Source organism: Somniosus microcephalus, chromosome 18 (assembly GCF_052327205.1).
Source record: "Somniosus microcephalus isolate GS21.2 chromosome 18, FLI_Smic_1.0, whole genome shotgun sequence".
NCBI classification, from domain to species: Eukaryota; Metazoa; Chordata; class Chondrichthyes; order Squaliformes; family Somniosidae; genus Somniosus; species Somniosus microcephalus.
The window spans coordinates 2,343,254-2,415,342 of NC_141004.1; the positions used below are offsets into that span (position 1 = coordinate 2,343,254).

General features: G+C 47.0%; 1 protein-coding gene across 1 annotated transcript; it reads left to right on the forward strand.

Annotated features, from left to right (window-relative positions):
- Positions 1 to 40,838: 40,838 nt before the first annotated feature.
- Positions 40,839 to 49,289, forward strand: rbm15 (RNA binding motif protein 15). The gene has a single exon (XM_086010960.1). It carries the CDS (start codon positions 41,504 to 41,506, stop codon positions 43,976 to 43,978), a length of 2,475 nt encoding a protein of 824 aa, XP_085867086.1. The 5' UTR covers positions 40,839 to 41,503; the 3' UTR covers positions 43,979 to 49,289.
- Positions 49,290 to 72,089: the final 22,800 nt, after the last annotated feature.

Here is a 72,089-nt window from a genome sequence, read left to right on the forward strand (position 1 = left end):
CATCCAGGGAAGTGGAGAGTATTCCATCACACTCCTGACTTGTGCCTTGTAGATGGTGGAAAGGCTTTGGGGAGTCAGGAGGTGAGACACTTGCTGCAGAGTACCCAGCCTCTGACCTGCTCTTGTTGACACAGAATTTAGGTGGCTGGTCCAGTTAAGTTTCTGGTCAATGGTGACCCCCCAGGATGTTGATGGCGGGGGATTCGGCGATGGTAATGCCGTTGAATGTCAAGGGGCAGTGGTTAGACTCTCGCTTGTTGGAGACAGTCATTGCCTGGCACTTGTGCAGCAGGAATATTACCTGCCACTTATCAGCCCAAGCCTGAACGTCGTCCAGGTCTTGCTGCATGCAGGCATGGACTGCTTCATTGTCTGGGGAGTTGTGAATGGCGCTGAACACTGTGCAGTCATCAGTGAACATCCCCATTTCTGATCTTATGTTGGAGGGAAGGTCATTGATGGAGCAGCTGAAGATGGTTGGGCCTAGGACACTGCCCTGAGGAACTCCTGCAGTGATGCCCTGGGGCTGTGATGATTGACCTCCAACCAATACAACCATCTTCCTTTGTGCTAGTATGACTCCAGCCAGTGGAGAGTTTCCTCCCCCGATTCCCATTGACTTCAGTTTTACTAGGGCTCCTTCATGCCACACTTGGTCAAATGCTGCCTTGATGTCAAGGGTAGCCACTCTCACCTCACCTCGGGAATTCAGCTCCTTTGTCCATGTTTGGACCAAGGCTGTAATGAGGTCGGGAGCCGAGTGGTCTTGGCGGAACCCAAACTGGGCATCAGGGAGCAGGGTATTGGTAAGTGCCGCTTGACAGCACTGTTGATGACACCTTCCATCACTTTGCTGATGATTGAGAGTAGACTGATGAGGCGGTAATTGGCCGGATTGGATTTGTCCTGCTTTTTGTGGACAGGACACACCTGGGCAGCTTTCCACATTGTCGGATAGATGCCAGTGTTGTAGCTGTACTGGAACAGCTTGGCTAGAGGCGCGGCTAGTTCTGGAGCACAAGTCTTCAGCACGACAGCCAGGATGTTGTCGAGGCCCACAGCCTTTGCTGTATCCAGTGCGTTCAGCTGTTTCTTGATATCACGTGGAGTGAATTGAATTGGCTGAAGAGTGGCTTCTGTGATGGTGGGGACCTCAGGAGGCGGCCGATATGGATCATCCACTTGGCACTTCTGGCTGAAGATTGTTGCAAACGCTTCGGCCTTGTCTTTTGCACTCACATGCTGGGCTCCAACATCATTGAGGATGGGGATATTGATGGAGCCTCCTCCTCCCGTTTGTTATTTAATGGTCCACCACCATTTATGACTGGATGTGGCAGGACTGCAGAGCTTTGATCTGATCCGTTGATTGTGGGATCACTTAGCCCTGTCTATAGCATGCTGCTTCCACTTTTTAGCATGCATGTAGTCCTGTGTTGCATATTTAGGTATGCCTGGTGCTGCTCCTGGCATACTCTTCTACAATCCTTATTGAACCCCTGGCTTGATGGTAATGGTAGTGTGAGGGATATGCCGGGCTATGAGGTTACAGATTGTGGTGGAATACAATTCTGCTGCTGCTGATGGCCCACAGTGCCTCATACTCAGTTTTGAGCTGCTAGATCTGTTCTGAAACTGCCACACAACATGATGGAGGATGTCCTTATTGTGAAGACAGGACTTCGTCTCCACAATGATTGTGCCGTGGTCACTGCTACCAATACTGTCATGGACAGATGCATCTGAGATAGGTAGATTGGTGAGGACGAGTTCAAGTAGGTTTTTCCCTCATGTTGGTTCTCTCACCACCTGTCGCAGGCCCAGACTGGCAGCTATGTCCTTCAGGACTCAGCCAGCTCAGTCAGTAGTGGTGCTACTGAGCCACTCTTGGTGATGGACATTGAAATCCCCCACCCAGAGTACATTCTGTGCCCTTGCTACACTCAGTGCTTCTTCCAAGTGGTGTTCAACTTGGAGGAGTACTTACTGATCAGCTGAGGGAGGGTGGTAGGTTGTAATCAGCAGGAGTTTTCCTTGCCCAGGCTTGACCTGAAACCATGAAACATCATTGGGTCTGGAGTGAATGTTGAGGACTCCCACGGCCACTCCTTCTCGACTGTAAACCACTGTGCCACCACCCCTGGTGGACCTGTCCTTCCAGTGGGACAGGACATACCCAGGGATGGTGATGGAGGAGTTTGGGACATTGGCTAAAAGGTATAATTCTGTGAGTATGACTATGTTAGGCTGTTGCTTGAACCCTTACAGGTTAAATGGTCTTGTCAATATTCCATCGCAGGCCCACCCCTAAAAAAGGGTATAAGAGAAAAACCTAAAACGCCCTTAGCACAGACGGTGGAGGGGAGAGCTGTACAAAAGTGGGGCTGGTCTAACACTCTTCCGGGAGTGGACCCATTTTTGGAGGTTCAAGACGAAAGAAATACTCTATGAGAAGGATGAACCATCCGTGGCTAACTAAGGAAGTTAAGGATGGTATCAAATTGAAAGAAAAGGCATTCAATGTTGCAAAGATTACTGGTAGGCCAGAGGATTGGGACATTTTTAGAAACCAGTAAAGGACAACTAAAAAAATAATAAAGAGGGAGAAGATAGATTATGAGTGTAAACTAGCAAAAAATATAAAAACAGACAGTAAGAGCTTCTACAGGTATATAAAAAGGAAGAGAGTAGCTAAAGTAAATGTTGGTCTCTTGGAGGATGAGACTGGGAAATTAATAATGGGAAACAGGGAAATGGCAGAGACTTTGAACAAATATTTTGTATCGGCCTTCATGGGAGAAGACACTAAAAGCATCCCAATAATAATTGATAATCAAGGGGCTATAGGGAGGGAGGAACTTAAAACAATCACTATCACTAGAGAAAAAGTACTAGACAAACTAATGGGACTAAAGACTGACAAGTCCAATGGATCTGATGGTCTGCATCCTAGAGTCTTAAAAGAAGTGGCTGCAGAGATAGTGGATGCGTTGGTTGTAATCTACCAAAATTCCCTGGATTCTGGAGTGGTCCCAGCGGATTGGAAAACCGCAAATGTAACTCCACTATTCAAGAAAGGAGGGAGACAGAAAGCAGGAAACTACAGGCCAGTTAGCCTAACATCTGTCATTGGGAAAATGCTGGAATCCATTATTAAGGAAGTAATAGCAGGACGTTTAGAAAATCATAATACAATCAAGCAGCGTCAACATGGTTTTATGAAAGGGAAATCGAGTTTGACAAATTTACTATAGAGTTCTTTGAGGATGTAACGAGCAGGGTGGATAAAGGGGAACCAGTAGATGTAGTGTATTTGGATTTCCAGAAGGCATTCGATAAGGTGCCACATAAAAGGTTACTGCAGAAGATAAGAGCTCACGGGGTTGGGGGTAATATATTAGCATGCATAGAAGATTGGCTAACTAACAGAAAACAGAGAGTCGGGATAAATAGGTCATTTTCAGGTTGGCAAATTGTAACTAGTGGGGTGCCACAGGGCTCAGTGCTGGGGCATCAACTATTTACAATCTATATTAATGACTTGGATGAAGGGACCAAATGTACTGTAGCCAAATTTGTTGATGATACAAAGGTAGGTGGGAAAGTAAGTTGTGAGGAGGACACAGAGTCTGCAAAGGGATATAGATAGGTTAAGTGCTTAGGCAAAAATTTGGCAGATGGAGTATAATGTGGGAAAATGTGAGGTTTGGTAGGAAAAATAAAAAAGCAAATTATTATTTAAATGGAGAGGGACTACAAAATGCTGCAGTACAGAGGGATCTGGGGGTCCTCGTACATGAAACACAAAAAATTAGCATGCAGGTACAGCAAGTAATTAGGAAGACAACTGTACAGGGCATTGGCGAGACCACACCTGGACTACTGCGTACAGATTTGGTCTCCTTATTTAAGGAGGGATATACTTGCATTGGAGGCAGTTCAGAGAAGGTTCACTTGGTTGATTCCGGAAATGAAGGGTTGTCTTATGAAGAAAGGTTGAGCAGGTTGAGCCTATACTCATTGGAGTTTAGATGAATGAGAGGGGATCTTATTGTAACATATAAGGTTCTGACGGGGCTCGACAGGGTGGATGCTGAGAGGATGTTTCCTCTCATGGGGAATCTAGAATTAGGGGGCACAGTTTCAGAATAAGGGGTCGCCAATTTAAGCTGGAGACGAGGAGGAATTTCTTCTCTCAGAGGGTTGTGAATCTTTGGAATTCTCTACCCCAGAGAGCTGTGGAGGCGGAGTCACTGAATATATTCAAGGCGGAGATAGACAGATATTTGGCGTCAAGGGTTATGGGGAGCGGGCAGGAAAGTGGAGTTGAGGCCAAGATCAGATCAGCCATGATCTTATTGAATGGCGGAGCAGGCTCGAGAGACCAAATGGCCGACTCCTGCTCCTATTTCTTATGTTTTTATGTAAGAAAGGCTGTAAGCCGAAGAACTGTTCAGGCATGCCAGCCGCCTGTCCGATCGGGACCAGTACCAGCTGCTTGTCACGGTCGTATGTTTTTGCTGTATAACTAGTGTATTATATTCCGTCTTAAACTCTGATTAAACACAATATTCCCACCATATTGGTTTGCAGTCGATCCTGATTATCTGAAAGACCAAAGATAATCTAATCTCTACAAGTGTTGTGATTGGTCTGTACGGTGGATGGTCAGTGTTGTGGATAAGTCAATGCTTCTGTAACTGAACTGTGATGAATTCAAAACCTTTTATATTTACATATTGAAACACAGCTTTAAGAAGCTCTTAGCAATGCTAATATGATTCAATGAGGATTCCACTGAGAAGGGAGCTGGTCAATGTTTTATATCATCTTGCTGTTTTCCCTCAATCTTTCCGTCTTGCAGTTCCATTGTAGTTTATCTGTGCTTGGCCACTGGAACCAAATCAAACAGCTTCAAAGGACGGAGGATTCATAAACCTACTTTCACACATTTGTTGGTTGAATGCCATTGCTCCACACACTCCTGTACCAACCTAAACTGAGAACATACACTGCCCAAGAGACTACAAGGTACAGGACTATGGGGAGAGAGGGGCTGATTTTGGATTGTTCTAGCAAAGAGTTTACACAGGCATGATGGGCCGAATGGTTTTCTTGTGTACAAGAAACTTCTACGGTTACATAATGTTATTGCTGTGTGATACCATGGTACTATGATTAGATAATATTATGGTTCAATGGTTCTGTGATTCTATGGTACGATGATACTATTGTTATGGTATTATGGTCCAGTTGTTGAGTGGTTTTATGGTTCTATGGTGTTATAGTCTGTGGTCCAATGGTTCTGTGTTACTATAGTCTGATGGTTCTAAAGGACCATGGTTCTCTGCATGTATAATCCTATGGCTCCATGGATGACTAGTATTATAGTTCTATGTGACTATGGTCCAATTGTTCAGCATTTCTATGGTTCTATCACACCAGACCAACACCAATACAGCCGGGTAATTTTCTAATTAAATTTTAGTTCAAAAGAACTTCAAACAAGACTGGGCAGGTGCCATTATTTGGTTTTCTTTTTCAACTGTTGTACAGCATTTCCCATAAAGGGATTGTGTCGTTCAAAATAGAAAGTGTCGGGTACATTTGTGAGAAGTGCGGAAAGGAAAATCTGCCAGATTGTCCGCTCTGCGTTCCACCCAAGTATTGTTTAAGACCCAGGCAGTGAAGTTGAAAATCTATCCCTGGTTTCTTACAATCTCCATTCCTGCAGCGTCCTCAGACGCAAGTGTCCTCAACTCTATCCCGCAGTATGCTACCCGCCACCACCTCAGCACAACCCCAGCCCGGCATGAGGTTGAAAAGGCCATCCGACAACTGAAGAACAACAAGGCCTCAAATGCAGATGAAATCCCTGCCGAGGCACTAAAGTATGGCGGAGAAGCACTACTGGCGCGAATTCATGAACTCATCTCTCTTATCTGGAAGGAGGATCTCAGAGACGACGTAATTGTGACCATCTTCAAGAAAGGTGACAAGTCCGATTGCGGTAATTACAGAGGAGTTTCCCTGCTGTCTGCCACAGGGAAAGTCATCGCAAGAATCCTCCTCAATTGCCTTCTCCCAGTGGCTGAAGAGCTCCTCCTAGTCGCAATGCGGATTCCACCCACTAAGGGGCACAATGGATATGATCTTCACCATGCGTCAATTACAAGAGAAATGCAGGGAACAGCACCAACCGCTGTACATGGCCTTCTTTGACCTCACAAAGGCCTTCAACGCTGTCAACCGTGAGGGATTATGGAGTGTCCTCCTCAAATTCGGCTGCCCTCAAAAGTTTGTCACCATCCTCCGCCTGCTTCACGACAACATGCAAGCCATGATCCTTGTAATGTATGTACCTTTAAGGGGGAGAACTACTTTTTACAGCTCCTGTATCCTGTAGTACCGGCAGTGACCACACCTGCATATAAACCCTGAGTAGTGATCTGTACAGTCAGTTGCAGTTTGAACCCTCATTCAGTAAACACCTGTTGATCGTTCCCTGCAGTCTTTGTCTGATTATTGAAGGACACAACATTAAGATACACGGATAGAACAATCCTGACCAACGGTTCCACCACAGACGCAATTCATGTACGGACCGGGGTCAAGCAAGGCTGTGTCATCGCACCAATGCTCTTCTCGATCTTCCTTGCTGCAATGCTCCATCTCACCCTCAGTAAGCTCCCCACTGGAGTGGAGCTAATTTACACAACAAACGGGAAACTGTTCAACCTCTGTTGCCTCCAATCCAGATCCAAGGTTGTCACATCCTCTGTCATCAAATTACAGTATACAGCCGAAACTTGCGTCTGCGCACACTCGGAGGTCGAACTCCAAACCATCATCAACACCTTCACCAAAGCGTACGAGAGCACAGGCCTTACACTAAACATCCGTAAGACAAAGGTCCTCTACCAACCTGCCCCCGCCACACAGTACTGCCCCCCGATTATCAAAATCCACGACAAGGCCTTGGACAACGTGGACAACTTTCCATACCTCGGAAGCCTACTGTCAACAAGGGCAGACGTCGACGACGAAGTCCAACACCGCCTTCAGTGTGCCAGTGCAGCCTTCGGTCACCTGAGGAAGAGAGTGTTTGAAGACCAGGACCTCAAACCCGGCACCAAGCTCATGGTCTAGAGCAGTAGTGATACCCACACTCCTGTATGCCTCAGAGACATGGACCATGTACAGCAGGCACCTCAAAGCACTGGAGAGGTACCACCAAGATTCAAGATTCAAGATTCAAGATCATTTTATTGCCATATGTAACTAGTACAATGGAATGCTTACTCCCCACTCACTCCCACAATACAAGCATATAATATAAAAGCAAAAAAATAAAAACAAGTATAAATAAAAACAATAAGCAAATAAGCAAAAAGTATAGCAATAACAGTCCAAGTTGCAGGATATGATGAATAGTACAAAAAAGCCTCAATTACCACTGGAAATAATAGTAATGTAATATGATAAATATATGGTAATATGAATATAATATATATATTTACATAAACATATAACTATAATATATGGGGCAGTGCGGTTAGCAGTTCAGTAGGCGCACTGCCTGTGGGTAGAAACTGTTCTTAAACCTGCTGGTCCTGGTTCGGATGCTGCGGTACCGACATCCGGACCGCAGGAGGGAGAACAGTTTGTGCCCAGGGTGATTGGGGTCCTGGATGATGGAGCGGGCCCTGTTCCGGCACCTGGTCTGGAAGATCTCCTCGATGGACGGAAGTGCGCACCCTGTTGTGTATGTAACCTGTTCCACCTTAAGAGAGCTTAAGCCTGTTCCACCTTAAGAGATGTACTACTTTCTCAGGCTGCTGTAGACGTAATACCGGGGGTGAACACACCGGTATATAAGCACTGTGCAGTAATCTTGTATTCAGTGTAGTCCCTACCTCCAACCAGTAAAGACCTGTTTTATTGTTACTGATTAAGTCTGAGTATTAATTACTTGAACAACTCACAGACTTAACACTGGCGACGAGTCAGGTTCTTACCCTGCGGCAGTTGAAGAGAGGTTTCAAACATCACCACCCCACTAGAAGCGACAGGCTTTAGGACTCTGAAGCCTCCATCAGCGACTGAGCACTGGAGTGCAGCAGCCATCCTGACCGCTTCCAGCGACTGACAGAAGTCTTTCTGCAGTTTCCTTGTTCAACCTAGGTGGTGGGGTAAGCCGTGCAGCGTTGGCTGCAAAGGCAGGGCTGGGGAAGTTGGAGAAGATAAGGGCGATCGCAATCCCTGATAAGAGCCGCGGTGAAACGCGCGAGCGGGTAAGCCAGAGCCCGGGAGGGAGCGAGCAAGAGCCGCGCGAGCGGGTGAGCCAGAGGCCGGGAGCCGCTTCAAGTGCGAGGCGCAGCGCGGGCCAGCGATCGGGACCGAAGATAAGGGCCGCACTCGGGGGCTGAAGGGAGACGGCGTCGGGGGACGGGTGAAGACCGCCAAGCGCGGGAAAACCGCCATTTTGTGGGCGGAGGACGACGGCAAGAGCGGGAAGCCGCCATCTTTGATAACAAGTAAACAAAATAAAATCTGAGAAATTGCAAATCTACAATGCCTAAACACGGGAATATTAGCACCTTTGATAGTGACCTCGAAGATTGGGCCATATATGTTGAAAGAGTAAAAAATTATTGTAAGGCCAATAAAATTCGTGACCAAGATAAAGCTCTAACATTATTAAATTTAATGGGTGCGAAGACATACGGGCAATTGAAACACCTGTTATCACCAGATGAACCGGCGGATAAGACGTTCGATGAGATTGTTACTGTCCTGAAAGATCATCTAAACCCCACGCCGCTGATGCTAGCGGAACGATTTAAATTTTACGACAGAAGGCAGCTACAGCATGAAAGCAATGCTGAATATTTGCTGGAATTGCGTAAATTAGCGAAATATTGCCAGTTTGGAACGGGACTGACAGATGCACTTCGAGACAAATTTGTGTGTGGTTTATTTAAACAGGATACACAAAAGCGACTGCTCGAGGAGAATGAGCTGACGCTTGAGAAGGCGGTCACTATGGCAGCAGCACACGAAGCCGCAGCGAGAGGCACAGCAGTGATGCAGCTACGGTCACCGGAGCTCAGTGCACACAAATTGGGTGTGAGTTCTGGCAAATGTTATCGTTGTGGAAAGACAACGCATGATCAGAACCAGTGTTGGTTTAAAAACCAAGAATGTAGAACTTGTGGTAGGCTTGGACATATAGCTAGAGTATGCAGGTCAGGGAAGAAGACCAGCAACAAGAAGTCACCGCAAGGAAAATACGCAAAGGTACACAAGGTGACCGAACAGGAGTCCGATTCAGACGCTAGCAGTAATGAACTGGCTAGCTTAAGAGTACTCAACGCTGGTAAGGGTGCAGACCTCCAGACAATTTGGGTCACTCTTCAGATAGAAGGAGTCCAAGTAAAACTGGAATTGGACACTGGATCGGCATTGACGGTCATAAATAAGAAAGATTACGGAAAGTTATTCCAACATATTCCCCTACAGGATACGGGGATTATATTGAAAACATACACGGGGCAAAGAGTGTACCCCATCGGGAAAATAGAGGTTGCAGTGGTCCACAAGGGCGAAGACAGTCAAATAATGGACTTATATGTGATATCTGAAGGAGGTTCTCCACTACTAGGACGGGAGTGGATTAGGAAAATGAATATGGACTGGCATTTCCTACAAACAATAACGAGTGAGAACTCGGTGAAGATAGCCAGCCCAGACTCTAGAACTGATGATGGTAAGACCAACCCATGTGCAAAAGACAAAGTTTCAGCACAGAATTCCACTGAGCAACAACAACATAGTTTAACAGAGAATTCTGAGTCTGTCAAGTCTACTGATATGCACATTCTTGAGGGACACTGGGCTCGAACTCAACTCCATTTCAAACTACAACAGCAATTAGAACAAATGATTCGCCGTTTTGAGCAAGAGATGAATGAAATAAAAAAGTTCTTTGTTACAGAGTGGGAGAATCTGGAAAGGCAACAGAAGCAACTGATGGAGAAAATGGAGCAGGAGCACACCAACCATCTGCGCGAGGAGGCCGAACGAATCAAAGCTGATTCAGGTTCTGAAGGTGCGTGCCATAATCTGGTGTCAGAGGAGTTAACGGTCAGCCAACTCCTGCATATGCTGAAGGACAGGACTCTGAAATGGGAAAAACTTGAACACGAACTTCAATATTCAAACGAAAGGGGTTCGGAGCTCTCAAAGGTTATTGGAGGAGCTGAGGTGGCAACACAGACTGAGATGACTGCAACAGAGCAGCCCTTGGATGCCAAAAGTACGCTGACTCACGTCAATGTAGAACAACAGACCGCTGAAACAGCTGCTCCGGTAGAGGGATTGCATAGTCCGATCAATCAATCTCCAAAGGAAGTTGAAGTATTAAAATCACAAATGAGGTCACTAGTAAACGACTTGCTGAAAGCCCAGAAAAAGCTGGATGCAGAGGTACACATGAAGAAGTCTCTTCAGGAAAGATGTCTGGATTTGGAACAAGAGCTGGCTAACGTCCAGCTGGGTATGGAGGAAATAGAAGACCCTCTCGCTGGCCTAGATCAGGACGACACCGAATATTACTATGTCCTGTCCTGCCCAACTTGTAACTTCGACTCCCACCATACAGAAATCATGGAGGAGCACCGAAAGTCTACGGAACATCGGGAGAAGGTGGCTCTACTACGGAAAAAGGAGGAAGAGAAGGAGGAACTGCGCATGCAGCTGGCAGCTGACAGTGGAGCCCAGAGAGTCTCCAAGAAGCAGAAAAGGAAAAGTCGAAACAGAAGATGACCCATCTGAACCATTATTACCTCTACCAGATCACACACGTGGTCCCTCCGAACGGAGCCAATTCAGTTCGGAAGTTCAAACTGTTAAATCCATGGAAGGACTATTGAATGAGTCACTCCAGCAACGTGAACCGACTACACCACAGAGATTGAATCTGTGAACTGTTTTCCGCAGAGACTGAATCTGTGATATGTTACGTTAAACATGAAGTTATATATGTATATATGTTATTACGTTATGTTAAATGGGGGGATGACTATAAAGCTAAGAAGGGAGGAGTGTTGTGTATGTAACCTGTTCCACCTTGAGAGCTTAAGCCTGTTCCACCTTAAGAGATGTACTACTTTCTCAGGCTGCTGTAGACGTAATACCGGGGGTGAACACACCGGTATATAAGCACTGTGCAGTAATCTTGTATTCAGTGTAGTCCCTACCTCCAACCAGTAAAGACCTGTTTTATTGTTACTGATTAAGTCTGAGTATTAATTACTTGAACAACTCACAGACTTAACACACCCGATGATCTTTTCTGCCGTATTCACAACTCTCTGGATGGCTTTCTTGTTCTGTGCAGTGGTGTTACCATACCACACATTGATACCACTCGTCAGGACACTCTCTATGGTGTCGCGGTAAAAGTTCACAAGCCACTGTGTGCTTATGCCGCATTTCCTCAGGCACCGTAGAGGGTAAAGGCGCTGGTGAGCCTTCTTCAGCATAGCCTCAGTGTTGTGATTCCAGGCCAGGTCATCAGAGATCTGCAGTCCCAGGAATCGGAAGCAACTGACGACTTCCACTGGTGTCCCGTCTATGCTGATGGGGCGATGGTTCCCTCGGTGGCTTCTGAAGTCCACGATGAGCTCCTTAGTTTTGCCAACGTTCAGGGCAAGGTTGTTGTCATTGCACCATCTCATCAGCTGGACTATCTCATCTCTGTACTCCGTCTCGTCATCGTTGCTTATCAGGCCAATTACTGTGGTGTCATCGGCAAACTTGATAATCCGGTTATTGCTGTGTATGGCTGTACAGTCATGTGTAAACAGAGAGTACAGCCAAGGGCTGAGGCAGCAGCCTTGTGGCGCTCCGGTGTTGAGGACCAGAGTGGATGAGGTGTTGTTCCCTATTTTCACCACTTGAGGCCTACCAGTCAGGAAATCCAGAATCCAATTGCAGATGGGGGTGCCCAGGCCTAGGTCCCTCAGTTTCAGGACCAGCTTGGAGGGAATAATAGTATTAAATGCAGAACTGTAGTCAATGAACAACAGTCTGACGTAAGTGTCCCTCCTGTCTAGGTGTTCCAGGGCAGTGTGTAGTGTTAGGGAGATGGCATCGTCTACAGACCTGTTCGCCCTATATGCGAACTGGAACGGGTCCAGGGAATCGGATATGATGCTGCTTATGTGTGTCATGACCAGCTTTTCCAGGCACTTCATGGCTATAGATGTTAGAGCCACGGGACGATAGTCATTGAGGCCTGTTACCTTGGACTTCTTAGGTAACGGCACAATGGTTGTCTCCTTGAAGCACACTGGTACAACAGACTGCTGCAATGAGATGTTAAAAATGTCCGTAAACACAGGAGCCAGCTGGTCTGCACAGGTCTTGAAGACACGGGGTGAAACCCCGTCTGGGCCGGCTGCCTTCCGTGCTTTCACCCTCCTGAAGGTTCTCCAGACCTCGGATTCAGTCAGCTGTAATGTGTAATCCTCTGGGTGGCTGGGGGTTTTGATGGCCGGCTCAGTGTTCTCCCTCTCAAAGCGAGCATAAAAAGTATTCAGTTCGTCTGGTAGGGAGGGATCGGTGTTGGTGACTCCCGCTGAGCTCCCCTTGTAATTGGTGATGGCCCTTAGTCCCTGCCACATGCGTCTGGCGTCAGAGCCCCTGCCATACTGAGACTCTAGTTTGTTCTTATAGTCTCTTTTTGCTGCTTTGATAGCCTTTCTGAGGTCATACTTGGCCTTCTTGTAGAGTTCGGTGTCCCCTGATTTGAAAGCGGTACGCCGTTCTCTTAGTTTGTTGCAGATGTCTAAGTTCATCCATGGTTTGCAGTTAGGAAATAAACGGACAGTCTTGGCAGGAATGCATTCATCCACCAGTCTGTTAATGTATCCAGTAACGTGACCTGCGTACACATCCAGGTCTGGGTTCTTGAAAACACTCCAGTCCGTTATTTCCAACCCGCCCTGCAGTTGTAGTTCTGTGTCCGCTGTCCAGCTTCGCACCGTTTTTACTGTTGTGGGTGTGCTCTTTAACTTCTGTTTGTAAACAGGAAGTAGGAGTACGGAAACGTGGTCTGATTTGCCGAAGCCCGGCCGAGCAATGGCACGGTAGGCGTGCTTTATTGTTGTATAGCAGTGGTCTAGAGTTTTTCCATTTCTTGTCGGATAGGAGATGTGTTGAAAGTATTTCGGCAATACTTTCTTTAAACTACAATGGTTGAAGTCTCCCGCAATGATAGGAACTGCCTCGGGATACCGGTTCTGAAGTTTACTGACCTCACTGTAAAGTTCACTCAGTGCAGCGTTTGCATCAGCTTGTGGCTGAATGTAGACTGCTGCCATGAGAATAGCAGAGATTTCCCTCGGTAAATAAAAAGGGCGACACTTAATTGTTAGTAGTTCTAAATTAGGTGAACAGTGTTGTTAAAGTACCAACGCTGCCTCCGCAATATCCTGCAAATCCATTGGCAGGATAGGCACACCAACATCAGTGTTCTCGCTCAGGCCAACATCCCCAGCATTGAAGCTTTGATCACGCTCAAGCAGCTCCGATGGACGGGTCACATCGTCCACATGCCCGATACTAGACTCCCAAAAGAAACGCTCTACTCGGAGCTCCGACACGGCAAGAGAGCCCCAGGTGGGCAGAGGAAACACTTAAAGGACACCCTCAAAGCCTCCCTGAAAAAGTGTAACATCCCCACCGACACCTGGGAATCCCTGGCCCAAGACCGCACAAACTGGAGGAGAAGCATCTGGGAAGGCACCGAACACCTTGAGTCTCTTTGCCGAGAGCAAGTGGAAGCCAAGCGCAAGGAGCGCAAGTCAACCCAAGCACCCCACCCACCCGCTCCTTCAACCACCGTCTGCCCCACCTGTGACAGAGACTGCAGGTCCCACACTGGACTCATCAGTCACCTGAGAACACATTTTTAATGTGGAAGCAAGTCATCCTCGGTTCCGAGGGACTGCCTAAGAAGATTCCTGCAGTGGCTAACGTAGAACATCTCTAACAATAAACCCACCTGCAGTAAATTGCGTTCTGGAAATTTCATAGGATTCCCAGCACAACTTTAGCTTATTCAGAACTAGAGACATCACATGCAGAAGCAGACTTATATAGCCTAAAATGGCCATATTTATTTACAAATTACATAACATAAAGAAGCTCAACAAATAGGCAAAGTTGTGTCAGCTGTGGCTCAGTAGGTAGCACTCTCACCTCTGAGTCAGAAGATTGAGGGTTCAAGTCTCACTCCAGAGACTTGAGCACGAAAATCGAGTCTGACATTCCCAGTGCAGTACTGAGGGAGCACTGCACTGTCGGAGGTGCCGTCTTTTGGATGAGACGTTAAACCGAGGCCTCGTCTGCTCTTTCTCGTAAAAGATTCCATGGCACTATTTCAAGAAGAGCAGGTGAGTTATCCCTGGTGTTCTGGCCAATATTTATCCCTCAATCAACATCACTAAAACAGGTTATCTGATCAATATCACATTGCTGTTTGTGGGATCTTGCTGTGCGCAGACAGTGACTACACTTCAAAAGCACTTCATTTGCTGTAAAGTTCATTAGACTCCCAGAAGGATCCCGCCAGGAACCTTTGTCATTGCCGCAGCATTTGAAGATCCGACGATTGACTTAAAGAGGCAGGAACTCCCCGCAGAATCAGAATGAGGCCTCCCACTGAAGGCTTTGGTAAGATTGAGACCGTCAGTATGTAGGTGGAGAGGACTAGAGCAGTTCGCTGCGATCCTCTCTCCCTCCGTTGGGTATTGACCACCAATTCCCAGGGAGTTTGAGGGAGAGCAGGGACCCAAGCTCTGTCCCCCTGCTGCCAGTATTTGCATGTGGGGCGTCAGAAGAAGTGGGCAACAGTGATCCCGGCAGGGGCTGGGCTACTGGAGGAGAATTCCTCGAACAGTGTCAGTCCATTTTTAAAAAATTAATCAATAGAAGAAAGTGTAGTGTATGTACCTTAAGAGGAACTATGTTTTTGAAGCCCCTGTATACTGTAGTACCAGTAGTGACCACTCGGGTATATAAGCCTGTGTAGCGTCTTGTGTAGTTAGTTCACCTCCAGACTTTGTTCAGTAAACACTTGTTAAATCAACTCCTGCATTCCGTGTCTCCATTAACACACGGATCTAACAGTGGCGACGAGTTAGAAACAAATTTACCTGCAATTCGGCAGCACCTCAAGGGGATCGATTCCTCAGATGAAGGTCGAAGCCAGAAGCAAGAAGAAGAAGAAAAAGAAAAAAAAAAAACTGTGCTTTCACCAGCTAAACGGGCTGGTGGCAGGTAGTGCACTGATCCTTCCTGGGCTGCGGCGGGCTAGAGCTTGATCGGGTGGCTCTGCAACGTGGCCGGGCAGCGAGTCGGGAAGCAGAAGCAAAGAGAGAGAGAGGGTGGAGCACTCAGGGCGCGGCCGGTGCTGCAAAGCAGGTCGGCGTTCGGACCGAGCAGAGGGAGAGGAAAGTCCCAGAGGGTCCGCTCCACGACGGGAACGGTTCTCCAAGTAACGGAGAAACTATTGAAGCGATATATAAAAAAATAAAAATAAAATAATAGAAATACCGCGAAAAGCTGCAGGTCGAAACGGGAACCGCGGAGAACAACGTTGGCAGCGGCGGGAAAGCGCGGGAGGCGCCATCTTCACTCGGCGGGGAAGAAAGAAAAGCACGGGAGCTGCCATTTTGATCCATCGGGGGCGGAGGAAAAGCGCGGGAAGCGCCATTTTAGATTTTCAAGATGCCGAAGACTGGCAATATTACTGCTTTCGATAGTGATATAGAAGATTGGACCACATATGTGGAAAGAGTGGAGGTATATTGCAAGGTGAATGAAGTAGTGGATGATAAAAAGGCATCGGTACTTCTAAATCTGATGAGCGCAAGGACATACGGGCTGTTACGAAACTTGATCACTCCAGCCAAACCGATGGACAAGAATTTTAAGGAGATTGTTGATACCTTACAGGAGCACTTAAACCCAACACCGCTGCTGATAGCGGAACGATTCAAATTCTTCAGGAGGAATCAGCACAAGAATGAAAGTAACGCTGATTACCTCACCGAATTACGAAAGCTGTCAAAGCACTGCCAATTTGGGGCAGGACTGACAGATTCTCTACGAGACAAATTCGTCTGCGGTCTCCTAAGCAAAGGAACACAGAAAAGACTACTTTCTGAGAAAGATTTGACACTGGACAAGGCTTTCAGTGTGGCTGTATCATACGAAGCAGCAGCAAGAGGAGCTGCAGAGATACAGCAAAAGCCACAGGACTTCGGCACCCATGAAATGACACGGGGTTTCGAGAGATGTTATCGCTGCGGCAGATCCACCCATGACCAGAAGGACTGCTGGTTCAAGGACAAAGCATGCAGGCAATGCGGAAAGATGGGACACATTGCACGTGTATGCAGATCTGGAAAGAAATCCGCTGACAGTAAAAAGGTCAATAAGGAAAAGTACAGAAAGGTACAAATGATGACGGACAGTAGCTCCGAAGACCAAAAGAGCGATAGCGACTCCGGAAACAAGAGACTAAGCTGTCTCAAATTACATAATGTAATTGCCAAAGAAGATTACCAGACCATTTGGGTTACCCTCACGATAGCGGGGTCCCCAGTCAAAATGGAGCTAGATACAGGATCAGCTCTGACCGTCATGAGTCGACGGGATTACGAGCGGCTATTTCCACATATACCTTTGAAAGACACATCCATTGTCTTGAAGACATATACGGGGCAGAAAGTATACCCCAGAGGGAAAATAAGGGTGCCTGTTGTATACAACGGCAAGGAAATACAGAAGTTGTATTTATATGTTCTGCAAGATGGTGGTCCACCATTGTTGGGACGTGAATGGATCAGAAAGATACGTTTAGACTGGCACTCCATTCAGGCACTGACGGTGACCAGTAAGAAAAAAAACGATGATGACGTCATACCTGGACGATTAAAAGAGATCTTGGCTAACGCCAAAGAAGTGTTTCAACAGGAACTAGGAACCCTGAAAGGCACCACCGCCTCAATAAAAGTGGAAGATGCGGCAATTCCCAAGTTTTTTAAGGCAAGGCCGGTGCCATACGCAATTTGTCCAGCAGTCGAGGCAGAGCTGGAGAATTTGGAAAAAGCAGGCGTGTTATCCAAGGTAGATTGGAGCGAGTGGGCAACACCCATATGGGCAGCATGGTGGCACAGTGGTTAGCACTGTTGCCTCACAGCGCCAGGGACCCGGGTTCGAATCCGGCCTCGGGCGACTGTCTGTGTGGAGTTTGCACATTCTCCCCGTGTTTGCGTGGGTTTACTCCGGGTGCTCCGGTTTCCTCCCACAGTCCAAAGATGTGTGGGTTAGGTTGATTGGCTATGATAAATTGCCCCTTAGTGTTAGGGGGATTAAATACGTGGGGTTACGGGGATAGGGTGGGATATGTGTTGGTGTAGGCGTTACGGGGATCGGGTGGGATATGTGTCGGTGCAGGCTCGATGGGCCGAAATGGCCTCTATCTGCACTGTGTGGTTTCTGTGATTTCTGTCCCGGTCATGAAGAAAATGTTGAATAATGATAAATCTGAAGAACAGAGAAAAGTTCGCATCTGTGAGGACTTCAAGGTGACTGTAAACCCGGTTCTTCACATGGTACAGTATCCTCTTCCGAGGATAGAAGATATTTTCGCCTCACTATCCGGAGGGAAACGTTTCACCAAAATTGACTTAGCACAGGCATATCTACAGATGGAGGTTGAAGAGACCTCTAAAAAGTATCTCACGATAAACACACACAAAGGCCTGTACCAGTACAATCGACTGGTTTTCGGAGTGGCATCAGCTCCGGCTATCTGGCAAAGAGCTATGGAGCAAGTCCTGCAAGGGATTCCGGGGACTCAATGCTACCTAGACGACATCCTTGTAACAGGAGAAAACGACAACGAGCACCTTGCCAACTTGGAGCAGGTGCTCACGAAGCTGAGAGAACGGGGCCTACGAGCAAATCGCCCCAAGTGTGAATTTTTCCAGAAACAAATATCATATTGTGGCCATGTCATTAACGAAGAAGGGTTGCATAAGTCACCTGAAAAAATTGAAGCGGTCGTAAAGGCCCCAGCGCCTGAAAATGTCTCACAATTAAGGTCGTTCCTGGGATTAGTAAATTACTATCATAAATTTTTACCAAACTTGTCGACGGTTCTGCACCCTCTTAACGCACTACTACAAACGGGAGTAGTTTGGAAATGGAGCGAAGACTGTAAACGTGCCTTCCATAAATGCAAAGGCTTGATCACGTCCAGGGAAGTGTTGGCTCATTACAACCCATCACTGCCAATCAGACTGGCGTGCGATGCATCCCCTTATGGCGTGGGAGCGGTATTATCACATAGATTCCCTGATGGCTCAGAGCGGCCGATAGCTTTTGCGTCACGTTCATTGAACTCAGCTGAGTGTAACTATGCCCAGATCGACAGGGAGGCACTCAGCCTGGTGTGGGGGGTGAAGAAATTCAACCATTACCTACACGGACAAAAATTTACCTTGTTGACTGACCATCAACCCCTCGTCTCCATATTCAACCCTAAAAAGGGCGTTCCCATTATGACAGCGCAAAGGCTACAGAGGTGGTCCCTTTTCCTAGGGGCACACCAATATGACATAGAATACAAAGGAACAAAACAGCATGGGAATGCTGACGGGTTATCGCGCCTACCGTTGCCAACGGTGGAAGAGGCGCCTACAGTGGACCCAGTGGAGATGTTCCACTCGACCGTAGTGGAATGTCTACCGGTGACAGATTCTGCCATTGAAAAGGAAACGCGAAATGACCCGACTCTCTCACGAGTCTACGATTTAACGGTGAAGGGATGGCCAGCACATGGCGAACCACTGTTGCCAGCATTCTCGCAAAGAAGAGAACAGCTGTCAGTGTGCCGAGGAACCTTGATGTGTGGATCCAGAGTGGTGATTCCACCCAAACTCAAGGATAGAATGCTAAAGGAGCTTCACGAGGGGCATCTGGGTGGAGTTAAAATGAAGAACTTAGCCAGAGCGTTTGTGTGGTGGCCAGGTATCGATGGAGACATCGAAGAAATGACCAAGAGCTGTCTAGGATGCCAGAAGGTCCAAAACGCCCCACCACAAGTCCCTCTACATCAATGGGAGTGGCCCTCACCTCCATGGCAAAGGGTACATATCGACTTTGCTGGTCCATTTATGGACTCAATGTTCTTAATCGCGGTGGATGCACACTCCAAGTGGCCGGAGGTAATAAAGATGTCCTCCACCACCACGGAAAAAACCATCACAGTATTAAGGACCATATTCGCCAGGAATGGGCTGCCTGAACAGATCTGTTCTGATAATGGACCGCAATTTGTATCCGAAGAATTCAGTAAGTTCTTAAAAAACAATGGGGTTAAGCACTACACGTCCGCCCCATACCATCCCGCCACCAATAGATTGGCTGAAAGGTTTGTCCAGACCTTCAAGAAGGCCATAAAGGCCATGGGTAATGAAGACATAAATCTACAACATAAGGTAGATAACTTCTTGTTTGCGTACAGGAATGCAACACATGTGGTTACAAACCAAACCCCCGCCATGATGTTTTTCAATAGAAGCCTAAGATGCCGGCTGGATTTGGTCAAGCCAAACGTCAGAAGGGACGTAGAGAACCGGCAATTTCAAAGCATGAATGAAAGGCCAACTAGAACCTTCCAGATAGGTCAACCAGTTTTGGCCCGGGACTACCGTACCGAGAAATGGCAGCCTGGAACTATTTGCACATGACTAGGACCGCTGATATATACCGTGGACATTGGAGAAAGCATAATAAGGCGCCATGCTGACCAGATCATAGAGTCATCCGAAAAAGGACAACCTACACCACAACTCTATACGCCTAGTAATGAAGCAGAGATACCCATAGTATCTACCTCCGATCCGGTGATACTGGAACCAGATGAACCCGACACTGGCATTGAAGCCGAATCGACCTTGCCAAAAGAACCTACTACACCACCGAGGCGTTATCCGGACCGAGTCAGGAAGCCTCCAGAGAGACTGAATTTGTAATTAATTAACTTCAGCAAATGTGTATATTATTGTTCTTGTAAAAATGTTATTTAATGATTACTTAAAATGTTATGTACTATTTCTCTAAAAGGGGAGGAATTGTAGTGTATGTACCTTTAAGAGGAACTATGTTTTTGAAGCCCCTGTATACTGTAGCACCAGTAGTGACCACTCGGGTATATAAGCCTGTGTAGCGTCTTGTGTAGTTAGTTCACCTCCAGACTTTGTTCAGTAAACACTTGTTAAATCAACTCCTGCATTCCGTGCCTCCATTAACACACGGATCTAACAGAAAGAACTTGCATTTCTACAGTGCCTTTCATGAGATCATGACGTCCTAAAGCGCTTTACAGCCAATAAAGTACTTTTGAGGTCTAGTCACTGTTGTAATGCAGGAAACGTGGCAGCCAATTTTTGCACAGCAAGATCCCATAAACAGTAATGTGATAATGACCAGAAAATCTGTTTTAGTGATGTTGGTTGAGGGATAAACATTACCCAGGATACTGTGGAGAAATCCTCTGCTCTTTTTCGAAATAGTGCTGTGAGATCTTTAACATCCAACTGAGAGAGCAGACGGGGCCTCACTTACCATCTCATCCGAAACACGGCACCTCCGACAGTGCAGCATTCCCTCAGTACTGGCCTTCTAACAGTGCAGTGCTCCCTCAGTACTGCCCCTCCGACAGTGCAGTGTTCCCTCCGTCCTGCCCCTCCGACAGTGCAGCGCCCCCTCAGTACTGCCCCTCCGACGGTGCAGCGCTACCTCAGTACTGCCCCTCCGACAGTGCGGCACTCCCTCAGTACTGGCACTCCAACAGTGCAGCGCTCACTCAGTACTGCCCCTCCACAAGTGCAGTGTTCCCTCCGTCCTGCCCCTCCGACAGTGCAGCGCCCCCTCAGTACTGCCCCTCCAATGGTGCAGCGCTCCCTCAGTACTGCCCCTCCGACAGTGCAGCACTCACTCAGTACTGCCCCTCCAATGGTGCAGCGCTCCCTCAGTACTGCCCCTCCAAGAGTGCAGCGCTCACTCAGTACTGCCCCTCCAATAGTGCAGTGCTCCCTCAGTACTGCCCCTCCGACAGTGCAGCGCCCCCTCAGTACTGCCTCTCCGACAGTGCATTGCTCCCTCAGTACTGACCCTCCGACAGTGCAGTGCTCCCTCAGTACTGCCCCTCCGACAGTGCGGCACTCCCTCTGAACGGCTCATTAGTAGTACTCATTACAGAGACATGGCTACAAGTTGGATATGAATGGAAGCTTAATGTTCCAGGATATAAGGTCTTTAGTAAGGACAAGGAAATAGGGAAAGCAGGAAGGGGGTAGTAATATTGCTAAAGGACAATATTGAGCAGTTGAAAGAAAGGCTATGAGTGAGGGTGAGTGAGCAGTGGAAATTGGACACTGGCGAGATGCCCAATATTGGGTTCTATTGAAGTCAGCGGGACGGAGTATCGGGCGGGGCGGATAATGGGTGATCTATGTGATTCCGCCCATAACCAACTTCACCCCCTTTGGGTAGAATTAAGAAACAGCAAACTATGCAAGATTGTGGTGTCAGTATCACCTGTCGCTGTTCAGGCACACACCATAAACTCTCAGATCATTATTCCATAGCTAGAATATCGTCAGCAGAAAATCAGCTCAGGCGCAATGGGACAGAGCCTGTTGCACAGGAACAGGAGGAGGCCATTCAGCCCCTCGAGCCTGTTGCACAGGAACAGGAGGAGGCCAATCAGCCCCTTGAGCCTGTTGCACAGGAACAGGAGGAGGCCATTCATCCCCTCGAGCCTGTTACACAGGAACAGGAGGAGGCCTTTCAACCCCTCGAGCCTGTTCCATCATTCAATGAGATCATGACTGATCTGTATCTTAACTCCATCCACCCGTCCCAGACTATTGCCTTCATATCATAAGACATGGAATTAAAGGCAGTTGTAAATTGTGGGGGTAAAAAAGTGCAGTTTGAAAATACAGAGCAGCTTGTTACATCTGTGAAGAGAAAAGGCGGTTGAGAGATTTATCGGGGTCGTGCGGCAGAATTTCTGATCCAAAGGCCTCTGTATTAACTGGGAGACGGATCCTCACTGCCCGGGGGTTAATATCGCGGCCAGGCTGTTGGAGAACGGTCTCACTGGCAGCACAGATTGAAGATTGGTTGACCGACATAAAACAGAGAGTGGGAATAAACAGGTAATTTTCGGGTTGCCAGGCTGTAACTGGTGGGGTACCGCAAGGATCAGTGCTTGGGCCTCAGCTATTCACAATCTACATCAATGATTTGGACGAGGGGACCAAATGTAATATATCCAAGTTTGCTGATGATACAAAGCTGGGTGGAGGATGCAAGGAGGCTTCAAGGGGATATAGACAGGCTAAGTGAGTGGGCAAGAACATGGCAAATGGAATATAATGTGGAGAAATGTGAAGTTATCCACTTTGGTAGGGAAAATAGAAAAGCAGAGTATTTTTTAAATGGTGAGAGATTGGGAAATGTTGGTGCTCAGAGGGACCTGGGTGTCCTTGTACACGAATCACTGAAAGTTAACATGCAGGTGCAGCAAGCAATTAGGAAAGCAAATGGTATGTTGGCCTTTATTACAAGAGGATTGGTGTATAAGAGTAAAGACGTCTTACTGCAATTATATAGGGCCCTGGTGAGACCACACCTGGAGTATTGTGTACAGTTTTGGTCTCCTTACCTAAGGAAGGATATACTTGCCATAGAGGGAGTGCAATGAAGGTTCACCAGACTGGCTCCTGGGATGGGGGGATTGTCCTATGAGGAGAGATTGAGTAGACTAGGCCTATATTCTCTAGAATTTAGAAGAATGAGAGGTGATCTCATTGAAACATACAAAATTCTTACAGGGCTTGACAGGGTCGATGCAGGGAGGATGTTTCCCCTGGCTGGGGAGTCTAGAACCAGGGGTCACAGTCTCAGAATAAGGGGTCGGCCATTTTTCTATATTTCTTAAGGCTAAAGGGATCAAGGGATATGGGGAGAAGGCAGGGACAGGGTACTGAGTTTGGATGATCAGCCATGATCTCATTGAATGGTGGAGCAGGCTCGAGGGGCCGAATGGCCTACTCCTGCTCCTATCTTCTATGTTTCTACGTTTAGGACTGACATGAGGAGAAATGTCTTCACTCAGAGGGTGGTGAATCTTTGGAATTCTCTACCCCAGGGGGCTGTGGAGGCTCAGTCATTGAGTATAGTCAAGACAGAGAGCGATAGATTTTTGAATATTAAGGGAATGAAGGGATAAGGGGATCAGGCAGAAAGGTGGAGTTGAGGTAGAAGATCAGCCATGATCTCATTGAATGGGGGAGCAGGTTCGAGGGGCCGAATGGCCTACTCCCACTCCTATTTCTTATGTCCTGATGTAACATTACGCTTCGGACATAGACCTTTGCTAGAATATTTTTGTGTGACTCCCAAACAAGAACAGTTGGAACTGAGGCAAGCTGTCACTCAGACAGGGTGGTGTTGGAGGAGGAAGGCAGCGAAAGGGCGTTGAAATGTGACATGGTGTCGCCACCAAAAGGAAGCAAGGAATGATGCATCACAATGTCCGTCAATCCCAGGGTCGCTGCCACCCTCCGAGGCTGGTCCATGGACATTTACTGACATCTTGTGGAGAGATTGTGACTTTCCACATCACCAGCAGCTCCATGATTCCTATTAAATAAACAGATTGCTGGAAAGATAGTGACGTGCTACATTTTGGGAGGATGAATAATGAGAGGATCTCTACACTAAATGATAAAACTCTAAAAGGAGAAGCACAGAGAGACTTGAGGGTTCAGATACACAAACCTTGAAAAGTGAGAGGACAAGTTTATAAAGATGTAAAAAAAAGTATATGGGATCCTAAAAATAGGGGTATAGGGATACAGGGGGTTTGGAGTCTGAAAGAGGAGGCCAACACTCCAGACCCCACAGTGTGAACCTGGTGAGATTTTAATTCCTGGCCTCATTCACATTCCCCGGCTCTGTTTCCCGGTGGGAATGACTCCAGTGGGCGGGAGATAAAATTGGTGGGAGTCAAATCGCCACTGGTGACCCAGAGAAACGGTCCCCGCAGGGTAAGTCTGATTGTGGGGTGGGGGAGGCAGGTCTGCGAATGGGGGAGGGGAGCCTGGGGCAGGGTCCACGGCACTGCTGTCGAATGGGTGAGTCGGAGCCGGGAAATCGGCAGAAACCACATCTCCTTTCAGGCCGGTCTGAAACATTCCTCCACATTCTGGGTGAGAGCCTGCTGATACTGTGCAAACACTGGGCAGACTGAGGCTCAGTGCAACTCTCCAATGTTCTCGCAGGGATGTGCTGCCCATATAAAGCAGGCGATGAAGGTCAGGATGTCCTTGGGCTTTGAGGAAATTAACTGTTCGTGGTGGATCGCAGGATCCCTGATTTCTAGAGTCAAAAACTGGAATATAGACATTTCTCTCTCTCTGTTTTTCTTGCAGGTGAAAGAAAGGGATGAAAGGAGAGAGGTGAGGCAGCAGAGGCAGGCGGCCTTTTTGATACAGCTGTGTGGACAGATGCAGACACACCTACCTGGGGTGGTCTGGGCACCACTGCCTTCGTAAGTTCCACTTCACCAGGGAGTCGATGGTGGACCTGTACCATCAGATGCAATCTGATCGGCAAACCACCCCCACTGCAGGATTGGCACTGCCAGTCACTCTGGAGGTGACCACAGCCCTAAACCTTTGACTCATTCCAACATCAGCCAATCCGCAGTGGACAGACGTATGAAGCAGCTCACTGATGCATTGTTTGCAACACCTTCATTACTTTGCCTTTGGTAAACTGGCAGCAGAATAAAGTAAGCACAGAAAGTCTTCCACATCAAAGGATTGTCAGGAATCTATAGCATCCTGTTGGCATTAGGCTCCTTACACAATCCCATGAGGTTCATGAACCCCATTGGTGGCCGTGCCTTCAGCTGCCTCAGCCCTAAGCTCAGGAATTCCCTGCCTAAACCTCGCCACCTCTCTCTCCTCCTTTAAGATGCTCCTTAAAACTGCCCTCTTTGACTAAACTTTTGGTCACCTGTTCTAATATCTCATGTGGCTCGGTGTCAAACGTTGTTTGATAAACACTCCTGTGAAGCACCTTGAGATGTTTTACTACGTTAAACGCACTGGAAAAACTCAGCAGGCCAGGCAGCATCCGTGGAGAGAGAAACAGAGTTAACGAAGACCTTTCGACCTGAAACGTAGACTCTGTTTCTCTCTCCACGGATGTTGCCTGGCCTGCTGAGTTTTTCCAGCGTTTTCTGTTGTTATTTCAGATTTCCAGCATCCGCAGTATTTTGCTATTATACAAATGGAAGCGTTGTTCCACTCTGTCAGTGACTAGCAGGTCTGGAACATGGAGGTTAATGCTTCATTCACTATAAAACAATCCTCTGTCTGGGGCTATTTAAAGGATAAGGCAGACTGGATGGATGGCTCATACAGACCAGGGGACAGTATTCAGCCATGGTTAATTACGATTATGATAGTCACAACTACCAGCTGAGCAGTGATACAACAAGACGTGTGCCGCACCAGCACAATTACTGAGAATACTGTAGCCAACTTGAAGCAGTACTTCAGGGACCGGGATGGTCCTAAGTTTTGTAGTATGGTCCCAGCAAGATCTGCAAGATTATCACTGGCTGCTAGGAGTCAAGGAGTCTAACCATGGAGCAAGTGAATAGGAGGAGACTCACTCACAGCTGAGGGCAAGGCAGGACTCCCAAGAGTGACCCAGAACTTGGCTCTGCTGAAGTAACTTTGCAGCCATGAAAAGTCATGTGGCCTTGCTGTGTTCGAATTGGTTGCTGTGTTTCCTACATTGACTACACTTCAAGAGTACGCCGTTGGCTGTGAAGCACTTTGGGATGTCCTGAGGATGTGAAAGGTGCTGCATAAATACAAGTCCTTTCTTTCTCTCATAGGCGAGACTTTCACTTAATGTGCCTGAGCCGTAAAGTTGGCCGTTGGACCTATGCATTCTGCACCATCAGAAGAAAACTCTGGACAAAGTTAAAATAATGTGGCAACAGATTTTACAGCCCGTTCCCCTTGAGGAGGGTGTACGGTGAGAATCTTCCAGAGCCTATCTTATTGCTACAGAGCAGCAGTGATACCCGCCCTGCTGTATGGCTCAGAGACATGGACCATGTACAGCAGGCACCTCAAAGCACTGGAGAGGTACCACCAGCGCTGCCTCCGCAAGATCCTGCAAATCCATTGGCAGGATAGGCGCACCAACGTCAGTGTTCTCGCTCAGGCCAACATCCCCAGCATTGAAGCTTTGACCACGCTCAATCAGCTCTGATGGACGGGTCACATTGTCTACATGCCCGATACAAGACTCCCAAAACAAGCGCTCTACTCGGAACTCCGACACGGCAAGAGAGCCCCAGATGGGCAGAGGAAATGCTTCAAGGACACCCTCAAAGCCTCCTTGAAAAAGTGTAACATCCCTCCCGACACCTGGGAATCCCTGGCCCAAGACCGTACAAAGTGGTGGAGAAGCATCCGGGAAGGCGCCGAACACCTCGAGTCTCTTCGCCGGGAGCAAGCGGAAGCCAAGCGCAAGCAGCGCAAGGAGCGCACGTCAACCCAAGCACCCCACCCACTCGCCCCTTCAACCACCGTCTGCCCCACCTGTGACAGAGACTGTAGGTCCTGCATTGGACTCATCAGTCACCTGCGAACTCATTTTTAATGTGGAAGCAAGTCATCCTCGGTTCCGAGGGACTGCCTAAGAAGAAGATCTTATTGCTCACTCTAAGTATTGCCTCGGAGTGGGTGAGGAGGCTGTCTAGTGTTAGTGGGTGCCTCTTGGGATCCTACACACTTCATGCTGAAGCTAATACAGCGACCAGCCTCCCATCCAGCGTCAGTCACTGACCATGCACCATGCAGCTACATTGCGGTACAATGATCTGCTATGTGAAGCCCTTTGAACACCAGACATCCCGAGGAACAAAGAATTGCTGATAAAAAATGACCAGGTCCCTCTAGTTCACATTCTACCAGTCTGGTAGTTGCATGATACAACAATGGAGTTCTTGATTAATCATATGTCATGTCTCTAATTACTTTATACTGCATCCCAAAATAGTACTTTCTGAAAGAAATCTATCTGACACCTGGAAATGTAGTAAACAATGAAGAGGATAGTAAGTCTTCAGGAGGATATAGAGGGACTAGTGAAATGGGCAGACAGGTGGCAGATGAAATTTAATGCCGAGAAGTGTGAAGTGATGCATTTTGGAAGGAAGAATGAGGAGAGGCAATATAAACTAAATGGTACAATCCTAAAGTGGGTGCAGGAACGGAGAGGCCTGGGGGTATATGTACACAAATCTTTGAAGGTGGCAGGACAGGTTGAGAAAGCTGTTATAAAAGCTTTATAAATAGAGGCATAAAGTACAAAAGCAAGGAAGTTATTGTTAAACCTTTGTAAAACACTGGTTGGAGTACTGTGCTCAATTCTGGGCACCATAATTTAGGAAGGATATCAAGGCCTCGGAGAGGGTGCAGAGGAGATTTACTGGAATGGTGCCAGGGATGAGAGACATCAGTTATGTGGAGCAACTGGAGAAGCTGGGATTATTTATTTTTTTATTTGTTCCTCGGGTGTGGGAGTCGCTGGCATACCAGCATGGAATGAAATCTGTTTGTCTTGCCTGTATTCGTTCTTGCCTGTATTCGTTTTGCACTCATGTATATTACCCTCCCCCACACGGTGTATAGTTTCACTTCCTCTTTCCTGACTAACCTGGAAGGTTCCAGGTCTTGGCTCTTGGCTCCGCCCCTGACTTCTCTTACATAAAGATCCCAGGATCTGTATGACTCATTCCTGCGAGCCAGTCAGTGTGTTGAGATGTTAGCTCTGATCTTAGTGATTAAAAGTCAACTTGTTAAAGTCTATAACTTCTAGTTTTGTGGTTATTGAAGGCACATCAATTTTAATCACTAAAGAATACTAGGATGGATCGACTCCTAAAACCAGAGCATCTGGACTTGGATCCACATTCTGCTGAAGCATCAAATCAATTTGGACACTGGCTCAAATGCTTCGAACTCTTCGCGAGGGCCTCATCCGCTAGCGAGGTAGATAAACTGAGTCTACTGACTACTCGCGTTAATCATCGGATTTATTCGTTCATCCGGGACGCCACCTCTTACACGGAGGCCATCACTATCCTGAAGGCCCAATACCAGAGGCCAGTAAACGAAGTGTACGCCAGACATCTGCTGGCGTCACGCAGGCAGCGACCTGAGGAATCAATGGACGATTTCTTACAGGGCCTAAAGGACTTGGTCCGGGACTGTAACTGCAAGGCCGTGACGGCCAACGCGTACTCTGACGAATTGGTCCGCGATTCCTTCATCACGGGCCTCAAATCGAATTATATCCGGCAGAGACTGCTGGAGAAGGAGGTCCTGGACTTAAAAAAGGCAGTGGCCACTGCGCGATCGCTGGACGTGGCCCAGAAAAACTCTGACTCTTATTCTTCCGGCCATGCGGCCCTCACCGCCTCGTGCGCGCCGAGCGGGCCGCCATCTTGGAATCAGCCATCTTCCCCATCCAGGTCTCGGACCAGCTCTACACCGCCGGAGTCCCCACACAGAAGTTCACCCAGGAGTCCTACTACAGCGGCAATGTCTCGAGGCCCGAAATGCTACTTCTGCGGCCAGGCCAAGCACCCCAGACAACGATGCCCAGCGAAGGACGCTACATGCTTCAAATGTAAGAAAAAGGGGCATTTTAGCAAAGTCTGCAGGGGGAATCCGATTTCCAACTCCGTCACCGCCTCGTGCGTGCCGTGCGGGCTGCCATCTTGGGATCCGCCATCTTTTCCCGACTCAACGGCCGCCCAGGGCCCAACAGTGGCTTCGATCACGGTGGATCAATCCAGGCCACACCCGTTGACAAAATCCATGATGGACATACAGGTAAACGGGAATTTAACAAAATGTTTAATTGACTGTGGGAGTACCGAGAGTTTTATCCACCCTAGCCTGGTACGGTAGCACTCATTAACGGTAACCCCTACACGGAGCAGAATTGCTATGGCTGCTAAGCCCCACACTTCGGACATTTTGGGCTACTGTGTGGTAACACTGACTGTAAAAGGCACGGACTACAAGGATTTTAAACTCCTCGTGATGCCAGAACTCTGTGTTAATGTAATCTTGGGCCCGGACTTCCAGTGCCACCACGAAAGTGTCATGCTAGCATATGGCGGGTCGCAGCCGCCACTCACAGTCTGTGGCCTATCAACCTTAAAAATCAGCCCGCCCTCTTTATTCGCTAATCTCGCTCCGAACTGTAGGCCCATAGCGACCAAAAGTAGACGGTACAGTCTGGAAGACAGACACTTTATCAAGGTGGAAGTGGACAGACTCCTGCGGGAAGGCATTATTGAATGCTGTACCAGTCCGTGGCGTGCCCAAGTAGTCATAGTTAAAAATAGCGAAAAGAAACGGATGGTAATTGACTACAGCCAGACTGTTAATATTTATACCCAGCTGGACGCCTACCCTTTACCCCGCACATCAGAAATGGTCAACCAGATCGCGCAATACCGAGTCTTCTTGACTATCGACCTCAAATCCGCGTATCACCAGCTCCCCATTAGAACGGAGGACCGCCCATACACCGCCTTTGAGGCGAACGGATGCCTCTACCATTTTCTCAGAGTGCCCTTCGGGGTAACAAATGGGGTCTCGGTCTTCCAACGTGAGATGGACCGCATGGTTGACGAGAATAAACTACAAGCTACCTACCCCTATCTGGACAATGTCACTATCTGCGGGCACAACCAGCAAGACCACCATCTAAATCTTGCGAGATTTTTAAAAACTGCCCTAAAGCTGAATCTAACCTACAACGAAGACAAATGTGTCTTCAACACAACCCGTCTCTGTATCCTCGGCTGTGTGGTGGAAGATGGGGTAATTGGACCGGACCCTGACCGATTACACCCCCTATAGGAACTGCCCCTGCCACACAATCCCAAAGCTTTAAAAAGGTGCCTGGGATTTTTTTCGTATTATGCCCAATGGGTGCCCAATTACTCTGATAAGGCCCGACCCCTCATTAAATCGACGTCCTTCCCACTATCAGCTGAAGCTCGGGAGGCTTTCACCAGTATCAAACAGGACATTGAAAGGGCTGCACTGTGTGCAGTGGACGAAAGCATTCCCTTTCAAGTCGAAAGCGATGCGTCAGACTTTGCTTTAGCTGCGACCCTCAATCAGGCTGGGAGACCTGTGGCCTTCTTCTCCCGAACCCTTCAGGGACCTGAAATCAGGCACTCTTCTGTCGAGAAGGAGGCACAGGCTATAGTGGAGGCAGTGTGGCACTGGAGACACTACCTAGCTGGCAAACGTTTCACCCTGCTCACCGACCAGCGGTCGGTGGCTTTCATGTTTAATAACAAACAAAGGGGGAAAATCAAGAATGACAAAATACTCAAGTGGAGGATCGAACTATCCACGTTCGACTATGATATTATGTACAGGCCGGGAGCCCTTAATGAACCCCCAGACGCCCTATCGCGGGGAATGTGTGCCAGCATTCATACGGACAAACTACAGGGTCTCCACAACGACCTCTGTCACCCAGGGGTCACCCGACTATACCATTTTATAAAGTCCCGCAATCTGCCCCACTCCATCGAGGAGGTCAGGGCAATGACCAGAGCCTGCCGCATCTGTGCGGAATGCAAGCCTCATTTCTACAGGCCTGACCGTGCACACCTTATCAAAGCCACACGGCCATTCGAGCGCCTAAGTCTGGACTTCAAGGGACCCCTTCCCTCTGCCGACCGTAACGTATACTTCCTCAATATCATCGATGAATATTCCCGCTTCCCCTTCGCCATTCCCTGCCCAGACATGACCAGTGCCACGGTCATCAAGTGTCTCGGTAATCTATTCTGCATGTTTGGCATGCCGAACTACATACACAGCGATAGGGGGACGTCATTTATGAGTGACGAACTGCGCCAGTTCTTGCTCTCAAAGGGGATAGCCACTAGCAGAACCACTAGCTACAACCCCCGGGGTAATGGGCAAGTGGAAAGGGAGAATGCTACTGTTTGGAAGGCTGTCACGTTAGCCTTAAAGTCAAAAGGCCTTCCGACCTCCCGCTGGCAGGAAGTCCTCCCAGACGTGCTCCACTCCATAAGGTCTGTGTTATGTACAGCCACTAACGCTACCCCTCACGAAAAGATGTTCGTTTCCCCCCGGAAATCTACCTCGGGCATATCTCTACCCGCGTGGCTGACGTCTCCGGGGACAGTACTATTGCGGAAGCACGTGAGAGGCCATAAAACGGACCCCCTTGTGGAAAAGGTACAGCTCCTCCATGCAAACCCTCAGTACGCCTATATCGAATACTCTGACGGGCGAGAGAACACTGTTTCCATAAAAGACCTCGCTCCCTCGGGGAGCGGAGAGAACGATGAGAGACTACCCGAGGAATACCTACACCAAAAAGAGACAGGACGCCCAGAGGTATCAATACCCAACTTTAACCTGGAGGACACTGCAGATAACCTGGAAGACACTGCGGAGGCCCGGACAGCGGAGGAACCAGAATCCACTCCTCCAGAGGCACCCCAACCGGCTTTGCGCCGATCACTGAGAACCGCAAAACCTCCTGACAGACTCACTTATACCAACTTTTAAGAAACATCACCCCGATGGACTAAATCTAAAGAAGGGGCGAATGTAATGAAATGTGTTTGGCTTGCCTGTATTCGTTTTACACTCATGTATTGTGGTAAACCACTGTTTGTATTCCACTGTGTACATGCCTGGGCATGCCTCGGCTGACTCCTCCCACAAGTCCTAGTATAAAGGTGACTGCTCCCCAGCCCCTTTGTATTTCTGGACCGGTCGACCACTCGAGGCAGACCTTCATTCTTTTGTTAATAAAAGCCTTTAGTTACTCTCTTAACTCTCAGTCTTTTATGAGTAATTGATAGCGCATCAATTTTATTAACAAAATTTTTATAATGGAGAAGATCCTCACACCAGCATGCCTGGACTTAGATCATCGGGAGGCGGACTCAGCCACCAAGTTTACTCACTGGCTTAAGTGTTTCAAAAAATTCCTGACTGCCTCCGCAGCAATCAAATCGGACGAGGACAAACTGGATGTCCTGACCTCCAAAGTGAACCACAGAGTGTACTCGGTCATCCAAGACGCGACCTCGTACGCGGACGCTATCAAGCTCCTCAAGGACCAGTACACGCGCCCAGTGAACGAAGTGTACGCCAGGCACCTTCTGGGGAGTCGTAAACAACAACCTGGGGAATCGACCGTGGAATACCTTCAGGCACTGTCTGTGCTTGGCCGGGCCTGTGGTTGTAAGGATGTAAAGGCCGCCGTGTACACAGAGGAACTTATCCGGGACGCTTTTGTAGCGGGCCACAGATCCAATTACACCCGACAGCGACTGTTGGAGCAGAGTGACCTCGACCTCAACAAGGCCTCTGAACTCGCACTATCATTGGATGCAGCCTACCGGGGCATGGATGCCTACTCCTCTGCACTGTGGACGCCGCGGGGAACGACAGCCTGGGACACGGTAGGACCGCCTCATAGCGCCGTGCCACCCCAGCCACACCCCAGCAACGGCCCAACTACCGCAGCAGTGTCCCAAGGCCAGACAGCAGTGCCCCAAGGCCAGAAATGCTACTTCTGTGGCCAGGCAAAACACCCCAGAGCGCGCTGCCCGGCGAAAAACGCGACCTGCTCGGGCTGCGGGAAGAAGGGACACTACGATAACGTCTGCAGGGCCAAAGCCACCCCGAACCCCAGCAGCGCCGCGTGTGGGCCATGCGGGCCGCCATCTTGAGCCTCCCCGGCCATGTGCGAACCACCGGTACAGCAGCCATTTTGGACGCCTCCAGCCACATGGGGATCATGGACGCCGCCATCTTGGACGACAGCCGGAACGCAGCAGGCCCCCAACACCGCCTCATCTGATACCCGCAGCGACACACCGACCCCTACGCTGGCATCCGTTACACTGGACCAAGCGAGACCGCACCAGCTGGCCAGTTCCACAATGGACATTAAGGTAAATGGCCACGATACAATCTGCCTTTTTGACTCTGGGAGCACGGAGAGCTTCATCCACCCCGACACGGTGCGGCGTTGCTCTCTCCCAGTCCTGCCTGCGCACCAGCGGATTTCTATGGCCTCCGAGTCCCAGTCGGCGGACATCGGCTGCTACTGCGTAGTGACACTCGTAGTAGACGGGACCGTGTACGATCATTTTAAACTTCTGGTCCTGCCCGACCTCTGCGCTGCCGTCCTGCTGGGGTTAGATTTTCAGTGCCACCTTAAAAGTGTTACGATGGCGTACGGTGGACCCCTACCCCCACTCACAGTCCGCAGCCAGCAGCTCCCAAATTGCCCGCCGCGCACCAGGGGCAACCTCTCCACACTCAGAGTCACCCCCCCCCCACTGTTTGCTAACCTCACCCCCGACTGTAAGCCCATCGCCACAAAGAGCAGGCGATACAGTGCCGGGGACAGGGTTTTCATTAAAACCGAAGTGGAGCGGCTCCTGAAGGAAGGGATTATTGAGGGCAGCACCAGCCCCTGGCGAGCCCAGGTTGTGGTCGTTAAGACCGGCGAGAAGCAGCGCCTGGTCATCGACTACAGCCAGACAATAAATCGCTACACCCTGCTGGACGCCTACCCACTCCCCCGCATAGCTGATATGGTCAACCAGATCGCGCAGTACCGCGTCTTCTCGACCATTGACCTGAAATCAGCGTACCACCAGCCCCCTATCCGCCCTGAGGACCGCCAGTATACTGCCTTTGAGGCAAACGGCCGCCTCTACCACTTCCTTAGGGTTCCCTTTGGCGTCACCAACGGGGTCTCCGTCTTCCAAAGGGAGATGGACCGGATGGTAGATCAAAATGCGTTGCAGGCCACTTTCCCATATCTGGACAATGTGACCATCTGCGGCCGTGACTTGCAGGACCATGACGCAAACCTCGAAAAATTCCTCCGCACCGCCCAACTCCTGAACCTGACATATAACAAGGAGAAGTGCATATTCCGCACAAACCGCCTCGCCATCCTTGGCTGTGTTGTGGAACACGGGGTCATCGGCCCCGACCCCGACCGGATGCGTCCCCTTATGGAACTCCCACTGCCCCACTGCCTCAAGGCCCTGAAGAGGTGCCTAGGGTTTTTCTCCTATTATGCCCAGTGGGTCCCCTACTATGCGGACAAGGCCCGTCCACTGATCAAGTCCACCTCTTTTCCCTTGACGGCAGAGGCCCGCTTAGCCTTCCACCGTATCAAGGAAGACATTGCCAAAGCCACCATGCACGCAGTGGACGAATCCATCCCCTTCCAGGTGGAAAGCGACGCGTCCGACTTTGCCCTGGCCGCTACCCTCAATCAGGCGGGGAGACCCGTGGCCTTCTTTTCACGAACCCTCCAAGGCCCGGAGACCAGACACTCCGCTGTTGAGAAGGAGGCCCAGGCGATTGTGGAGGCTGTGCGTCATTGGAGGCACTACCTGGCCGGAAAACGATTTACCCTGCTCACTGACCAACGTTCAGTTGCTTTCATGTTTAACAACAAGCAGAGGGGCAAAATCAAAAATGACAAGATCTTGAGGTGGAGAATCGAACTTTCCACCTACAATTACGAGATCTTGTACCGGCCCGGGAAGCTTAATGAACCCCCGGATGCGCTGTCACGTGGCACCTGCGCCAGCGTGCAGATCGATAGACTGCGGGCCCTCCACAATGACCTCTGCCACCCGGGGGTCACCAGGTTCTTCCACTTCATCAAGGCCCGCAACCTGCCTTACTCTATTGAGGAGGTCAGGACCATGACCAGGAACTGCCAAGTCTGCGCTGAGTGCAAACCGCACTTTTATAGACCAGACAGGGCCCACCTGATAAAAGCCACTCGCCCCTTCGAGCGCCTGAGCATTGATTTTAAAGGGCCTCTACCCTCCTCTGACCGCAGTGTGTACTTCCTCAATATTATTGATGAGTACACCCGTTTCCCGTTCGCCATCCCCTGCCCGGACATGACCACTGCCACAGTCATTAAATGTCTGAGCGACCTCTTCACCCTGTTCGGTTTCCCCAGCTATATCCATAGCGACCGGGGCTCATCGTTTATGAGCGACGAACTCCGTCAGTACCTGCTAACTAGGGGTATTGCCACAAGCAGGACCACCAGTTACAACCCCCGGGGGAACGGACAGGTGGAAAGAGAAAATGCGACAGTTTGGAAGGCCGCCCTGCTAGCCTTAAAGTCTAGGGGCCTTCCAACCTCCCGCTGGCAGGATGTGCTCCCCGATGCGCTCCACTCTATTCGGTCACTGCTCTGCACTGCCACTAATGCCACCCCTCATGAGAAAATGTTTGTCTTCCCAAGGAAGTCCACATCGGGGACATCGCTACCGCCATGGCTGACGTCCCCAGGGCCGGTCCTACTGAGAAGGCACGTGAGGACCCATAAAACGGACCCCCAGGTCGAGAGGGTCGACCTCCTCCACACCAACCCCCAGTATGCTTACATTGCATACCCGGACGGGCGGGAGGACACAGTCTCCATAAGAGACCTTGCACCCTCGGGGGCCGCAGTAACCCACTACTCACTACCACCCCCCCCCCCCACGATCCGATATCCAGCCCCAGCAGACGGCAGGCCTGGGCCCAGCGACCCGCTCGACATCTACGAGGACGACACGCCTGTGCCACAGCCTACGCGGGACTCGACGCCGGAAGCTCCACTACCGATGCCACGCCGATCACAGCGGCAAACAAGACCTCCGGAGAGACTCCAATACACTAACTTTTAATACACTTCACCCCGCCGGACTCAATTTTAAACAAGGGGTGAATGTGGTAAACCACTGTTTGTATTCCACTGTGTACATGCCTGGACATGCCTCGGCTGACTCCTCCCACAAGTCCTAGTATAAAGGTGACTGCTCCCCAGCCCCTTTGTATTTCTGGACCAGTCGACCACTCGAGGCAGACCTTCATTCTTTTGTTAATAAAAGCCTTTAGTTACTCTCTTAACTCTCAGTCTTTTATGAGTAATTGATAGCGCATCATGTATATTACCCTCCCCCACACGGTGTATAGTTTCACTTCCTCTTTCCTGACTAACCTGGAAGGTTCCAGGTCTTGGCTCTTGGCTCCGCCCCTGACTTCTCTTACATAAAGATCCCAGGATCTGTGTGACTCATTCCTGCGAGCCAGTCAGTGTGTTGAGATGTTAGCTCTGATCTTAGTGATTAAAAACCAACTTGTTAAAATCGATAACTTCTAGTTTTGTGGTTATTGAAGGCACATCACAGCATTTATTGCCCATCCCTAATTGCCCTTGAGAAGGTGGTGGTGAGCCGACTTCTTGAACCGCTGCAGTCTGTGTGGTGAAGGTGCTCCCACAGTGCTGTTAGGGAGGGAGTTCCAGGATTTTGACCCAGCGACGATGAAGGATCGGCCGATATATTTCCAAGTCAGGATGGTGTGTGACTTGGAGGGGAACTTGGAGGTGGTGGTGTTCCCATGCGCTTGCTGCCCTTGCCCTTCTAGGTGGTAGAGGTCACGGGTTTGGTAGGTGCTGTCGAGGAAGCCTTGGTGAGTTGCTGCAGTGCATCTTGCAGATGGTACACACTGCAGCTAGTGTGCCAGTGGTGAAGGGAGTGAATGTTTAAGGTGGTGCATGAGGTGCCAATTAAGTGGGCTGCTTTGTGCTGGATGGTGTCAAGCTTCTTGAGTGTTGTTGGAGCTGCACTCATCCAGGTAAGTGGAGAGTATTCCATCACACTCCTGACTTGTGCCTTGTAGATGGTGGAAAGGCTTTGGGGAGTCAGGAGGTGAGACACTCACCGCAGAATACCTATCTCTGACTTGCTCTTGTTGCCACAGTATTTATGTGGCTGGTCCAGTTAAGTTTCTGTCAGTGGTGACCCCCCAGGATGTTGATGGTGGGGGATTCGGCGATGGTAATGCTGTTGAATGTCAAGGGGCAGTGGTTAGACTCTCACTTGTTGGAGATAGTCATTACCTGGCACTTGTGTGGTGCAAATGTTACCTGCCTCTTATCAGCACAAGCCTGAGTGTCGTCCAGGACTTGTTGCATGCGGGCATGGACTGCTTCATTATCTGAGGAGTTGTGAATGGAACTGAACACTGTGCAGTCATCTGCGAACATCCCCACTTCTGACCTTATGTTGGAGGGAAGGTCATTGATGAAGCAGCTGAAGATGGTTGGACCGAGGACACTGCCCTGAGGAACTCCTGCAGCAATGTCCTGGGGCTGTGATGATTGACTTCCAACCACCACAACCATCTTCCTTTGTGCTCGGTATGACTCCAGCCAGTGGAGAGCTTTCCTCTTATAAGAACATAAGAAATAGGAGCAGGAGTCGGCCATTCGGCCCTTCGAGCCTGTTCCGCCATTCAATGAGGTCATGGCTGATCTTCTGCCTCAACTCCATTCATCAAGGGATCAAGGGATATCGCCATATCCCTTGATGCCTTTACTAGTCAGAAATCTATCGACTTCTGTTTTGAATATACCCAATGACTGAGCCTCCACAGCCCTCTGGGGTAGAGAATTCCAAAGATTCACTACCCTTTGTGTGAAGAAATTTCTTCTCATCTCAGTCCTGAATGGTCTACCCTTTATCCTGAGGCTGTGGCCCCTGGTTCTAGACTCGCCAGCCAAGGGAAACATTCTCCCAGCATCCATCCTATCAAGCCCTGTAATAATTTTGTATGCTTCAATGAGATCCCCTCTCATTCTTCTGAATTCAAGAGAACACAGACTTAGTTTACTCAATCTCTTCTCATACGACAGTCCCGCCATCCCAGGAATCAATCTCGTGAACCTTCGTTATACTCCCTCTATGGTAAGTATATCCTCCCTTAGGTAAGGAGACCAAATTGTACACAGTACTCCAGGTGTGGTCTCACCAAGGCCTGATATAATTGGAGTAAGACTTCTTTACTCCTGTACTCAAATCTTCTTGTAATGAAGGCCAGCATACTATTTGCCTTCCTAATGACTTGCTGCACCTGCACATTCACTTTCAGTGACTCATGTACAGGGACACCCAGGTCCCTCTGAGCATCTGCATTCCCCAATCTTTCACCATTTAGGAAATACTCTGCCTTTCTGTTTTTTCTACCAAAGTGGATAACTTCACATTTATCCACATTATAATCCATCTGCAATGTTCTCGCCCACTCACTGAGCCTGTCGAGATCCCCTTGAAGCCTCTTCACATCCTCTTTGCAACTGACACTGCCACCTAGCTTTGTGTCATCAGCAAATTTGGAAATGTTACATTTAGTCCCCTCATCCAAATCATTGATATAGATTGTGAATAGCTCGGGCCCAAGCACCCATCCTTGTGGTACCCCACTAATCTCAGCCTGCTATCCTGAAAAAGACCCGTTTATCCTTACTCTTTATTTTCTGTCTGTTAACCAATTCGCAATCCATGCTAGTATATTACCCCCAATTCCATGTGCCCTAATTTTGTTCACCAACCTCTTGTGTGGAACCTTATCGAAGGCCTTCTGAAAATCCAGATACACATCTACCAGTTCCCTTTTGTCTACTCCACTAGTTACATAGAAACATAGAAGATAGGAGCAGGAGTAGGCCATTCGGCCCTTCGAGCCTGCTCTGCCATTCAATGTGATCATGGCTGATCATCCAAATTCAGTACCCTGTCCCTGCCTTTTCCCCATATCCCTTGATCCCTTTAGCCTCAAGAAATATATCCAACTCTTTCTTGAATATATTTAATAAACTAGCCTCCACCACCCTCTGTGGCAGAGAATTCCACAGGTTCACCACTCTCTGGGTGAAGAAATTCCTCCTCATTTCAGTCCTAAATGGCTTACCCCTTATCCTTAGACTATGACCCCTGCTTCTGGACTCCCCGGCCATCAGAAACATCCTTCCTGCATCTAGTCTGTCCAGACCTGACAGAATTTTATAGGTTTCGATGAGATCCCCTCTCAATCTTCTAAACTCCAGTGAGTATAAGCCCAATCGACACAATCTCTCCTCATACGTCATTCCTGCCATCCCAGGTATCAGCCTGGTGAATCTTCGCTGCACTCCCTCCATGGCAAGAACGTCCTTCCTCAGGTAAGGTGACCAAAACTGCACACAATACTCAAGGTGCGGTCTCACCAAGGCTCTGTACAACTGTAGCAAGACATCCTTGTTCCTGTACTCGAACCCTCTTGCTACAAAGGCCAACATACCATTTGCCTTCTTAACCGCCTGCTGCATCTGCATGCTTACCTTCAGTGACTGGTGCACAAGGACACCCAGGTCTCTTTGCACTTCCCCTTCTCCCAATCTATTGCCATTCAAATAATAATCTGAGTTACATAAGAACATAAGAAATAGGAGCAGGAGTAGGCCAATCGGCCCCTTGAGCCTGCTCAAAGAACTCCAATAGGTTTGTCAAACAGGACTTCCCTTTCATAAATCCATGTTGACTCTGCCCAATCTTACTATTAGTTTCTAAGTGCCCAGTTATTGCATTGTTTATAATAGATTCCAGCATTTTCCCAACTACTGATGTGAGGCTAACAGGTCTGTAGTTACCCGTTTTCTCCCTCCCTCCTTTCTTAAATAGCGGGGTTACATTTGCTATCCTCCAATCTGCAGGAACCGTTCCAGAATCTATAGAATTTTGGAAGATGACAACCAATGCGTCCACTATCCCAATGGCCACCTCTTTCAAAACCCTAGGATGTAGGTCATCTGGTCCTTGAGATTTATCGTCTTTTAGTCCCATTAATTTTGCTAGTACTGTTTTTTTACTAATAATAATTTGTTTAAGTTCCTCATTCTCACCACACCCATTGACTTCAATTTCACTTGGGCTCCTTGATGCCACACTCGGTCAAATGCTGCCTTGATGTCAAGGGCTGTCACTCTCACCTCACCATTGGAATTCAGCTCTTTTGTCCACGTTTGTATCAAGACTGTAATGAGATCTGGAGCCAAGCGGTCCTGGCGGAACCCAAACTGAGCATCAGTGAGCAGGTTAATGGTAAGTTCCGCTTGATAGCACTGTCGACGACACCTTCCTTCACTTTTCATCCTTAGAAGGTTAAGGAGAGATTGGATAGAGGTGTTCAAAATGTTGAAGGGTTTTGATAGAGTCACTAAGGAGAAACTGTTTCGTGGCCGAAGGGTCAGTAACCAGAGGACACAGATTTAAGATAAATGGTAAAAGAACCAGAGGGGAGGTGAGAAAAAGAGCATTTTCTTTATACAGCGAGTTGTTGTGATCTGGAATGCACTGCCTGAAAGGGCAGTGGAAGCAGGTTCAATAGTAACTTTCAAAAGGGAATTGGATAAATGCTGGAATGGAACAATTTACAGGGCTCTGGGGAACGAGAGTGGGACTAATTGGAGAGCTCTTTCAAAGATAAAGAGAGCCAGCACAGGCACCATGGGCCGAATGGCCGCCTCCTGAGCCGTGAGATTCGACACGCAATGAAGGGGCGGGGCTTCTGGTTTGTTTGACGTGTGAAGTAGCCAATGAGGCGACAGAGCGCTTGGGTGGAGCCAATGGGAGCGCAGCAAAGGGGCGGGGCGAGCTGTCCGCCCCTTTGAATTCCAACAGCGTTTTGCCCCTGAAATACGCCGCTTTTTTGAGGTAATTTTATTTAATTCTGATTTTTCGCGTCAAAATCAGTCAAATTTCCGACATTTTAATCAGAGAGAAACTCTGCAAAAACTCGGGCCAGGCGATTGGCCAGTGAGCAGGTCCAATCACAGCAAAGTTCAGCTGAAGAAACATCAACCAACCTCCGCCATTCCGGCCGCCAGCTCTCCGGCTCGGCTTCTCCTCCATAAATTCGGCCATTTCCAGCCGCTGATTGAAATTTGAAGCAGGATCTGCGAGCGATTGCGCCAGCGTCACCATGGTGTTGGCTGAGTGACGGCTCCGGCCGACCAATTGGAGAGCGGCGCCCGGAGATCCCGACCAATCAGCGCGTGGCCGTGGGGCGGGGCTTGGTACAAAATGGCGGCGGCGAGGCGGGAGGCTTTTCGGCGACGGTGAAAATCTCCGGGAAAAAAAAACCCATCATAAATCGCGAAAGAAGGAAACCAATCGGCACATCGGCCAATTCGGTGAGGTAACGTGTGTCGATTAAAGCGCGCCAATTGCTTCGATTCTCTCCGCAATCGATATGAAGTAGCGGCAGTGAGGGAGCCGCGCAACCCGCATTTTATATCAATAAATCGTTTCAAAAGCGGGTTTAATCCGATCTTTCGCTACAGCCTACATTGATCATTGTGAAACCAAAGGAATATGAAGGAGAAAGACGTGTCGCCCAAAGCTGGCGGTAAACGCGGGGAGGACAGGCGAGGAGGCCACCACCAGCAGCCCAGGAAAATGGGGAATAATCACAACAGCATCAACAGGAACAACAAGAACCATGGCAATGCCAAGAGGACTCGCAATATCAGTGGCAAAAGGACCAACAACAGAGACTATGATGTCTATCCTCCCAACCGGACTGCTAATAACTTGAGCATTTCCTCTGCTTCCTCAAGGACTAGTAGGAATGAGAGGCAACCCGGTGAATACAAAATTCTGAAGATCAGCAATTTGGGCTCCCAGTTGAGTGATGGTGCCATTGAGGATGGGCTGTTCCACGAGTTTAAGAAGTTTGGGGATGTTAGTGTGAAAATATCCAGGGATGGGGATGAAAGGGTGGCCCTGGTGAATTTTAGGCACTCTGAGGATGCCAAGGCTGCCAGGCATGCCAAGGGCAGGCTGGTGCTGCACGATCGCCCTCTGAAAATCGAAACGGTTTATCCTCCTCCAAAAGGAAGAAGTTACTCCCCTGAACTGGATGGGTATCCTGCACCAAGTGTCCAGGGTAACCGTCACAGGCAGAGATCTCTTTCCCCTGCAGGACTTGGTTACAGAGAACACCGAGCTCAGCAGCGCAGTTCTTTGGGGCGTCAAATACCACCGCCACCTCCTCCACCTCCGCCTCCCCAGAGAGATTTGGAAAGAGAGCGGGATTATGCCTTTTATGAAGGCCGGGGTCGAGCTGCATACACGCTTGACAGAACTACATTCAGGGAAGATGAAATCTTGCCAGAAGATGACAAGAGAGCTAATAGGACGTTGTTTATTGGCAACTTGGACCCTTCAGTTTCACAAAATGACCTTTTGCTTGCATTTGAACGGTTCGGAGTTATCTTGGAAGTGGATATCAAACGGCCACCTCGTGGGCAAGGAAATTCATATGGCTTCCTGAAATTTGAAAACTTGGACATGGCCCACAGAGCTAAGATTGCAATGTCTGGCAAAGTGATCGGGAGAAATCCTATCAAGATTGGTTATGGGAAAGCGACCCCCACCACTCGCTTGTGGGTTGGGGGATTGGGTGCCTGGGTTCCTGTAGCTGGTCTTGCAAGGGAATTTGACCGCTTTGGGACCATAAGGTCTATTGACTACCGAAAGGGCGATAGTTGGGCTTATATTCAGTATGAAAGCTTAGACGCAGCACAAGCTGCTTGTACTCAGATGCGTGGCTTTCCCTTGGGTGGACCAGATCGGCGGCTAAGAGTTGACTTTGCAGATACAGAGCATCGATATCCTCAACAATATCTGCAAGCCTTGCCTCTGCCTCATTTTGATTTGATTGGAGATGGCCTTCTTCCCCGTGGTGCGGAGTGCCTGAGGGGTAGGGAAAGGAATTCTCCACCAATGCATTACAGAGAAAGGGACCTCTTTCCAGGCAATGACTGGCATGTCCTTTCTGTCCGGGAAAGAAACCGGAATAGCCACGAACCATTTGAGCACCTCGATCGTGAAGTCCGGGATAGCTGGTCTCTTGAACGTGGGCGTGACCATATTTTACAAAATTGGGACCAAAGAAGAAAAAGGAGAGGCCCTCCGGATACACGCCCCACTGATTGTTCACCCAGCAACGACCGGTCCAGAAAGCGGCGTTGTATTTCGCCGGATCGCAGCCCGGGTAATAGCAGCCGTGATGGCGGACGTCACAGTGACTCCGACCGCGATGCCAAGAATGAGCGGTATTCACCCAGTAGGGATCGCCGTAACAGCACAGAAAAAGTTTCTTGTGGTAAACATGAAATCAAAACTATAAACTTAATCGAAAAGGATAAAGACCGCAAACATAGAACTACAGAATGTGCAAGTCCCATGAGGAGCAAATCTAAATCTGACTCCGCCAATGCCAAAGCATCTGACAGCTTCCAGGAATATGAGCGCAAGTTGAATGTAGCCTGGCACGGAATGCTGGTGCTAAAAAATAGTTCTTTCTCCACGAATATGCACTTCCTCGAGGGCGATCTGAGTGTTGCAACCAACTTATTAGTGGACGTCTCAACTGGTGGAAAAGTAGCACAGTTAAAAATCACTCAGCGCTTACGACTAGATCAGCCTAAATTGGATGAGGTAACAAGACGCATCAAGGCATCAGGCACTAATGGCTATTGTGTCCTGTTGGCCGTACCAGCATTGAACAGCATGGAAAATGTGGAAGGGATGTCCTCTGCTATAGAGCAAGCCACTTCACCACAGAGACCCCTGAGGAACTTGGTGTCCTATCTAAAACAAAAGCAGGCTGCTGGTGTCATCAGCCTGCCTGTTGGAGGAAGCAAAGAGAAGGACCACACTGGTGTGCTTCATGCTTTCCCTCCATGTGATTTTTCTCAACAGTATCTGCAAACCCCTGCTCGAGCCCTGGCCAAATCTGAAGAAGACTGTCTAGTTATAATAATTGTACGTGGTACAGCTTAGAATTGAGATTGTACTGTCTGCTGTGTATTGTGATGTGTACGGGATACAAAGAGGGCAAAGTTCACCAAATTGCTAAACATAGCTGTCAGACACTTTAACCGCATCGTGTTGGGAGCCCTACCTTTCTACTTGTGCAAGCGGCAATAAAAGTGAGCTGGCAAAAGTACATCTTCTGCCAACTGATAGTAAAGTAGTATTGGTAGCGGTGTGAGATCTCCTACCCTCCCAACTAGTGCCCTGCCTAACACCAAATTCAGTCACAGTAATACTAAACTGGTATGTGGCCACTAACACCTTTGGGCTAGGTGGCCCACATGTTTTATTTTTAAAGTTTTTATTTCCCTTCTTCTTTACCCTTGTCTCCCTGTCCCTAGTTAAAAGGATACTCACTCTCGTATCCGTTGTCTATGTGGTCATTTTTTTGGTCTTGCTTCCTTTTTCTTAACCCCTTCAAAAAGTATCCCGTACTACATTTAAATACACAAGCACTGTCACTATTGAGCAGAACCCATGAATTGTACAAAGCTTGAATGCTTCCTGCATTGTTTAAGGTAGTGCTTACATGTCGGTGCCAGAGGCCAGTAGTTGTTTTTTTCTTCAAGCAGATTTCATTATTGGAAACAGAGTCCTAAGGGTCATACTCCTTTAACGTTATTATTGAGATCTTTATTGACGGGCTAAACAATTGTTCAAAACCCAGTTGTTTGCTAGTTTTGTAAATAAGATAACTGATATTGGAGTACAGACACTTTGCAAACTGTTTTATGTAACGTGCTGTAAGAGTTGTAGGCAGTTATTTTGTTTTTTTGCACTTAATATCTTCTGGGCACCAGTAATCCTCAAACTAACTCTAAAGTTGAAACACAGTAAGGTAATACTTTGTCTTTCCTGCCTATTGGTTCAGAAAACCTTTTTAATCATTTGGATCTTAATCCAAAAGCTACAAAATTGATTAATTAATGTTTAACACACCCAAAGAGAACGGCGTAAGCTTTTAAAACCAGTGATCTGGGCAGTAAAGGCCATGCAAAAAAGCAACAATGGATTATGCGTGTCAAGAATCCTGGGTTGAAAAGGACTCGTGTGAATGTCTAGAAAGGTGCCTGTGTACTTGTTCTTTAGAGGGCTAGCTCGTCAGTTGTGGGAGAGGGAGAAGTGAGAAGAAACCAGAGGACAACGATGGTTTGGGAAAAATCCATGGTCATTATCCAGCCCCCCCCCACCCCACTTCTGGAAAGTGCAGAGACTGGCTCAAGTTTGGCTACGTTATCCTCTAGTCAAATAACCTGTTGAGACTCACATGAAACATGACCACAGGGCGAGGTGCAACAGGGTGACTGGCCCATTGAACCAGCCCAGCAAGCGTTGGCACCTTTAGGAAGCAAGGTGGACAGACCAGTTGTACTGTGTAATAGTGTAATGCCCTTTGCAGCGATAGTGGTTACAGGAGCTGGATAGCTATGTTCGGAAGCTTAATACAATTGTTTTCCAGTCGAGCAGGAACCACTATGAAATGATCTGGCCAGATTTAATTTGGCAATACCTTATTGAATAACGTCATTTGGAGAAGGAAGTGAAAAGCAAACTGGAGCTAGCCCTATGACACAAGTGTACACTGGAGTCTGTAAACAGGAATAAGTTTCAAGTCAAATTTGCAGAGAGTTCAGATTTGCTGTTTTTGATACTACACTGTCCAAATGTACAGTTTGACATTTGTAGTTTCTCCTTAATACAGCAAGAAACTCAACGTGTGATCCCATTCATCCAGCCAGTGGTAACCGCTGTTCAGTATATCAGTGCAAGGTGGGTAACTACTTGGTTTGCACTAATGGGAGACGCTGTTTGAACAAGTACACAGGCATGTTATATCTGGTAAAAGAAACATTCTTTCAACTGAAAAAATAATTAAATATGCAAGTGCACACTGACTGGTTATGTAATAAAATAAGCAAAATGCTGGAAATCTGAACAAAATCAGAAAGGACTATAAACACGCAGCCGGTCAATCAGTGTCTGAAGAGAACAGTCACTGTTGCGGGCTGCCACAAACGCTGACTAACCTGCTGGGAGTTGTCAGCTTTTTCTGTTTTTGCTCATTTACTGGATGGAAGTACTTCTCCCACCTCCAGCTCCCCCGAATTGTTTCTGGGACATTGGGGCACTGATGATCAGTACTACCTTGCAAAGATTATGTATTTTTTTTCAGGGAAAGTTAAATTGTGGTCTTGTTGTGTTTTTGGTTTGAGGAGTCCTCAGAGCTCAAGGTCACAGAGCTGGACACTGCCACTGTTTCACAGTATTAGTTTTAAAAGAAAAAAACTGGCCTGCCTACCAGCATGATACAAACTAAAAGTATCTAGCTCCCCCAGTGGTACACCTGCTGTAGCACACCCTGTGCTGATTGAATTGCTCCAAGCCGAGACATCAGTTGGGGTGTGGCAATTGGCCTCTGGGCCCCTGCGCCAGGGAGAGTAAAATTTAGCCACCTCTTTTTTGAATTTAGAAAAAAGTAACTTCTCACGATATGAGTGTTACTAGCAAGGCCAGAATTTATTGCCCATCCCTAGTTGACCTTGAGAAGGTGGTGATGAGCCGCCGCCTTAAACCGCTGCAGTCCGTGTGGTGAAGGTACTCCCACAGTGCTGTTAGGACTCCCAATGGCAAGTGGTGCATGTGCGGCTATATGGGAAGAGGATCAGGCTGGGCTGTGATCCCTGTGTAACCTGCCACCAATCGCTGTCCAGCGACACAATGGGGAAAAATAGCCACTTGAGTGAGAGGAGAGGTGGAGGGGGGCTGACGACTCCAGCGGAACTGTGAATGTGAGCATTCAGGAGAGGGGGAGAATTAGGGGCAGGATATTCAAAATAAAAACCCTAAATCTACTTGCGGTATCCCTTGCGTGTGTCCGCACACATGGAAGTGCTTGTGGAGCCATTGTTTTGTAAAACAAAGGTTTCCTGCACATTGCAAAACAGAAGTGTTGGCATTGGGATGTACTGATCCATCGCATCATTTTATCCGCATTCCACTATAACTAGCCTTTGCTAATGGTAGCTTCCAGCCGGCAGAGCTAATGACCTTAAGCAAATACAAATGTTAATATAGCAACAACCAGTTTTGACACGAGGGGTGGTGACGGCAAGTTTTTTTTTACTGAAATTTAGGTGTGTGCGCACGTGTGTACAAAGCTGTACGCATGCGTGCTAAAACCAAAATGAGTGCTTTCATTGTCTTTACGGGATTTGGGTCAAATAGGAAAGATGCACAAAACGAAAGAAGGTGGACGGATCTACACTGCAGAGCCTTGTTGGTCTAATCAAATTGGCATGGAAATTTTAACAATTTGAAAGGAAAGGAATTCAAATCTATTAAAGCAAGTCCGTGTGCACTGTTACTTTTTTGAATAATTTAAAGTGGTGAAATGCAAACTTGAAAAATGGCACCGGTGTTTTTGGTTTAACCACAATCGTAGAGTTTAGGGAATTGAGATGCAGTGTAAACTGTGGAGTATCTGGAGCACATGCCTCAACAGTTGGCATGTTGTCTCAAGGAGCAGGTGTACAAAAGCTGCAGTTGTCCTATAATTTAGATTAACTTCAATATTACGATACAGTAGCGATAACCTAAACAACTTTGGACTGAAAAGAGTATAGGTACAGAAGAGTGTGTGGGTGTTGCTGTTCTCAACATCACATAGCAGTGAGGCAGCGGGCTTGTTCCAACCATAGAGCTTCTGTTTTCAGTATCCGGATTCTGTGATTTTTTTTTCCCTGTGAAGTTACAGGGCGATCTCTTAGAAGGAGCGCTTACACTAGTGTCTTTTATGACAGCTGTGAAAGACAAAAGTCCGAATCCAGTGTAGGCTCAGTGTAGGCTTAGTTTTAAAGTTGCAGTTGTAGGCTTAGTTTTAAAGTTTAGATAGTGTCCCTACTGCCCTCGCCTTGTTTAGTCTAGAACTGCTCCCCTCCACTCACCGGTCTGTGGTTGTGAAGGCAAGCAGGCAGCCTGTCCCCAGGGATTGACCTTTGCCACTGTAACCAGCTGAACGGAGGCTCCAGAATGGCCATGGTAACCAATATTTTTGTCTTTTTTATATACTGTTTTTCCCCCTTTTCCCCCATCTCCTGCTGAGATTGGGATCACTAGGCAGTTCTACCTGGTACCACTGCACAGTGGTGTGTCTGTTTAATGTCGACTGTAGGATGCTGAGAGAGTAGTGCTCAAGCAGAGACCTGTGACTTACAAGAGGCACTCTCCCCATTTTATTTTCTAGTCTGTGTGCTGCTGCTCTCGATTGATTGGTTGGAGGGCCAGTAAGATTTAGGTACATCTTTTGAATTGCCTGTCATGTGAGTCTAAGGGGACCTAGAAAAGGGCAGGTCCTGGACACCATTGTTAATGTAAAAATGCTACAATGCTTCTAATGTCCGACATGCTATTCTCTTCCCAATCCCTGGCAGCCCAGGCATGTAATCATTTTGGTGCAGGTATCCCCATCCCATGAGAAGAAGTGGTCTTCAATTTTTCAAACTGTAAATGAACCAGAGTGTTAGAATCTCACTGTAAATGAGGATTAAGAAGCGCTTCAAAAGAGCTTAATCCTCAGGCAAGTCTTCAGACTTGCAGCCGATAGCCTTGCTTAGGGACTATTTAACATAGGACTTTTATCTTGGAGACAAATATCAGCTTTTAGACAGTGTCTTTGACAACTCTGCATCAAAAATGTGTTGTAGAAACCTAGGGTCTTATTGGTGCCTTAGTGAGAAGCAGTGGTTCAGGAGCATGCCAACTGAATTTCTTTAGTGCTGATTTTTTTTGAGGCTATATGTAAAATGACTGTATTCTTGTTAGTTATATAGAAGAAACTGCTGTTGCATGTATTTTTTTTGTGTCTAATTTGATATTTCTTTCCTGCAAAACCCAAATGACAGAATATTTGAATGGCAAAGCTGAGGAGGAGACTTCCGCTGGAATTTAGTGCAAGCCGAAGACGGTGTTTGTGTGAAGTAGAATGGCCTTTTGCAGGGGGAAAAGATTTCTGTTGTTTGTTTTTAAAGAGCTGGAATGGCAGCTTGGAAAAAAAAATATATAAAAAGTTCCTGTATCTTCTAATGTGAAACCAGGTCCTGTGTTTGAGGGGAAAATGATCTGCTGCTGTGTGCTGTTTATAGCTGATTTCTGGGGGCAAAAGGAAAAGCTATTCGGGCTCGACCAGCTGCATACTGGCTTTCACAGACACACGTGCGTTGAGCTGATTATGTTGTCAACCAAAATCAATAAAATGTGTTTTCTTTTGAGGAAAAAAAAATCTGCCTTGGAGTAAGTTTGATGAATGAAGCAAAAAAAATGACCCCTTGTGTACACTTGAGGCTTTTTGTTTCGGAAGCCCTCGTTATTTGAGGAGGAAGCGTCAGCGTCACCGTTAACTTAACAGTGGCCTGCAAGAAACGAAATGGGGGGAGTTTCCCCATTCTGAAATGTTGAGAATTGACCGCTGGCTGATCATCTTGATGCTGTTCTAATCGAAGATCCAGAATTGCTTGAAAAAGTTTTTTTTATAAAAAGTGTGGGTTTATTTTTGACCCGACAGATCTGTGAAGTGTTTGAAGAATGAATCCTTGAAAATAAGTCTCGATCTTGCTACCCATGACCAAACCAAAAAAGCAAGGCGTTCCGTGCCTCCCCAAAATAAAAAAATTCAGCTTTTCTCGAGCGTTGCCTAGAATTGTGAGGCAGTGCCCCCATATCCTGGAGCTTTAAAAGCGTGCCATTTGCTTAATTTGGAGAGGAAGAAAAGGTACTATACACCTGATATTTCGTCAGGGCTAGCAGTTGGTTTAAATACACTTTTCTATGTTACTGGTGCCTTATTTGATGGATACGTTGTGGCTTGTAACAGTTTCACACCCCATGGATGTGCATGTCCTTCCTAGGTACCCAAACTCACTCATACCTGTATTGCCTCTCAACTCATCACAGTGAGCTTTCAACCTAGGAGACCTCCTTTTATATATTTAAAAAAATGAATAGAATTGCCCAGTAACTAGCTGATAAGCTTGCACTGTTAACTAACAGAAGACGTCTGGTCTGAGTCTCCCTTGTGGCTGCTGTGTTAAACACTTTGTAAAGGATGGGGGAGAAAGCACTCCTGCACTACTGCGCCTGCAAGACAACTTTTATCACCGTTGGACGCTATGGATTTGCTGTCTACAAAGGTGTTTACACTATTGATTAATATTTATGTGTTTGCACCCAGGTAAGGTTTTTAAAGTAGGATTAAAATATTGAACAGTAATCTTGTACAGTTAGGATGTTAACTTTCTGATTTATGTTTTAAGTCTGCAATTGCCTCGGCGCAAATTGTCTCTAGGAAGCAAAAAGACTTGAAGCTTTTCGTGTTTGTTTTGCAGACACTGCTGCCGCCTTGTGTCTGGGACAGTACGGCTTCTTCTGATGGCAATCTGAAGGGTTTTTTTCAATTGCATTTTTTTTGGTTTTTCTTTTTAAATTGCTTGACAATGCTTTGGTGTCCAGTGTAGTCCAATATGTTATTGAATATGGTGTTTACTGGCTGTTGCCCCACCAGATGTTTTGCAGTTGCAAGTTGCATCTTGTGTGTAAAGTTGAGGATCACGTAAAGAAACAGTAGTGGAGTTGGGAAAGGGGGATTCATTTTTGGAAATTGACAAACTAAAACTATTCCCTCAAACCCCTATTGTCCAGAATATCCAATCCTGTCGCCGTTTCCACCTCTGGACTTGCATGCACCATTTTATTTGCAGCGCACCCTATAACATGATTATACTCAATGTTTGTTTTTTGTTTGTTAGCATTCACATAGCCCTAATGCTAGCTGCCGATCATGAATGGCTAATCTTGTTCATCTTGGTACCCCAGAGCTCACCCTTTATAAACTAGGAACTGCTGGGAAGGGAGTATTTTGGGTGAGAGGTCCCACTTCAAACATTAATCTGTCTTTCTGTTCTGGTGCTGAGCAACCTGCTGCGTTTTCAGCATGTCGGCATTTGTGTGTTTTTTTTCTTTTTTTTTATATTTTAAAAAATTAAATACATTTGAAAACCTGACCTCTCCATTCTGCAGCTACACAATGGTGTTGGGTTCCATGGAGTTGAGGTTAGATTTCTTCCTGCATTCAGATGTTTGGGGATGACCATCTACCAGATTTTGTATACGTGTTTAACGCTTGCATTGTCCGTTCCAATGAAAATGCCATCACGCTGAGAGTACTATATCTACTGGGCATATAGACAGGAGAGGCTTTTGGACTGCTTCTTGCAATACATTAAGTTGTAATGGTTAAATTTTGTATTGATTACACTTTGTATTGATTACACTTTGTGTGAAATGTTTAACCTGCCCTTTATTGGATTTTCTGGATAATCTATAGCATTGTGATTTGTTAAAGCTGTGGCCCCAGGCTGCCTGCACCCCACACCACTCACGCCCCCAGTTCCAGCAGTTTGCGCCTCGAAGCCCAGATCATTCAGTCCTATTTCTCATTTTCTGGTTTGACATGTTTCAATCTTGTGGGCCTGGAGGTTTGGAGAGGGCTGTTATTTGTCCCATAGCCTCCTTCAGTGGGAAAATCCTAAATCCAGCGGCTGTTGGTATGAACAACTTAAAATATATGCCAATAAATGGGAGCATGGATTTAAACTTGACCTGAGCCCCAGAGGCCCCATGGTACATTCTGTGACCCACAAAGACTAAAATATTCGACTTCCACCCTTATTAACAATGGAATCTTATCATTATGGTTTGGAGCAGTATCTGATCCTGATCATTTAATGTGCATACAAAGTCAAAATGCTGCGGATGCTGGAAATCTGAAATAGAAACAGAAAATGCTGGAAATACTCAGCAGGTCAGGCAGCATCTGTGGAGAGAGAAACAGAGTTAACGTTTCAGGTCGATGACCTTTCAACAGAACTGTTCAGAATATTTCCAGCATGTTCTGTTTCCATTTAATGTGCATGTTTGAAACGGTGCGATTACAGAAGCCCCTGAATCCCAACATTTATTCAGTTCCCTTGTACCATCAAGCTTTTTGATGACTCCAAGCCGGTTCTTAACGCCTCTCCTCCATGATAGCCATTATATCTGATGTACATAATTTTCATGAATTCTGTTTTATGATAAAGGCAAGCATCGCCGTTTTAAGGTTGGAAGCTGTGAAAAGGTCTGGAATTTGGTGGGGTGGAGGGGATCATTAAATTGCCAATCTCACTTAAAGGCCGTAAGCAAGTCGAGGTTGGGATTGCAAAATATAGGACGATGTTCCTGAGGTTCAGGCTGAGGCACATTGTTTGGGCATTGCACAGCGAGATATACTTTGCTTTTAACTGCTTTGATCTTCCTGGAATGTGCTTGATCCTGGGGACAAATTTCACCAGTAAAATGTTTTAGCAAAAAAAATAGGGCGGAGACGCTGGCTGATATTTGTTCTGATCTTTTCTGATGAGGTAACGGAGGGTTGATGAGGGCAATGCGGTTCACGTTTGATAAAGTGCCACATAATAGGCTTGCCAGCAAAGTTGAAGCCCATGGAATAAAAGGGACAGTGGCAGCATAGATACGAAATTGGCTAAGTGACAGGAAACCGAGTAGTGGTGAACGTTTTTTTGGACTGGAGGAAGGTATACAGTGGTGTGCCCCAGGGGTCGGTTCTAGGACCACTGCTTGATATATATTAATGACTTGGATGTGGGAGTACAGGGCACAACTTCAAAATTTGTAGATGACCCAAAACTTGGAAGTATGGTGAACAGTGAGGAGGATAGTGATAGACTTCAAGAGGACATAGACAGGCTGGTGAAATGGGCGGACACGTGGCAGATGAAGTTTAACGCAGAAAAGTGCGAAATGATACATTTTGGTAGGAAGAGCGAGGAGAGGCAATAACAACAATATAAACTAAAGGGTCCAATCCTAAAGGGGTGCATGAACAGAGAGACCTGGGGGTATATGTGCACAAATCGTTGAAGGTGGCAGGGCAGGTTGAGAAAGCGGTTAAAAAAGCATACAGGATCCTGGGCTTCATAAATAGAGGCATTGAGTACAAAAGCAAAGAGGTTACGATGAACCTTTTATAAAACACTGGTTCAGCTTCACCTGGAGTATTGTGCCCAATTCTGGACGGCGCACTTTAGGAAGGATGTGAAGGCCATAGAGAGGGTGTAGAAAAGATTGTCGAGAATGTTTCCAGGGATGAGGGACTTCAGTTAGACTAGAGAAGCTTGGGGTTGTTCTTAGAGCAGAGAAGATTGAGAGGAGATTTGATAGAGGTATTCAAAATCACGAGGGGCCTAGACAGAGTAGACCGAGAAACTTCCCTTTGGCGGAAGGGCCAAGAACCAGAGGACACAGATTTAAGGTGATTGGCAAAAGAGCCAAAGGTGACAGGAGGAGAAACTGTTTACGCAGCGAGTGGTTAGGATTTGGAATGCACTGCCTGAGAGGGCGGTGGAGGCAGATTGTGGCTTTGAAAAGGGAGTTGGAGAAGTACCTGAAGGGAAAACATTTGCAGGGCTACGGGGAAAGGGTGGGAGAGTGGGACTAGCTGAAGTGCTCTTGGAGAGAGCCGGCATGGGCTTAGTGTGCCGAATAGCCTCCTCCTGTGCTGTAACCATCCTATGATTCTGTGATCATTTTAACCAAGTAGCCTCTTGTTTCGTAATAGTTTCCAATATAGAAACATAGAAGATAGGAGCAGGAGTAGGCCATTCGGCCCTTCGAGCCTGCTCCGCCATTCAATAAGATCATGGCTGATCATCCAAACTCAGTACCCGGTCCCTGCCTTCTCCCCATATCCCTTGATCCCTTTAGCCTTAAGAAATATATCCAACTCCTCCTTGAATATATTTAATGAATTGGCCTCCACTGCCTTCTGTGGTAGAGAATTCCACAGGTTCACCACTCTCTGGGTGAAGAAATTCCTCCTCATCTCTGTCCTAAATGGCTTACCCCTTATCCTTAGACTGTGACCCCTGGTTCTGGACTCCCTACGTTCTGACAAAGGCTTATACACAATGTTAACCTGCCTTCTCTTCTCAGACGATGACTGGTCGGTGTATCTCGAGCAATTTCTGCCTTTGTTTCAGGCTTCCATCATTTGAAGTTTTTTTTTTATATGGTTCTCCCCGTGATGCTTGTTTAACCTTCCAGGAGAATCTTATTCTAAGCTGAAAGATGTACTATTTAAAAAAAGGTGGTAGAGAAAAAACGGGGAATTATAGACCGGTAAGCCTGACACCGGTAGTGGGGAAAATGCTGGAGCTCATTATAAAAGATGTAATAGCAGAGCACTTGGAAAACAGTGACTGGATCGGACAAAGTCAACATGGATTTACAAAAGGTAAATCATGCTTTACTAATCTACTGGAATTTTTTGAGGATGTAACTGGTAGAATAGGTAAGGGAGAACCAGTGGATGTGTATTTGGACTTTCAGAAGTCCTCCGATAAGGTCCCGCATAAGAGACTAGCGTGTAAAGTTAAAGCACATGGGATTAGGGGTAAGATACTGACTTGGATAGAAAACTGGTTGGCAGATAGGAAGCAAAGAGTTGGAATAAACGGGTCTTTTTCCGAGTGGAAGGCAGGGACTAGTGGGGTACCGCAGGGATTGGTGCTAGGACCCCAGTTATTCACAATGGCCCAGTAATTCCGTTCCAAACGCGTGAGTACGGTCGGGGTACTCGCGCGTCTGGCCGGAGGAAATGCCGGTTTTCAGCATGCACAGCGCATGCGGGGAAAACCGGCATTTCCTGCCCTCTGAACGAAGTGGTTCAGAGGCACAGCGCGTGCGACTGCACAGGCAGCGCGTGCGCAGTGAACTTCGTCAATTTCATTCATGGATTCAGTGAGGGTAAGTCCTGACAACTTACACATGAAAAAAGCATGTGTAAAGTTGGTCCAGAGGCTGCGGAGGAAGATATATTTTATCGTGGAGCTTCTGAAAGGCAATATTTTTGTTTGGGAAAGGGAGGAAAGTTATTTTAAGAAATGATGAGGTAAGTTTTAAAGTTTAATTTTTTTTTTAAACGGGTTTTCAGTACTGTAGGTAGAAGGAGCAATTGTGTCTGTGTGAATTGAATTTGCTGTGTTTATTAAATGTGAAAATGACTTCTAAAATGAGTAATGTAACATTTCCAACATTTTTAAGAAAGAAACTGTTCATCAGTAATGTATTTTAAGTAATTATGTATGTATGTCCGTATATATTCCTTTACGTATATGTATATATTCCTTTACTTATGTGTATGAATGTATGTATTTAATTATGATTTTCCAATAAGTTACTTTCTCTGAAAGTCATAATTAAATACATACATTCATACACATAAGTAAAGGAATATATACATATACGCAAAGGAATATATACAGACATACATACATAATTACTTAAAAGAATATATTACTGATGAAAAGTTTCTTTCTTAAAAATGTTGGAGTCATTTTCACATTTAATAAACACAGCAAATTCAATTCACATAGCCACAATTGCTCCTTCTACCTACAGTACTGAAAACCCGTTTTAAAAAACAAAAATAAACTTTAAAACTTACCTCAGCATTTCTTAAAATAACTTTCCTCCCTTTCCCAAACAAAAATATTGCCTTTCAGAAGCTCCACGATAAAATATATCTTCCTCCGCAGCCTCTGGAGCAACTGTACTCATGCTTTTTTCATGTGTAAGTTGTAAGGACTTTAACCTCACTGAAAGCATGAATGAAACCGGCGAATTTTACTGTGCACGCGCTGCCTGTGCAGTCGCACGCGTTCTGCCTCTGAACCCCTTCGTTCAGAGGACAGGAAATGCCGGTTTTCCCCGCATGCGCTGTGCATGCTGAAAACCGGCATTTCCTCCGGCCAGACGCGTGAGTATCCTGACCGTACTCAGCGTTTGAAACGGAATTACTGGGCCAACATTTTACATGTCAATAAAATGAAAAATTTAACAATTGCACGATTTGCCCCCTCGCATCTGCGACTGAGGGTCCAAGGAGGTGCATTGCGCAAGAGGTCATCGTCGTACGTATCCTCACACTGTTCCCTTTCGGAAACTGTATGAAGTGGTGGAAGGATTTCTGGCCACGTTAACGCTCCTTCCGTGACCATAACCATCTTCATACCAGCCATTAGGGTGGTTAGTCCTATGGTGTGAGGGTTTTACGGGCTCCCACAACCCATCTGAGGGGGGGTGGGGGCCACCCACACCCGCGGACGCAAGTATCCCGCTGGATGTCCACCCAGAATTTATAGTTGGAGCTCCGACTCCACTTGCCGGGACTGTCTGGAGCGGGGCTCGAAACCCTACTCCTTCTGGCCCAGCGGCGGGGATGCTTACCGCTACGCAAAAGGCCCACTCCGCGCAAAAGGTGACACCCATACGTTTCCTGCGCCTTTTCCCTCCCCGTGACTGGAGCCCTATGCTGCCACTTGAAAGACCAAGCTATCATCTGTCCTTTTTGCGGCGCCTTGGACTTCTCATTACCAATGATGAGCAGGCGCTGCGCCTCCACCTCGTTGAGGAGATTGCTGAGGTCATCATCAGTTCAATTGTGAGTTCTTTTAATGCCGTGAATTGTGCTCATTCCAGCCATTTCACGTTGCTAATCTGAGTGGGCCTTTGGCGTAGCGGTAGCATCCCCGCCGCTGGGCCACACGACGTAGGGTTTCTAACCCCGCTCCAGACAGTCCCGGCAAGTGGAGTCTGAGCTCCGGCTCTAAATTCTGGGTAGGCATCCAGTGGGATATTTGCGTCCGTGGGTGTGGGTGGCCCCCCTCCTCGTATAGGTTGTGGGAGCCCGTAAAACCCTCCCGCCATAGGACTAACCACCCTAATGGCTGGTACAAAGATGGTTACGGTCACGGAAGGAGCGTTAATCACGGCCAGAAATCCTTCCACCACTTCATACAGTTCCCCAAAGGGAACAGTGTGAAGACACGTACGACGATGACGTTGCTAATTAAATAAATGGAATGAAAAAAATGCTTTCAGGGCTTTTAAAAGTCTTTAAATCGCTTTAATTCTGTTTAAAACTACTTCAGATTCTTCAAAATAATGTAAACGTTTTAAAAAGTTTATAAAAGTTACCAAAAGCTTCTTAAAAATACCAAAAACCTATTTGAAATGCTGCTCTACATGTAAAAATACTTTGCAGCTTGTGAGAAACATTGGGGGCGTGTCCTATTAAAATGAGACCTCAAGGGGCGTGTCTCAGTTGCACTGCGCGCTCCAGGCTTCGCGCTGGCTGCACTCCTGGGCGGCGTGACGTCAGACGCTGCCCGGGAATCAACATTTTAAAACAGCAATTCCAGGCGTCCCTGAAGCTCAACGGCCGGCGCGTCGCGTAAGTGCAGATCGGGGGCTTGCACGCGCGGCAAGCCCCCGACCCGAATTTCTGCCCCATTATATATAAATGAGCTAGACGAGGGAACTAGATGTAATATCTCCAAGTTTGCAGACGACACAAAGCTGGGTGGGCATGTGTGCTGTGAGGAGAATGCAGAGAAACTCCAGTACGATTTGGACAGGTTGGGCGATTGGGCAGATGCAGTATAATGTGGATAAACGCGAGGTTATCCACTTTGGTGGCAAAAACAGGAAGGCAGATTATTATCTGAATGGCAATAGATTGGGAAAAGGGGAAGTGCAACGAGACCTGGGTGTCCTTGTGCACCAGTCGCTGAAGGTAAGCATGTAGGTGCAGCAGGCGGTTAAGAAGGCAAATGGTATGTTGGCCTTCGTAGCGAGAGGGTTCGAGTACAGGAACAAGGATGTCTTGCTGCAATTGTACAGGGCCTTGGTGAGACCACACCTTGAGTATTGTGTGCAGTTTTGGTCACCTTATCTGAGGAAGGATGTTCTTGCCATGGAGGGAGTGCAGCGAAGATTCACCAGGCTGATACCTGGGATGGCAGGAATGACATATGAAGAGAGATTGGGTCGATTAGGCTTATATTTGCTAGAGTTTAGAAGAATGAGGGGATCTCATTGAAACGTATAAAATTCTAATAGGACTAGACAGACTAGATGCAGGAAGGATGTTCCCGATGGCGGGGGAGTCCAGAACCGGGGTCAGAGTCTAAGGATAAGGGTAAGCCATTTAGGACAGAGATGAGGAGGAATTTCTTCACCCAGAGAGTGGTGAACCTGTGGAATTCTCTACCACAGAAGACAGTAGAGGCCAATTCATTAAATATATTCAAGAAGGAGTTAGATATATTTCTTAAGGCTAAAGAGGTCAAGGGATACGGGGAGAAAGCAGGGACAGGGTACTGAATTTGGATGATCAGCCATGATCTCATTGAATGGCGGAGCAGGCTCGAGGGGCCAAATGGCCTACTCCTGCTCCTATCGTCTATGTTTCTATGTACTTGGGGTAGTATTCCCCACTGGACTATGATACCAAAATCAGAACCGAGGGAGCAACAGTGGGGGTACTATTATTGGCCTCAGTGCCCTGGGAGTGTGCGGAGTGGGGCGGAGGGTGCAGTGGACAATTGGCCAGGGTTCCTCGAATGATGATTATGGGGAAAATCCAAGTATGTGGAAGTCCGATGAAGATGTTTTTGTGTAAACTGAGCGCTGATCTAATCTGGTTGAGAAACTGGTCTGGAGCAGATGGTGATTAAAAGCTGAATTGATGTCTGCCAAGATGCTCATGAACCCAGGCTGTTTCAATAAGCATCCCACTTCCATTTGTAGTTAACCTCTCTCTGTTGGGTACAGTAACACTTTCCCTACTACTGTCGCCGTCAATTTTTAAATCCGCACTTTTTAAGATTAAAATTATTTTTTAAATTGCCCAGAGAGATACATTGTAGGGCAGCCCCAGGTTTAATCGCTGGTCTTTGAGATGCTACAGTTGGTTTCGGTGCCCCATGTTAGGGAGTCTGTGGAGGAACGTACGCAGTGACTCTTACTGGAGGGTGTATGCTGTGGATCCTGGGCAGGAGCTAGTTTGGGCTTGATGCCTAATGCCCCTCAGTCAAGTAGCCTGCTGAGACTTGTACACCAGGAATATCGTGACTACCACTGCCAGGATGGTAGGAGGTGAATTAGAGGGACCTTGGTCTTTATGTCTAGAAATTCCTGTGTCCAGTTGAATAAGTGACTGGACAGCAAGTTGTGCCAGTGAAATTATACTCTGGCAAGGAATTGAGAATTGAGTGGTAGAAAGTGTACTGACTTGCTAAAGTCCTGATTTGTGCTCCGTGTCGTTGGCTGCTCTCACTTGGGTGCTACAGTTGGTCTCGGTCCTTCCGGGTAGGGAGGGGAAAAAATCAGCCAGGTTCTTGCTCCTGATTGTTCTTCAGTGACTCCTATTGGGAGGTGCATGTGTGAATGTTGGATGAGAGCAAGACTGGGCTCAGCAATTGAATGACCGGCTGAGGTTCACCATCGCGCCTTGTACATGAAGACGGGCCACCTGGGCAGCTGGCCCCAGTGAAATTGTACCCAAGCATTAGTCTGTGTCTCCTGGAGAAGCAGGGATTTTCATCAACGCAGTGCTCTTTAAGCCTTATTGCTGAATCTACTTTTTGCTTTGTAGCACAACTACCTGCTGTAATAGTGTGTGGAATCTTGGGGAAGTGCACAAGGGATATCTCGTGCAAAAAGGGTGCTGCAGGTGATTTTATATTTTAAAAAATCTTGTATAGTTAAAAGATTTCAATTTTTAATTTAGGAACATGTGAATGAACATCACATCAAAAGAATGGTGTTAAATACAATTGGTTCTGTACTTATTCCACATTAGCCCCTTGCATTAGAAAGTTAGAGAGAAATCTATTTGTAAAAGTTGAAACTGGAGACTGTTGAAGTGCTTTGTTTAGTAAGGTTTATTGCTTTTAGTACCTGTAGTTGTCTGAACAATTACCTAAACTACTATTGTGTTCATTTAAGATGAGTCCAGCAACAGAGTTATGCACTGTCTGTAATTACAGACCAGTCACATCCACTGAAACTTATTTTTGCTATCAAACTATTTTAGTTGACGTTGGTTGTTGATGATGCTGTTGTGTATAATCCAGCCAATCTCTGCTATTACACTTTAGCCCCATAAAGCAATTGCCTGTTTCTACTTTGACCACTCCTAATCTGCTGCTTTGCAGTCCTTCCATTGATTATTTGTACCACTGCTTCTTTGCAGGTGAGCGAAATCTGCAAAGGTGCAAATACTTTTGCCACCTAAGTATTATGGAGTATGGGAATAAGTCTGATATTAAATGATAGAATCAGACAAATGAATTAATATTTTCAATCACTGACAGTCTACCAGATTTTTTCCTCCAGTTTCTTTGCTCACTTCCTGACAGTACTGACTCTCTTGTTGGAGTGCAGTTTCACTGGTTCCAGGTTCAAGTAAACATTACTTGTGTGTATCTGGCCCGTGAGTGTCTATAGGCTATACACCCGTGTGGGGGAGGGGTCTAAAAAATGTCACGGCTAAGCCAAGATCTCGAACAAATTTTCCACTCTCCAACTGAAGGTCGCTAAGGCTAATTGTATAGCCACTACTGGCACCATAGGAGCAGGAGCAGGAGGAGGCCATTCAGCCCCTCGGGCCTGTTCCACCATTCAATGAGAGCATGGCTGATCTGCGACCTAACTCCATATGCCCCTGCCTTTGGCCTATATCCCTTAATACCTTTGGTTAACAAAAAGCTATCAATCTCAGATTTAAAATTACCAATTGATCTAGCATCAATTATTGTTTGCGGAAGAGAGTTCCAAACTTCTACCACCCTTTGTGTGTAGAAGTGTTTCCTAATTTCACTCCTGAAAGGTCTGGCTCTAATTTTTAGACTCTGCCCCCTAGTCCTAGAATCCCCAACCAGCGAAAATAGTTTCTCTCTATCGTGTCTAGTCCTCTTAATATCTTAAAAACTTCGATCAGATCACCTCTTAACCTTGTAAATTCTAGGAACTACAACCTATCTTGGCTAACTTGGTACAGGTAGGAAATTTGGCATCTCCAGCTCTGTTTAATGCCATGCTGGATGATACCGTTACCCACCTAGCTATTGGGGAGTACACATTCTGACTCCGGAGGAAGGCAAGATTGGTCAAGTAAAGAGAGTGTGCTGGTCCATCTGGAGAATACTGACTAATGCTATCCGGACCGTGCATTATCTGTAATCTGTTTTGCCTATAGTGTATGTGGTTTTTTAAAAATTCATTCTCGGAATGTGGGTGTCACTGGCAAGGCTGGCATTGATTGCCCATACATCTTTATGGGCAATAAATGCTGGCACATGTCACGTTAATTACTTTTTTTGCTTTTGTACATATTTATCAGTTGGTTCCTGGGAAATGTGAGGTAATTCAAATACTTGATTTACTGTCTCTGAGCGATTCTCAAACTTCTTTCAGTAATATTAATTTACCCCACTTCAGTGCAACACCGTAACCTCTGATTCACAGTGAGCAATGGGATGGGAGATGCGGTAGTTTGATCGTAAAATGAAATTTGGTGTTAGTTACAGATACTTTGTGAAAGGTTGTGAAGTTTTTAACGTGTTTGTGTCTTGCATAATCACATGAGTATTTAAAGTAAAGATGATTTCTTCCCTTTCCCTTCTGTGGCCTCCATATGAGCCAGATGATTCCCTTGGCAAGAAACTTGCTGATGCCTGTCTAAAACTTTCAGTTGCTGTGTGAGTAACTGCAGGATGTATCGTTATCCTACTGCTCAAAGTACAAGGTGTTGGAGCTCCAGGTCTGCATTACTCTAGCATGTTTTTAAACACTAACGATTGGGACTGTGAAGGAGCAGCTACTGAGCTGGATGTTCCTTTACTCTTCTCTGGGCTGTTTCTGGGCCTGTGCCAGTGCTGCTCAGAGCCATGCGCTCTCCCAGCTTCTGTCGTTAGGGAGAGTTGCTTGACTCTGTTTAATATCGTTCCACTGCGGTGCAACCGATAGCAATTTAATAAGGTGGGGCATTGAGCCTGTGCTTCCACTGTGAATCCATGTGTTGGTGCTCCAAAGCATTGCAGTGCATTTCAGTACAGTATATCTGGTGAAAAGCCTCTGTTTTTCACTGTATATATTAATGACTTGGATGAAGGAACAGAGAGTTGTATATCCAAGTTTGCAGGTGACACTGTTAAGGAGGCACAGTAAGTTGGAGGAGGAAGTTACAAATGAACATAGAGAGCCTAAATGGGCAAAACTATGGCAGATGGAGTTCGCTGTCGGGAAGTGTGAAGTCATTCACTTTGGATTTGAGAAAAACAAATTGTAATGATACCAGGGCTTAGAGGGTTAAGTTTTGAGGACGAGTTGCATAAAGATGGCTTGTATTCCCTGAGTTTAGAAGACTGACTGGGTGATCTGATCGAGGTGTTTAAATTTTTTTAAGGTTTTGATATACGGAGGAATTATTTCCTTTTGGTGGGGGAAATCTTCGAGCTAGGCTGGTCGGGAGCGAAATCAGGAAGCACCTTTTCACACAAAGGGTAGTGGAAATCTGGAACCTTGTCTTCCCGTGAGCCTACGGATGCTGGAGAACAATTGGAGCTTCCAAGACTGATCGATCGATGTTAAGTAAATGTATCGAGGGAAATGGAGCAAAGGCAGGGAATGGAGTTTCGATGCAGATCAGACATGATCTGATGGTGCAGGCTCGAGGGGCTGAATGGCCTCCTCGTCCTATGTTCCTAATATTTTGTTGGTAGTGAGAGACTAGAAGCTGTGGAGAAGCAAAGGGATTTGGGTGTCCATGTACACACATTGCTAAAATCCAGTGGTACAAAAATTAATCAAAAAGGCTAATGGAATGTTGACCTTTATCTCAATGTGGTTAGCATTCCTAAGTGTGGAAATGATGCTTCAATTGTATAGAGCTTTGCTCTGACTGCATCTGGAGTACTGCATTCAGTTTTGAGCAGCGACCTTGGGAAGGATGGATTGACCTTTGGAAGGGGTACAGTGCGCAGTCACCAGAATGAGGATTAAATTCTGAGGACAAGTAGAATAAAATTGGTTTTTATTCCCTTGAGTTTAGAAAATTGAGGTGATTTAATTGAGGTGTTTAAAATGATGAAAGGATTCAATAGGGTCGATAGAGGGAAACTGCTTCCTCTAGTGGGGAATCCAGAACAAGGAGACACAACCTTAAGATTAGAGTTGGGCCTTTTAGGAGTGAAATCAGGAAGCACTTTTCACCCAAAAGGCTGTATCAATTGAAATTTTCAATACTGAGATTGACGTTTTATTAGGTAAATGCATCAAGGGATAGGAAGCAAAGGTGGGTAAGTGGAGTTGAGTTACGGATCAGCCATGATCTGATTGAATGATAGAACAAGCGCAAAGGGCTGAATGGCCTACTCAACAACAAACTCAACCCTGCATGACACCAAACTTGGGGGTGTGGCAAAGAGTGAGGATGATACCAATCGACTGCAACAGGACATAGAAAGACTAGCAGAATGGGCAGACAAGTGGCAGATGGAATTTAATACAGAGAAGTGTGAGGTAATGCATTTTGGCAGAAGGAACAGGGAGAGGCAATATACACTTAATGGCACAGTTTTAAAGAGTGTGCAGGGACAGAGGGACCTGGGAGTTAATGTGCATAGGTCCCTGAAGGTGGCAGGACATATTGAGAGAGTGGTTAGCAAAGCATAGGCTTCATAAATAGAGGTATTGAGTACAAAAGTAGAGAAGTTATGCTGAACCTTTATAAAGCACTGGTTAGGCCACAACTGGAGTATTGTGTCCAGTTCTGGTCACCACACTTTAGGAAGGATGTGAAGGCCCTTGAGGGGGTGCAGAGGAGATTTACCAGAATGGTTCCAGGGATGGAGGATCATATCTACAAGGACAGGTTGGAGAAGCTGGATTTGTTTTCATTAGAGCAAAGGAGGTCGAGGGGTGATTTGATAGAGGTGTACAAGATTATGATGGGTTTGGATAGGCTAGACGGGGAAAGGCTGTTCCCACTAGTTGATGGTACAAGGACTAGGAGACACAGATTTAAGGTTTTGGGCAAGAGATACAGGGGGGATGTGAGGAAAAACTTTTTTTACGCAGCGAGTGGTGAGGACCTGGAACTCGCTGCCGACGGAAGTGGTGGAAGCAGAGACACTCAATGTTTTCAAGGGGAGACTGGACAGGCACTTGAGGGAAATAAACCTGCAGGGCTACGGGGATAGAGCGGGGGAATGAGATTGACTCGATTGCTCTACAGAGAGCCGGCACGGACTCGATGGGCCGAATGGCTTCCTTCTGTGCCGTTATGACTCTGACTATAACAACTACAACTTGGATTTATATGGCGCCTTTAACATAATAAAACGTCCCAAGGTGCTTCACAGGAGCGTTACAAAAAAACAAAATTTGACGCCGAGCCATATAAGGAGTTGTTGGGCAGATGACATAAAGCTTGGTCAAAGAGGTAGGTTTTAAGGAGCATCTTAAAGGAGGAAAGAGAAGTGGAGAGGCAGAGAGATTTAGGGAGGGAATTCCAGAGCTTAGGACCTAGGCAGCTGGAGGCACGACTGCCAATGTTGGAGCAATTAAAGTCGGGGTTGTTCAAAAGGCCAGAATAGGCGGAGCGCAGATGTCTAGGGATTATAGGGCAGGAGGGGCGAAGCCATGGAGGGATTTGAAAACAAGGATGAGAATTTTAAAATCGAGGCGTTGCTGAACAGGGAGCCAATGTAGGTCAGCGAGCACAGGGGAGATGGGTGAGCGGGACTTGGTGCGTGTTGGGACACTGGCAGCAGAGTTTTGGATGACCAAGTTTATGGAGGGTAGAACTAGGGTGGCTGGCCAGGAGTGTGTTGGAATAGTCAAGTCTACAGGTGATAAAGGCATGGATGAGGGATTTGGCAGCAGATAAGTTGAGACAAGGGCGGAGACGGGCGATGTTACAAAAGTGGAAATGGACGGTCTTGGTGATAGAACGGATATGAGGTCGGAAGCTTAACTCATGATCAAGTATGACACCAAGGTTGCGAACAGACCTGGTCAGCTTTAGACAGTTGCCAGGGCGAGGGATCGAATCAGTGGCAAGGGAACAGTGTTTGTGGTGTGACCTGGAGACAATGGCTTCGGTCTTCCTGATATTTAATTGGAGGAAATTTCTACTCATCCAGTGCTGGATATCAGACAAGCAGACTGATCATATGGAGACTCCTGTCCCATAGTTCCATTAGTAGTGAGTCCTCTGGGTGAGGGGTGGGTGGGGTGGTTGCTGCTGAGAGACACACCCAGACTTCATTAATATTTCAGACCTCAATAAATCGTGCGTAGACGTTGCACTTTAACCAAACCAAATTTAGTTTAAAATTTTTATATTGCTCTGGTTCTTCTGCCTGGCTCCTGTTGCTCATTGTGGAGGCAGGAGCGAGTTTACAGGGCCAGAGGGACATTTTTTTTAGGTTTAAAAAAAAGTGTTGGCAGCTGGTGAGGCACCACATTTCAAAGGGCTTGGAGATTGAACAAGCTTTTTTTCCTCCCTTGATGTTTTTGAACAGTTTGTAACTTGTTTAGCAGACGTCTTCCTGGTGTCACAAGTACACTTGTAAACCCAATTGCATCTGGACAAGTAAACTCCCTTGTGGTATTCAACAGTTAAATATTCCAAGATTAATAGATAAAGGCACAAAATTGCTTTAAGTGCCTTTTTTAAAGAAATAACTGGTTGTGATGGTGAGGCTGTCCCTGTGAATTTCACTCTCTGCTGCAGTTAACATGGACTAAAGCAGGCACACCTGGTATTGTGCAGCAGTCTATGTGTAGCTGGAATGTTGAAGTGCCGGATGGAGAGCTGATGCTTCATTCGGATAGCCTAGAAGGGAGCCAAGGTAGATTAATTCCTAATCTTTCAAGGTATTAAAAGGTAGAAATGTTGCCCGCCAGCAGATTCACAGAGGGACACAGACAGGGCCCAAAGCCTGGCACTCGATTTAAACCGCCCAGCCCAAAACAGCCCTGGCAAAGCCAGGCTCCCCCCAGCTATTTAATATATGAGCCTCCTGTGTACCTCGTGCTCAAGTTTGGTCAAATGTTTGAGTATGTGTGGGGAAAGCATCTTCGAAGTTTACAACACAGAAGGAGGCAATTTGCCCTAATATGTCTGGGCCAGATCTTTGCTCGAACATTCCAGACTAATCCCATAGCCCTGATCTGTCCCATAGCTTATGGAAGCATAGATGTTCAAAACACAGGAAGCGCCACATTTCCAGAAGCCAGCGTCCTTCACTCTATAGCAGATTGATCTCTCTGTTCTCCTGGATCTGCAGTGTAGTTGGTTCCAGCTGGGCCTGGTTAATATTGTGGTGCATCTGACCGAGGGAGACAGGGCTTCTGCTGTTAGCTGTAATTCTGTAATCAAAAAGCATCTTTAGGGCAGTTGATCGAGGTGGCCTGAGCCGACTCTCTGTCTGATGGGCTTGGTGTTGGCCAGTTGGCCTGCAGTGTAAATGGGGAATTCAGACTGATTTTCATCAGCCAACTGGCATTGAGTGGTCACTGTCTCATTGTTTGCAAATACGATATGTTCATTTTAATTTCTAATTGGTTTCATAGCATGAAAATAATAATGCCGTATTCCTTTTCAGTTCTGTATTTTCTTGTGAAACTTGGGAAAAGAATCAAGGTGCAGGACCGCACCAAACGTGAAAAGAGTAGGAATGAAGACTGGGTGTTACTTGAGCGTTACTTCCTGATTTAAAAAAAAATTAAAATGATGGCACGCCCATAAATGCGAAGGATTTCATGGTTTTCAGGTCTGGGAAAGAATGAGTCCAAGTAGGAGTTGGTGAGATGGGTCGTGACGTCAACACAATGATGTAGGGATATGGAATAGTGCAGTGTGTTTATAGTTTAGGAGAAACGAGAGGAAAATTCAAAGTAGCTGCAATTTATGATAAAGATTGGGCAGGTTTCTTTGTTACAATGAGCAGGAAAGTCCAGCATTGAATTGGCACGGTTGGAGATGATGGGCTTGTGGTGATTATTGAAGAGTTTGCTCACTTGTTTCGAGTTTTCCTACTCTCTAAAGGCTGAGCTGAAAATTCCAGTCACGGGACTGTAAGGTAAAATAAATCATTGGCCCAGGAGGGAGAGGGGGTGGGGCAGGGCAGGGCAGAAGAGAGGGGCGAGATCTAAAAATACACTTCCTGTTCCTCTTGTAAACACAGATGTGCGATGGACAACGGCTACACTGGCGGCTTGCACCACTCGCTGGTCTGTTGCTAAAATCCATGGAGCCAGTCTAGTGAAATGGTGCTGATTTGAAGTCCGAGTGAGGCTCCTGTTACGCTTATATTTCAGTTTGTGAATGAAACAAGCAAACTTGCATTTATATTTAGCTGCTTGTCACCTTTCCGTATAGATTTCTGCATAACTTTATAGCTGGGCTGCCCAAGCTTTTTTCCTTCATGGCTTGCACAGTGTGTACGCTGGAGCCTGGGGGAGGGGGTGGAAAGAGGGCAATGCATTTAAAGTTTGAATCCACGCTTCTGTTAATTTGCATAGCCTTGAACTCGCAACTTTCTCCAGTTTCTCTCCGATCTCCCCTCATGACTTCTCTGCGCCCCACTTCCTGCTCCTGCGACCCTATTCCCACTAAACTACTGACCACCCAACTTCCTTTTTCTGGCTCCCATTTTAGCTGACATTGTTAACTGATCTCTCTCCTCTGGTACTGTCCCCTTTTCAAAAAAAAAACCTTGACCCCTCCGTCCTTGCAAACTACCGCCCCATCTCCAACCTCCCTTTCCTCTCCAAAGTCCTTGAACGTGTTGTCGCCTTCCATCTTTCCCAGAACTTCATGTTTGAATCCCTCCAGTCGGGTTTCCGCCCTGCCACAGTACCGAAACGGCTCTTACCGAAGTCACAAATGACATCCTTTATGACTGTGACAAAGGTAAACTATCCCTCCTCGTCCTTCCTGTCTGCAGTCTTTGGCACGGTTGACCCCACCATCCTCCTCCAACGCCTCTCCACCGTTGTCCAGCTGGTTCCATTCTTGTCTATCTAATCGTAGCCAGAGAATCACCTGCAATGGCTTCTCTTCCCGCTCCCGCATTGTTACCTTTTGGTGTTCCCCAAGGATCTATCCTTGCGCCCCCCCACCCCCACCCCAATCTAATTTCTCATCTACATGCTGCCCCTCGGCGACATCCGAAAACACAGCGTCAGGTTCCACATGTACGCTGACAACACCCAGCTTTACCTCACCACCACTTCTCACGACCCCTCCACTGTCTCTAAATTGTCCGACTGCTTATCCAACATCCAGTACTGAATGAGCAGAAATTTCCTCCAATTAAATATTGGCAAGACCGAAGCCATTGTCTTCGGCCCGCCACAAACTCCGTTCCCTAGCCACCGGCTCCATCCCTCTCCCGAACATCTGTCTGAGGCTGAACCACACTGCTCGCAACCTTGGAGTCCTATTTGACCCTGAAATGAACTTCCGACCCCACATCAGCTAGAATTAAAACCGCCGATTTCCACCTCTGTAACATCACTTGTCTCTGCCCCTGCCTCAGCTCATCTGCTGCTGAAGCCCCCATCCATACCTTTGTTACCCCTAGACTTGACTATTCCAACGCACTCTTGGCTGGCCTCCCATGTTCTACTCTATGTAAACTTGAGGTCATCCAAAACTCGGCTGCCCAAGTCCCGTTCACCCATCACCCCTGTGCTCGCTGACCTACATTGGCTCCCGGTTAAGCAACGCCTCAATTTTAATTCTTGTTTTCAAAACAATCTCCTCCAGCCCCACAATCCCTCGAGATCTCTGCGCTCCTCTAATTCTGGCCTCTTGAGCATCCCTGATTTTAATCGTTTCAGCTGCGTAGGCCTTTCCAAATCTACAGTGTCACAAAATTGTAACCTTTAAGCATGCAGGTGCAGCAGGCGGTTAAGAAGGCAAATGGTATGTTGGCCTTCGTAGCGAGAGGGTTTGAGTACAGGAACAAGGATGTCTTGCTGCAGTTGTACAGGGCCTTGGTGAGACCACATCTGGAGTATTGTGTGCAGTTTTGGTCACCTTATCTGAGGAAGGACGTTCTTGCCATGGAAGGAGTGCAGCGAAGATTCACCAGGCTGATACCTGGGATGGCAGGAATGACGTATGAGGAGAGATTGGGTCAATTGGGCTTGTACTCGCTGGAGTTCAGAAGAATGAGAGGGGATCTCATCGAAACTTATAAAATTCTAACAAGACGAGACAGATTCGATGCAGGAAGGATGTTCCTGATGGTCGGGGAGTCCAGAACCAGGGGTCACAGTCGAAGGATAAGGGGTAAGCCATTTAGGACTGAGATGAGGAATTTCTTCACCCAGAGAGTGGTGAACCTGTGGAATTCTCTACCACACAAGGCAGTAGAAGCCAATTCATTAAATATATTCAAGAAGGAGTTGGATATATTTCTTAAGGCTAAAGGGATCAAGGGATATGGAGAGAAGGCAGGGACCGGGTACTGAATTTGGATGATCAGCCATGATCTCATTGAATGGCGGAGCAGGCTCGAGGGGCCGAATGGCCTACTCCTGCTCCTATCTTCTATGTTTCTATGTAAGGACAAGTCAGCGAGTAAGGAATGTAAGAATAAATTGGACGGAGTTGGCCGGGTTCAGGAGCTGCATGTGTACTGCGAGCTGCAGGTTGCATGCCTTTGCTGTGTAGTGTTTTGCAATTGAGGATAAACTTGATCATCGAGTGGCACGTGTGGTTGTAAATTTTGAAACTTTTTCACTGGGGGTGGGGGTCGATTTACCAGATATTGTGAATTATTGGATGAAGTGGACACTATTTGGTCTCGGTGACAGAGCTGGGGTTCAGGCCACTGAGTCTAGGCGGGGAGTGGCTGGACAGCAATCGGGAACAGAAACCCTGGCTGACAGTTTTTTTTGGTATTGCAATGGTATAGTGATTTGGATTACCAAAATCAATATACTGTAGAGATGCGGGGTCAAGTTTACACCAGTAATATCTGTGCAATGTGGGCAGAATCGGCCGAACCAGCGCAATAGATTGGGGAATTTTAAACTTCAATGAGTTATGCCCAAAACCACTTGCCTTCGTGTTTTCCCCGATCTATTACGCTGGTTTAAGATTCAGTTTGGCTGGATCAGGCCCCACCCACAAAACTGCCCCCCACCCCCCCCAGTCGACATTGCGAGATTGCACTGGTTCAGAATGTCACTTCAAATTGAAATATAAAAGCTGTACAAAAACAATTTGGCTAATCTGGAAGAATAAAATCATTTTTGACGTTTTGCGTTCTGAAGCAGCTATTTGCCAAACATTGAATGCAGTTTTCAACTGGACACTTGTGATTGACGAGGAACGAGTAAACTGAAGCCATTTCTTCTGCATAAAGCTGTTCATCTTTAGTTCCACACACTCCCACTGACCACCTGCTTGCTTTTACCATTGCCATTTATGATCAGTTGTTTGGGATTGTAGTCTGTCACTTTTGGATCAGGAAGATGTGGGTTTGTCCTAAACTTGTAAATCTGTACACCCTATGCTGATGCAGCCCTCTCCTTTCGGAGCAGACATCACGCAGGTCTTATCTAATGTGCTGTGGTGGTTCATAACAATCTGACGCAAGCAGTAGGAAGTAATGGGCAGATAACGAGTAGAAAGGAGACTGATTCCATGGCCTTGCCCCTCCCTAACTCCTCTTCCAACACTCCGAGATCTCTGCGCTTCTCTAATTCTGGCCTCTTGTGCAGTCCCAATTTCCTTCGCTGCACTATTGGTGGCCGTGCCTTCAGCTGTGTAGGCCCTAAGCTCTGGAATTCCCTCCTTAAACCTCCGCCTCTCTCTCCTCCTTTAAGACGCTCCTTAAAACCTACCTCTTTGACCATACTTTTGGTCACCTATCCTAATATTTCCTTGTGTGGCTTGGTGTCAAATTTTGTTTTGATAACGCTCCTGTGAAGCCCCTTGAGAAGTTTAACTACATTAAAGGCACTGTATAAATGCAAGGTGGAACTTGGATCAATTGGGTAGAAAAGAGGTGATCGATTTTACTGTAGATAAATATAAACTACTACATATAATAACACTAACCGTGTAAAGGGTCTTATTTAGAGAAACTGATGGGATTGGGTGAGGCTTAACCCCACAGAGATCAATGAAATGCTTTCCCTCAGTTCAGTACAATAACTACACTTACGCTATATGCTAACTGGACTGATTGCTTAAAGTGTCCATAGTTCGTACAGCTTCTTTCAGCATGTTCTTCACCACAGTCTTTGGTGTGTATATGAATTCGATTTGCCTCTTCGTGAATAGGGGCACAGCGAATGCAAGTTGAAGATCTCGAGTCTAATTTTTCTATTTTTCAGGCAGACTGTTAACTTGTTAGTCAACAATAAGTGCTCCATAAAAGGGTTACCGCCACTTTAAAATACATCACAAAAGATGAATATTCTGTATTTGCCACATTGGGATTGATGATGGTGATATTAACCACAACTTCGCGCACTTAACGTAGTAAAACTTTCCAAGGTGCTTAACGAGCGATATCAATAAACAATAACAGCACTGTTTGAGTAGGCAGGATAGTGGTAGTTCTTTAAAGAAGGGGAGTCCATGATGGAATATTTACACATGGACTCTGGGATGGAGTGAGCTTTGTGGGCTGAATGGACTTTGCTTTCATGTTTGCTAAAGAAAAGCCTTCCGGTGCTTGTCCCGCCCCTCCCCACATTCCTCGGATGCTGTCTGTTTGTCTGCAGCTCTCTTTCCTTTGTGTCACGTGTTTGTCAGTCTCTTGCGCTCTGTCTGTCGATCTCTCACTCTCTTGTCTCTGTGTGGCACTTGGAGTCTTGCCCTTTGTGTTTCTTTCCAGTAATTTGGAATATGTAGGAAAAGGTTATTCAGCCCAACGAGCTGTGTATTTTCCACCGAACAACTCTATCTTCTCGCAATATCCCTCAGTCCCTTCCCACTGCAGGAACTTGGCATTGTCTCTTGAACCAATTTATACTGTTCACCTCAATGTTCTTCCTGGGTAACGTTTTCCTATTGGTTCATTTTCCTATGATGATGATGATTCTATTGGTTGTACCAAATCATCATCATAGGAAAATGGATGCT

Coding starts and splice junctions, on each gene's coding strand:
- rbm15 (XM_086010960.1), top strand. CDS start 41,504: ATGAAGGAGAAAGACGTGTCGCCCAAAGCTGGCGGTAAACGCGGGGAG.